The sequence below is a fragment of the Pocillopora verrucosa genome, chromosome 1, assembly GCF_036669915.1.
Source record: "Pocillopora verrucosa isolate sample1 chromosome 1, ASM3666991v2, whole genome shotgun sequence".
NCBI classification, from domain to species: Eukaryota; Metazoa; Cnidaria; class Anthozoa; order Scleractinia; family Pocilloporidae; genus Pocillopora; species Pocillopora verrucosa.
The window spans coordinates 20,327,002-20,389,204 of record NC_089312.1 but is presented as its reverse complement, the minus strand read 5'-3'; the positions used below and the strand labels follow the sequence as shown (position 1 = coordinate 20,389,204).

General features: G+C 38.3%; 6 protein-coding genes across 10 annotated transcripts in view; 4 read left to right on the top strand and 2 right to left on the bottom strand.

The window, feature by feature from the left end:
* Positions 1-2,568: 2,568 nt before the first annotated feature.
* On the top strand, positions 2,569-8,585 carry LOC131781216 (allatostatin-A receptor-like). The gene is made up of 3 exons (XM_059097866.2): positions 2,569-2,649; positions 5,387-5,640; positions 6,844-8,585. The coding sequence occupies exons 2-3, from the start codon at positions 5,418-5,420 to the stop codon at positions 7,629-7,631; spliced, it is 1,011 nt and encodes a 336-aa protein (XP_058953849.2). The 5' UTR covers positions 2,569-2,649; positions 5,387-5,417; the 3' UTR covers positions 7,632-8,585.
* Positions 8,586-12,033: 3,448 nt separating this feature from the next.
* LOC131781196 (uncharacterized) lies at positions 12,034-17,121 on the bottom strand. Of its 2 annotated transcripts, XM_059097838.2 has the most exons (8): positions 16,924-17,121; positions 16,630-16,795; positions 15,529-15,692; positions 15,257-15,313; positions 14,842-14,952; positions 14,449-14,578; positions 13,931-14,039; positions 12,034-13,461 (listed from the first exon to the last, which is right to left on the bottom strand). In XM_059097838.2, the coding sequence occupies exons 1-8, from the start codon at positions 17,058-17,060 to the stop codon at positions 13,313-13,315; spliced, it is 1,023 nt and encodes a 340-aa protein (XP_058953821.2). In that variant the 5' UTR covers positions 17,061-17,121; the 3' UTR covers positions 12,034-13,312. The 2 variants fall into 2 exon arrangements, with proteins under 2 accessions (XP_058953821.2, XP_058953822.2); XM_059097839.2 differs by lacking the exon at positions 15,257-15,313.
* Positions 17,122-17,184: 63 nt separating this feature from the next.
* On the top strand, positions 17,185-23,464 carry LOC131781212 (protein NipSnap homolog). Of its 4 annotated transcripts, none has more exons than XM_066165487.1 (8): positions 17,185-17,463; positions 18,286-18,408; positions 19,172-19,272; positions 19,471-19,531; positions 20,420-20,569; positions 20,716-20,802; positions 21,346-21,429; positions 21,787-23,464. In XM_066165487.1, exons 1-7 carry the CDS (start codon positions 17,277-17,279, stop codon positions 21,420-21,422), a joined length of 786 nt encoding a protein of 261 aa, XP_066021584.1. In that variant the 5' UTR covers positions 17,185-17,276; the 3' UTR covers positions 21,423-21,429; positions 21,787-23,464. The 4 variants fall into 4 exon arrangements, with proteins under 4 accessions (XP_066021584.1, XP_066021581.1, XP_058953843.2 ...); XM_066165484.1 differs by lacking the exon at positions 21,346-21,429 and adding an exon at positions 21,198-21,281; XM_059097860.2 differs by having other exon boundaries at positions 20,426-20,569; positions 21,787-23,460.
* A 1,873-nt stretch (positions 23,465-25,337) lies between these two features.
* Positions 25,338-26,360, bottom strand: LOC136276894 (uncharacterized). Its single transcript, XM_066161090.1, has one exon. It carries the CDS (start codon positions 26,358-26,360, stop codon positions 25,338-25,340), a length of 1,023 nt encoding a protein of 340 aa, XP_066017187.1.
* An 834-nt stretch (positions 26,361-27,194) lies between these two features.
* On the top strand, positions 27,195-44,471 carry LOC131783078 (uncharacterized). The gene is made up of 20 exons (XM_066165468.1): positions 27,195-27,740; positions 29,354-29,538; positions 30,568-30,618; positions 30,884-31,002; positions 31,427-31,621; positions 32,251-32,461; positions 33,007-33,308; positions 34,282-34,510; positions 34,710-34,733; positions 34,911-35,256; positions 35,633-35,986; positions 36,655-36,681; positions 37,501-37,690; positions 38,007-38,189; positions 38,316-38,394; positions 38,819-38,943; positions 39,395-39,547; positions 42,880-43,048; positions 43,203-43,393; positions 43,867-44,471. The coding sequence occupies exons 1-20, from the start codon at positions 27,721-27,723 to the stop codon at positions 44,062-44,064; spliced, it is 3,351 nt and encodes a 1,116-aa protein (XP_066021565.1). The 5' UTR covers positions 27,195-27,720; the 3' UTR covers positions 44,065-44,471.
* A 7,926-nt stretch (positions 44,472-52,397) lies between these two features.
* Positions 52,398-62,203, top strand: part of LOC131783077 (uncharacterized) — a 16,202-nt gene continuing 6,396 nt past the window's right edge. The window contains exons 1-12 of the mRNA XM_066165472.1: positions 52,398-52,601; positions 53,983-54,116; positions 55,140-55,196; positions 55,467-55,585; positions 56,016-56,210; positions 57,541-57,751; positions 58,265-58,575; positions 59,698-59,926; positions 60,149-60,172; positions 60,352-60,691; positions 61,085-61,438; positions 62,072-62,098. Of these exons, the coding sequence (XP_066021569.1) occupies positions 52,582-52,601; positions 53,983-54,116; positions 55,140-55,196; positions 55,467-55,585; positions 56,016-56,210; positions 57,541-57,751; positions 58,265-58,575; positions 59,698-59,926; positions 60,149-60,172; positions 60,352-60,691; positions 61,085-61,438; positions 62,072-62,098 (2,021 nt within the window). The 5' untranslated portion in view covers positions 52,398-52,581. The remainder of the gene's footprint in view (positions 52,602-53,982; positions 54,117-55,139; positions 55,197-55,466; positions 55,586-56,015; positions 56,211-57,540; positions 57,752-58,264; positions 58,576-59,697; positions 59,927-60,148; positions 60,173-60,351; positions 60,692-61,084; positions 61,439-62,071; positions 62,099-62,203) is intronic.

The following is a 62,203-nucleotide window of genomic DNA, read 5'->3' as shown; positions in this document are numbered from 1 at the left end:
ATTCCTTGAAAAAGTCGAAGAATTTACGCAAACTTAAGGTTATCTTTATTCAAACTCGTAACCTTTTCTAAAAGGGGGTTTTGAGGGATTACAACGCATAGGAATTCGTGTTGAGGAAAGTAATCGAACGAAATGATATTTTGTGTTTCTAAGTTTTAGCGAACGCGACTGGAAGCTGCATTAGTTAATAAACCTGAACTGACATAAGTTCAAAATCAGTCCAACTTCAGCTGTAGCGAAGTAACTTTTGTATGCAGCGAACTTACCCGAGGTGACTGGGGACGAAATGACCATGGGGCGAAGTGACCAGATACCGCCTGCACAATATCTATTGATGTCATAAGAGCAGAAGAGGGGTATTTAGAAATGGGACTGCTACGCTGCATCAAGAACGTGAACATACTTCGCCACCGAGCGTTTTTTCTTAAATCATCACTCGAAATCTAAGCTTTTCAAAATTATGACTTAAACCCTTAGATTAGTCCAAAACTTTAATCGACTGTCAAAGAATGAGGATGGATTCCCAGACTGCCCTTAAACAGTGTTGTTGGGGCTGCCCTAACCTTAAACGTGGCCTCGTCATAATCATTTATGAATGACCATTCTCTGGGAACATTTATCAAACGATATTTCAGTTTTGGCAATAATTTTTATTGTTTTCTGGAGGGAATAACGTTTAATATTCCGCCTAGTCTTATAGGATGGTTTGTATGGTCGCCTTATCTGATCAAAATAAATTCATTATGCTCTGTGGTTTGAACTCAGTTTGACCTTCATACTCGTGGACGGTTGTCTTTTCACATTTCCAGTAGGTGTACATTTTTCATGGCATAAAAGGTGAATAATGCTTTTCGTGAGCGCTGATTGACTAGTTCGCAAGCGGAAAGCGAGCGTTACTATTTACCTCCGAGTAGCCTTTTAGACAAAATCACGCATGAACAGTTTAACTTCTGACCATTTTACGATATATTGAAAGAAACAAACTAATTTTTTTGCATCTGTGAGGTATATAGTAAAACAATTATTCACCTCAGTGTCGTTGAAAGTGGTGGATATTTACGCACCGAGCCGCCAAGCGGTGAGATAAATATCCACCACTGTCCGCCTCCACTTCGGTGACTAGTCGTTAAAAATCTGCAACATGCTGTTTTTTTTCTCTCTTACGATCTTGCCACTATGTTTTTTCAGAGTGACACGCCATTTTACCAGAAATTTTAGGTCTGGATAAGCTGAGTAAAATTCGCGGAAATCTCATTTAAACACTTGATAACGAAGTTCTTATTTGGGAGGTGAAGTAGCCATTTTGGTGGCAGGAGGAACCTATTAAAGAGAATCGGGTACAACCAAGCTGCGATTAAGCATATCTTAACATTTTATTTTTTTAGTTTTTACTTTATTTTTTTATTGTGTATTACTCTTATTCGGCCGGTTCAAAAATTATCAATTTCCAAATCCGTTATCTCCCGGGGTTAGAATTACTTCCACTTCTTTTTTCGTTTTACCGTTATACACTTTTTTTAAGCAAAGTATTGCGCCCTGCGGGGCACTAAGTGGATGTGTTGTAATTCAAATTTTACTAGAAGAAAACGTCTTTTTTATCTCTTACTTAGCATAACAAGTTCTCCCGTTAAACGGTTTCGTAATAACCGAAGAAAACAAGTCATCGATCTCATGAAATTACGTGAAATGAATTTTTGAACCTCATCCACAGAGATATTTGTAATATTGATTAAAATGCGATTCATTAGGTAATTTTATTTCTACCAACTTATGACAATGTTCTGGGTTTTTTTCTTTTTTTTTCCTATCATAATTTACACTTTCCTAGCTTTGTACTTAAGAGTCCTAAAGGTTTATTTTATGAGGTTAAAATTGTGTCCTAATTTTTTTATTATTATTTTTGTTGTTGTTTGTGATGTTTTTCGTAGGGAGATCATCACCCGAGGCGCAAATTACTGAGGTATTGTTATAATGATTGTAACGTGTTGTCAAATTACAGGGTATAATGTGACATTTCGTTTTAGCACTAGACAAAGTTCAGTGAATGATTTAAATATTTGGCATCGGAAAGATCATTTTGCTTATTCCTTTCGTGTTCTTTTCCATTTTCTCCCACGCTTAGCTAAAATCACATCACGTGAGGAAAGTATATTTATAGCCTTAAGTTAATGTTTCAGCGCAAACCTCACGGTCATTGCGGGGTGTCCCTTAGCTATTTTAAGTCGACATAACGTGTAATCAGCGAAAATCCAGCTATCAACTTGAAAGTTTTGACACCTCGGTCATAAACCTCTTCCAAAGAAATGATTTGACGAAACTTGTCTTAATCTACTCCGACAAATTTCCCTGCAAACCCGGCTTAATTAGTGGCGAACAGTGTGACATTGTTGTATTTATCCTCACTTGAGTATGACACGAGTTTACAGAATCTTTAGGGGCCATCTATAGTTTTGCTTAGCCAAAATTTTCATTAAGTCAATTGAAAAGAAAACTTATTTGTTGCGCACGCCGGGCAGGTGTTTAAATGTTGCTAGAAACAATACAAAAGTAAAACTTTTGCATGACGATCAAGAGTCGACCGAGAGATTTCTTCGGCATTATCGCCTTTTGGTACAAGCTCAAGGCTTAAATTAGTTTTAGAACAGAGAGGTGAGCTTTGAATTTTTGTCTTTTCACATATTTCAGTTATCGAATTTTGATTTTAAAAACATAGCAGAATTTAGAATTTGGGCGAATAAGGACAGGAGAAATACAAGAAGCATAGTTGGGCAGCTAAACACCATTGCCTACACTGAAGCTACAACGAAGCAAACGATAACTTCAAAACGCTAAGGTCTTGAAATTGCTAAGAGAGATTTCAGTTTAACGCAGCTCACTGTCATTTCACTCTCATGAACTGGTCTAACCACATTTCAGATCTTTCATTCAGATCTTTCATTTATAGCCTCTACCCATATCAATATTTTTACATGCAGGGAAATCGGGTTCAAGGACCATGGAATTTTTCTGCGACAGTACTATTGGTTAAGAAGAGAAATACTTTTTTGTAAGTAATACAAATGAAAAAAAGAATATGAGCAAATAATGAAATTTCAGATGACAAATTCAAATTGTCGAAATGGTTTTTTCCCCATTTATTTTAACTAAGCTTAATGAAGCCGGTGATGTTATCAAGAGAATATAACTTGGCGCTGGTGCCACATGCTCAGAAGACGAATATTTAAGCAAAGAGTTAAAAGATTTTTTTGTGAGCTCTCAGCTTCTAAGCTGGATCTTCTAAGATGGATGTCAAAAATATTATTACAATCTAAAAGAATAACAGTTTTACTTCGATAAAGAGACAGGTGTTTATTTCTGTCATTTATACGTTCGTGAGCCTGATTTGATCTTAGTGCATATCACGATATTGGAAAAGTTCTTGCAAATAAGAAAAATGAAATTCTAAAAGCTAGATGCTTTCTTAGCACCATACGTGCTAACTGCCACCTGTTAAATGACTTTCCCACTCAAATTTAATCGGAAATGCATCATATTGCACAATAATAAGGAAAACAAGTCTGAACCTTTCTTGCAAATTTTTTCTCAGCTTCTCAGCTGGATCAGGAAATATTATGCAAACATGTTTTAAAATTCACGTTAAACCTTCGGAGCACCTTAGTTGACAACCTGCTGCTCGTATTTCAATGCAGATCACATTGTGAACGCAAAATATTGCACAAGACGTGGTAGCATTTGATTTAATGTTGAAAGTCTAAGTTCCTTATTTTTTTATTTATTTTTTTTTTTTTTTGAGGCAAAGAAATTGACATCGAACCCTCTGGCGTGTAGTCTCTCTGTAGTTTCCTTCATACGATAATTTCGATCGATGACCATCTCGAGACTGCGTTAGGAATTCTGATAGGAAACCGTTTGGTCACTACAAAATTAAAAAATAGTCGTAAAAGGCAAGACTTTAGCATGAAGAATACTCAGTTACCATGTAGTGGCGTAAATTAATTTATTACCATTCTACAAGTAACACGCCTTAAATGTCCATGAGCCGTGTCATATTTAATTACATACGATGTGCATTTGTTATGCTTTCACCCTCACATCACCAAAGTTGATAACGTGCATAATTACATCTATCGGTGTGATTTTCCACGGAATAACTTAGCGCGACTAAGGAAAAATTAACATTAAAAGTGAGGTGAAGAAGAGTTCAGCTGATCCTTTTGAAAAATCATCATCCTCAATCATCTGTGCCTTTTCGAGTTAGCAGAAGTTACCTTCACTGTTACAGTATTTTTACTGCAAAACAGGCAAGTTGGCGCCACTGTTAAGACTGTTCTCCTTTGTTTCACTTGACATCACCTACTTGTTTTAAATGAAAAAGAAGGGGCTGTAATCTATTGCGTTTTTTATTTCTTTAATTTCACTGAAGATAAAACATAGACAGATATCGAAATTTCTAGAAGTTTATTCACTGGTGTTTAGTTGTCAGTCCCATTACAATATTTTTTTCCCCTTTTACTAAGTGATAGCCTTTGCCTGGGCCAATATTTGTTTTTCGTTTCCTCATATTGCGCTAAAGATTGATGACATTTTTCTTTAAACAAATTTTACGATCTCAGAGGAGGGAGATTTGTCGTTTTAAGTTCAAAGAAAGCAAAGTACAAATCGGTAATTAATGTTTACTGTTCCCATGGCGCTATTCCTCATTGGTTTCAACCAAATGAGAAAATCATGAAACATCACCCGCTGCTGGTCTCAGGAACTTATCCAACCTGTTTGGATATGAGTTATGCGTGTGCTATGTCTAAAGTACCACAAACAGACGCCACTCCCGAGTAAATAGTATAGCTTACGACTAACTTACAACGAGTCTAAAAGCCAGTTTTCTTCTCAGTATTATCTGAAATAGCTGTAAACTGAAAATAGAACAGTAATAGCTACCTCTAGATTTCTTGACAGTTTTCAGTAGCAAAACGCTTAAATAATATAATGCATCTTAAAAACCTTTTCAAATAGATATCGTTTGTCGGTTTTAATCTCCTCGGGAAAGAAAACATCCTTATAACAATTCTTTGTCAGGGATTGCGACCAATTTTTCAGATCAGTCTGAATCAAGATCTCAAGCAGCTAAGAAAAACATGATCCAAAAATACGGAAATACTTAAAAATCGAACGAAGTGTTCTCTTCCAGTCATTATTTGCATTTTCGGATAAGGAACAAAAATGAAAATTGACCACCGAACAGGGTTGCTTTTCGTCAAACAGTGAGTGCAGTTATCGAGCGGACTGAATGAGTGTAATAATTCTCAGAAATAAAAATACCTGCTGTCTCCTCATTACTAACTCTTTAAGCTAAACAATCTAAATAGAACTTTTCGAACATCTCCTATAGGTTCATTACATCTACAACTGAGAGAAACATTATGGACGATAACACCACGTGTCCTCCAACAGCGACCGTCCCTTCCACAGCACCGCCTCCAAAGAGCCAGGACACCACTCTGAACGTGATTTTCTGGGTTATCGCTGTTGTTTCCTTTACTTCCAATTCGTTATTTTGCATTGTGCTTCTTAGAAAACGGTCCATGCTACGGAAGGCCCATAATATTCTACTGTTCAGTTTAGCAGTCGTAGACATGCTAACTGGTGAGTTTCATTAGCCAGCTCTGTATGTTTTATCAAGTTGCGCTTTCTTTTAACTCCCAAAAGAGACTAACATGAAACTTCTCCCTGTAATATCTCTTAATTATCCAGCAAACAGGTGATGAGAATACTGACACTTATTAGGTAGATTTTTGTTATCCTCATCTAACACCAAATTCTCATAACTAATTCACAAGGAAATCTGTAACAGCTAGAGGGGAGAATTGACAATAAGATCGTGGGTTAATCCATGAAGCTTACTCAAATTTAGACTACGCACCTGCCAATCCCTGCCCAACTTTTTAAGTCAAAAGCGTGACATTCTCATCCTCAGAGTGCTAGATTTTTCGTGAAAACCCGATCACTTCCGGAGACGTTAGAATATTCTAGGAGACGCTCTGATATTCTGGAAGATGCTCCGAAGATTCAGGAGAGCACTCCAAATACTTTGCAAGGTGTCCTGTAGGGTTGGCAAAAGCATGTAATCAATTCCACAACTGAAGGTTTTAGATAATTTAAGATCATTGGAAGGGACCTTTTCCTCTGTCAGAATGATTCGAGTTTTATTTTACGCCACATGTTTTTCAAAAATGTGTAAGTTCAGGCTGTGACTACACGAATTTTGCTGCTGGGCTTGAGAAACCAGTTGCCTGGCGTAACTGGGCGTGAGATCGGATTTTTCGAATGCAGAAGTGCGAATCACACCCAGGCTTGATGGTTGGTAGGTTAAGCAGACACTTGATTCATTTTCATAGAAAACAAGAAATTCAAGCAAACCAAATCATTGCAGGTTATGCATAGAATTTGGAGCCGCGATTTTCTATCTGTTGACTGAGTATTTCCGCTGGAATGAAAAGTGCGCTTAGTTGCCAGAGTTCCTCGCTTCCTGGGAAAATACAAAGAAAGTCATAAAACAAGGGTTAAAATCCATGTTTGCGACAATCTATCTCTCAATCAAGTCGTGTAACCTTTCGGTAAGGGTAGTCACTCGGAAAGTAGTATTGTCGGTGCCTGTTAAAGGTCTGGTCAACTTGAGTGGAGGTCATCAATAAGTTTAATTTTAAGTCTTCAACAGTGCTTTTCAGGGTTACTCTCACTTGGACGATCCATTTACACGATTTGATTTAACTCCGCTTTTGTAGCTACTCCCTAACCTGTAATCATCATTCTCCACATCACTCTAATTTCAATTCGTAAACCGTTTAGGAGTGTTCCTCGTGGCTACTCCCGGATATGCCATATCCAAGTCTGACTACCCAGTCCCTCTCGGACTACGTGGTGAGATTTTTTGCCGCCTGCTCGCCAACAGATATCTGCTGTTCGCAATGGGAAAAGTTTCCATACTTCTTGTGGTCTATCTGGCTGTTGAACGATGGTATTGCGTGTTCAGGCCAATCAGATACAGGAATCAGTTTAACAGAAAACGTATCATCATATCTGTTTTTATCATGTTTATTGTGACGTGTGTTCTTTCCATGAATAAGCTTTTTGAAACATGTCTCGTAGGTAATAAGTGTGTTTCGAAGAAAGCGCCTTACGGCAAGTACGGCACTCGAGCCTTTATTATCACTTACAGTTTTGTGGCATTTTACATTCCTTGTTTGTTGACATGGCTCACATTTGCCCATATTATGATAAATCTCCCATCATCCCCTGGGGAAAGCGTAGAAAATGTGAACAAACGAAGGCGACAGAGATTGCTTCTGCGCATGTGTGCCTTAACAGCGGCCGCTTTGACAATCTGTGTTTTCCCCTCACAAACCATTTACGTTCTCAGTCCTTTCGGGATCACTAAAATTGGTAGTCCTGTACATAAAGGGTTTAATATTCTTGTGTTTATCAACTCTTGCGTGAATCCGTTTATCTATTGTTTTACAAACAAAGAATACAGGAAGGAGTTTAAAAGGCTCTTGGGGTGTAACAAAGGTTATCAGGTATCTCCAGAGACCGAGATGGGACCAAATCATACTCAAGCAACTACGGCAATGAATTGATAACATTAACTGGTAAAATCAAAGAGAGACATAAAATGGGTAAAAACGGGCTTATCCTACTTTGACATAGTACATAAAAACGCAGTGAAGAAACAAAATTGTTTTGGTGGGCTCATGATCAGCGGAGATAATTGAGAAAATTTTTCCGTGACAACCGCTGTTCCCACGCATCTTCATCGACTTAAAGGTCTGGAACGGGCTGGAGACAGTATTGTATAATAGAATTTAGCGTAATGATCTAAATCCACTGCACGAAAACCTTGTTGTTCTTGCACCAAGACAAATTGTTTTACCAAGTGCAAAAAGACACGAGCTTAGTGTTAATAACTATTAATGGCGTATATTATGATCTCATAGCATGTTTTCTTGACTTTGTATAGAAACATTTAAAACCAAGATATATTTTCACGTAATCTTTCTAAGTATACATTAGAACTTGAATTCATATATCTGAAAATGTGACCTCTAAAGGTGTAGCACATAGCCACATCGACAAATTTGCGCATACCTAGCGGTATGCTACCTTTTTCAGGAAAAAGTAAATAGCATTTGCTTGTTTCAAAAGTTGTAACTGACTACCTGCAACTTTTCTTATTACGCATGCACTTGGTGTAATATGGTAGAATAAACCTCAATGCTGCAACAAGGACTTTGAGGTCGGTAGTGGAAATTATATGCGAAGCTTCTATAAATCTGAGAGATTGCCACATTTACAGATTTATTTTAGGACAATCAGAGAGTCAATTTTTTTTTAGTTGTGTAAAAAAAGGGTAAATATGGAGATAAAAAACAAGAAAACGAAAAGCAAATTCAGTGCCCAAACTTAGAGACATTCCTTGATCTACAAAAAAATAATGCATGGAGGTACTATGTGGTAAAAACACTCAAAGCCTTTATAAGGTTTACGTTTGCGCACTTTAATGTTCTACTGATTAGTAAGCTTAAAAATTAGAATCTTGGATAATACCGATGTAACAGCCGTTGCTGAAAAAAAAACAAATAAAATAAACTCTGTGTGCGACTGTGAATATATGAAAATCATACATGTGAACTGCGGTTTAAGAAATGAATATGTAGGCGGTCTTCGCAGTAATTAACACTACTTAAACAGTAGTGAAAATAAGGCCTGAAACAAATTCAGGCTTGTACGGGATTTGAACCCATGATCTCTGTGATACCAGTGCAGTGCTCTACCAACTCGGAGCTAACAAGCCAACTGGGAGCTTGTCATTATGTTAGTTCCTAATAAGCCCGTGAAGTTATGAAACCATGATTGTGAATACATGAAAATCCTATATGTGAACTGCTGTCGTTGATAAACTTTCTTTACTTCTTATAACTTTACTCTACTTACTTACTGGGATCTAGCTCTGCTCTATAGAAAAATGTTGGTCATCAGCTTAAAGATATGACACTTACTGAGCTGTCAATCTTTTACCGTCGTCACCGTTCCGCACTGAACTAGCGAATCACTTGAAACGGATTCTGAATACTAAGTACTTTCCTTCGAAATACTGACTCTTTACATAATGACTTTCCACCTTAAATTTCTTACATTCTCAGTTAAGTTTTGGTAAAACAAAACAGGATTGGCGATACAAAAATTATAGTGAACTTATTGACGGAATTTGAATCTTATTTAAAAAGATATCTACCGAGAAAATAGCCTTTGAAGACCGTTACGTAACAACAGAATTAACAGATAATTCGAAAAAAGGGCTTATCAAATACCACCCCTAAATTAAACGAGCTACGTGCTGTTCGTATGAGTTATCTGGTCACAAATTCAGTGCGGAGGATTAATAATGGTAATAGGACTGAGTGGAGTCCACTTCGGTCTGTATCATACGAGCGATTAACAATTTTAACAATTTGTCAATCACAAGTGTGATTACATACAGAATTGGACGACACGAAGTCCCGTTACCAATTAATCATAACCTCTATAATTTTCGAAAAAGCCAATGCATTTATCACATACATCTCCGATGAAAACAATGTCTAAAATTAAAAATCCTCCATTTTGGAAATTCTCCTTTTTTTATCTGGATAAGTGGTTGTTGCTATGGTTATTGTGATCGGTTCTGTGATTGGTCGATTAAGTCGAGTGGACTTAGTGTGATTGACTGCTTCAACTATCCGATTACAGCCAACTGTCCGATTACACTGTCCGATTACACTGTCCGATTACAACTGTAAAGAATGATAAGTGAAAAATAAAGCAGCTAATGCACCAATCACATTTAAGGAAATTGTAATGGTTATGATAAATAATGGTAATTGAACTGAGTGGAGTGCAATTTGGGCTGAAATCATAAGCGTGAAATCACAAGTATGATTTCAGACCAAAATTGCACGACACGAGGTTCAATTACCACTTTATTACATCCATTTTGAAATCGCCCAAATACAGGACTTGGTCAGTTCAAACATTTTATTGATGCAGTACTGAGCGGGTCAGAAATTAAATTTATCCATTTTTTGAAGAGAAAAAAGTAAGACTTTTGGAAACAAAAGTTGTAAAATTTGCCACATAATACTCTTTGTCTTTCATTTTTCTGCAATCTGATCGGTTACTTTAAACAAGCCTTGAAATCTGATTGGTCGTCTTGTTTTTAGTGTAGCCTCCTCATTGGCTGGGAAAAAGATGCGATTTAAAGCAAAAAATCGTGCGATTCATGAATAAATCACATCAATTCCAGCCAATCAGATTACAGGGACCACTAGTGATTTAAAAATATGTGGAGTAAATAATGGTAACAGGACCGAGTGGAGTCCAATACGGTCTGTAATCATACTCGTGATTAACAAAATCGGACGACCGCTAAGCGGGAGTCCGATTTGTTAATCACGAGTATGACTACAGTCAGAATTGGACGAAACGAAGTCCTGTTACCAATTAATCAAAACTATGACAAAAATTGAGAAAGAAACTAAGCATTAGGTATACGTTTTCATAAGAAAAAAACAACAGTTAACTCGGCGAAATAAGAGACAACAGCGTGCGCACGTTCTGTCCACTTACACAGGTATAACGTGTCAACTGATCCTTTAACTGTCCTATTACACTGTCCAATTACAAGCATGACGCGTACACTGTCCTATCAGTGCTCAAATCGAGCTGGTGATAACAAATCACGTTCGAGAATTTTGTTATAGCTTTGATTTAAGGTGTAAGTCTCAGACAGCTAAAAAGAAAGAGGTCCTGAACGCATTAAATTAAAAATTAAAAGTTGTTTTCCTGATCGGGAATTCGACATAGAATAAACCTAAAAACGAGCCTAAAGGGAATCGAAAATATATTAATATAGACCGGCCTGACTTTTATCAGAGCGATTTATATTCCTCCAGATCATCCTAATTAACATGATTGGAATATAGCTTATCGCAAGATTATCGAAATATTCTACTTCAAATTCTGGTTACCGTAGAAACTGATCATCTGTCCACAAGTCAAATTCACGATAGGAGAGTATAAACCTCACAGAGAGAAAAGATAACGATTTCTCTACTCGTAAAGTTCTATATTTGCTGAATGGCTTTCGATAATATATTATTTCCGCTCACTTTCTAACACTTAAATGAGTTTAAAACACATATACAGAAAATTCGTGTTCGATGTTAAGTTTGTCTTTTAACAGAGTCCATCAGTCAATTAGACTCAGAGTGTTTCAAGAGAAGGGAATTTTCTGTAAGTTGAATTGCATCAGCTAATTTCCCCCGCAACTGCGACGCAACGTACTAAGGGGTGGGGGGGGGGGTTAACTATGTTGCGTCGCAATGGTTGGTAAATTAGCTGCAGAACGAATCATGCTTAGCGAAAGGCACCAAGGACTCTCAACCTGTCCTTCATCAGTCTTCTTTAATCTTTTTTCTTAGATAAAATTCTACTTACAGCAAATTCACTTCTCTCGCTTTTCTTCGACCACTCTTCGTAATTCTGGTTGACTCTCTCTCTTTAAATCAGACCAACCGACTATGAACTCTGTGGTACACAAATGAACATCAACCTACGCAATGCTTCCGTTCAAACAATGACTCTTTGACTGCCAAAGCCAAAACAAGAACTTAGTGTGCGTCCAAGGTAAGGTAAATAGCCCGAAGAGGACATGTTCACAGATGGAACTTAGGCACAAAAAGGCACAATCAGAAAACTCATCGAGATAGCTGAACCCGATTAACCTTGGACTTTGAATTCAAATATTTCCTAAATGCTTGATAAGAAAAAAAAATTGCTAAAATTATAACTGAGTACTTTACAGCACACGCTTTTCGGGCTGGTCAACCAGTCATCGTGTGTTTCGTACACTTTGCTAAAGTTTCTGTCAACCAAAGGGCGTTTAAATGCTTTCGCGTATAATCAACCATAACTCAATATATAAATGAGAAAGAGTTCCAAGTTGTATAGTAATTTATTTTTGTTGTAAAATACTTTCATCGCACTTTATCCAGTCCAAGGTAATTCAATTCATTATACTATGCTTCCTTCGCGAATTAACAGCACTTTAGACTAGATTTCAATTTTTACACCTAGCTGGCTCATACAGATACATCGGTTTCACTTCAACAATGATGTATCAGATTCACGCTGCGAAAGATTGAAGAGCAGATTTAACGAAGCTTAAAAGTTCAGGCAAAACTGCATAAGTTCTTTACGCAATAATGTAGACATATCCGGAGCCCGTTTCTCGAAAGTCCCAATTGTTACTGGTCCCGAAAAGCTCTTTGCTGTTTTCCATGTTGACATTAGGGATTAGGATCTTGAGAGTCTTGAAACTTTTTTAAGAAATAAAACTATATGGAAACAAAACCTAGGAGACTGGTTTGTGAGCTAAGATATGCACCACTATTACTTCAAATTTAGATTTTAAAATACGACTCCGGCTCTGTGAAGTGACCGTGACTTTCGAGAAACGGGCCTACGTTGAAGAGGGAAAGATTCCTGTCGCACACCGTTAATAGTTGCATCTCCGTGTAGGATGAGAAATTTTCGGCATTAAGTCATTCGTCAAGTCCTGTATCGGTCAGTAACAGAACGAGACAAGACAGCCAACTGCGAGAGACGCTCCATTTTTTGTGTGGACAAGTGAAAACAGCCGCTTTCATCTGCATATCGGCGTTTTAGAGAGGACGATAGGTGAAAGAGCATCAAGTCGTTACCAAACGGAAGCCCAGTAGCGTGCATAGGTGAGAGAAAAACTAAAGCGCCTGTCTGTCCAAAGACATTTTGAGTCCTTTCGGTTTGGGACTGAGAGGGATTCTTTTCAAACGAATTAGTGTTGTGGGAGACTTGGTTATACTGTATGCTTACTATTGGACATGTAGGACTGTAGTCTTATTTCGTTATATAATAGCCCATTCTTTTGAACCTTCAGAATAACTGAGATCCGCTGATACTGTATTCCTATCTTAACACCTGACCTAGCTGAGCTTCTGTTGTCTTACTAGAATAGTGCTTATGGGTCGCGTTTGTTTGTTCGAAGTAAGATAGACATAGCTGCGCAAACATTTTCATAGGCTCATTCCACCATTAGTGTCAACCGGGTTTTGAAGAAACCGGTTTAACGTATTCTACATGTATCTGTAAGTTGATCGACCGTGACCATTCTTGAGGAACCGCACTGAGTTATCTTGGAACAATTTTGCTCAGCATTTGTCATGTAGAATTGCAGTAATTTTTGTCAAAGGCAGTCTCCTAGGAAGTCCACGACTTCAGAGAGTTCTCTTTTTTTGGCTTCGTGATGTGCCCATCTTTCTTCTGCAAGTTTCGGTGTTACTTTCCAACGATCATGATAAATGACTTGTTTACATGCTGGACATTTCTTTCCTCCTGTAAAAAAAATTAGTGAACGATCATGAAAAACAAGTGAATATTAAAAGAGAGTGAAGTGAATTTGAAAATATATTGAATTTGATACTAAGAAAGTGTTCTTTTAGTTGATGGGGCGGGATTGGCAATGAAAAACTACTCTGCAACATCTCTTTGAGAGGATAAAAACATGTGCTGTGTTTCCCTTCCAAGTTTTAATGAACTTCTTAAAAAAATGTCAAAATCAATCATTACTTTAAGTCAAACAAAACAATAATTATTATCAAAATAATAATTATTATCAGAGCAGCTGTTTTCATTTTAATTTCTTCTAAATCTTTTCTCATGAATTGTTTGCTAGAGTTGTGCTGAGATCCTAAATCAAATAGCCCTGCCTACTTTTCCCTAGTGCAGAAATCCTGCAGTACTGTAGGCTGTCAAATAATGACTTTACTTCTCTTAAAAGTTTGTCAAACAAGGGGTATCCTACCTTGAAAAGGAGGTGTTTTCATGTATTTGTCCAGACATCCATAATGAAATAGATGATTGCAGTAAACACGCTCAACATACTGATGATCTGTGGGTTCTGTAACAGCTTCCTGTGAAGAGTAAGAATGCTTTGCTTAATTATTATAACACAAGGATACAGATCTTTACCATCAGCAAGAGGCAACCTGGAATAAGCACTGCACTCACACCAACAGGTGAAAATGTAAAATAACTCTTTTGAAATACATGTTAGTTACATTTCCCCTGGAAAACAATATAGATCTCACTCCCTATAAAGTGGATCTTTAGAAGGAGAACTTTCAAAGAAAATTATGTAAACATTCCTTGCAAATGAAGTTTGAATATGTAATACTCTTCAGGAAATCAAGTATTGCCAGCCTTAAATAAGGGGCTACATAAGCTCTCTGAAAAAAATTCATTCATCTTCATGGTGCTTCATGCATGTGAGTGATGCAGTTTGGAGTTTGAAGAGTGCACATCTTCCTATCTTGAGATTACCTTTGGTTCTTCAGGGAGAGCTTTTTTTTGACATATAGGGCATCTCTCCTTAGGACATGGTCTGGCGCACTGATCAACTAGGAAATCACACACTAGCTTCAATGATGGCTTTGGTTCAAATGGTGGATCTCTGGAAATAGAAAAGTTACCATCACTAATGTTTTACTTTTCATCACCAGATACATGTATATGTTCCTTAAATTTATATAAAAGTCATGCCTATTGGAAAATAGGTCTGACCGACAACAAATGGGTCTGAAAATTCCAAGATCTTTCTTGAAAAGAAAGATCTTAGAATAAGTACCCAAGTGAAGTTTAGAGAGTTTGTGAAGAAACAATATCTTCTACAATTAAAAGCTTAATAATTCAGCTTTTAAGTCAGGCTTAACATACTTTGGTTTACGTCGCAATGGTGCCTCAACACATGTTCTTGCTATGTCAACAGCTTGACCAATAAATACTCTGACCAAATTCTCAGGAAAGTTTGAATCTTTCAGGTCTATCCTGTAAAAAAAATCATGAGAAAATGATTTGCCTGGTTTTTAATGGGCAGAGGGGCTATGTGTTTACCCCAAAATTTCCAACAAAGTTACTCTAAGACTTGTTTCTTTGTTTCAAACATATGCAGGGAGGTTTTTAAGTTTAGGGCATGAACTAGGCTAGCATGAACCTGGATATTGACTATATCTGGAGCCCAGTCTGACAATAATTGACCCATCTCATTGAAGACAAAGGTAAGACTCACTTCTCAATGATACACATATTCCAGCAAGAGGCTAATTTATTCAAACTGAAACATTCCACATACTTTATAGCAGAAGTGTGATAGTCATCAGGAACAGTTATCTTCACATCCAGATAATATCTAGGGGTAAATAATTTTAACAAAACACTACTGTAGAATATTTGCAGTTAAAATCCAAATACACTAAGTGGAGTATAAATACATATTTCACATTAATTCAGTACAAATTTTCTGTGATATTTGGATAGTTGGTTAATTTGCACTGTAAAAAAAACTTGTTTGACTGGTTTGCTATGTGTGCCTTAAAATTGCCTCAAAGGAGAAATGCTACTTACTTGTCTTGATTTATATGTATGTTGAGCACTCCAGCTTTCTGTTTTATTTTCAGTTCGTCACTATCTGATAGTAACTTTGACTTGATATACTGCAGCTCATCAGAGCATGCAATCAAAGGATTCTCATCAAGAAATCTCCTCACAAATATAAGCATAGGGATAACCTGAAAGAAATTTTGCTCTACAATAAATAATATCTACAGCCAAAGACATTAATGAGTTGTTAATCGTAGCCTATTCTGTCTGATAAGCTCCCTTCTCATAAATTTCCTCCCCTGTCATATTTAAAAGGCCCTTAAAGCATGCTCTAATAAACCCTGTGGTGGCTTCTATTTAACAGCTCATGGCACATTTTCCTCTTGTTTTGGTCTGTTGTGTCTCTGCAATGTAAATTTATTTATTATAGGATTTCTGAAACATTTGTGTATGAAATGATAGCAAATGTTTTCACCTTGCATATTCAGTACTGCTCAAATGTAAGTTTACAGTGTTCACTCGATACTTGATCCTCGATAGTCGAAGCAATTGAGAATTGAGGAGTGAGACGCTCAAAGAACTTTTTTAAGATCTCAAACTCCAGTATCAAGAAAACAATTTAATTTTTGCATGCAAAGCAATAGTGAGGGACAAAGCACTTGACATGCAGCTCTTCTTTAAACACACAAACAGCTTGCAGACATGCAAATATTTTCCTATCACGCATAAAAAAGGAAACAAACACATTTTTACTGAAGTTATCATCTACAGCTGTAAGCATTTGATGATAATTTGATTCCCTTTATCCTGTTGACCATGCTTCTTACTGATTGCAGCTAATGTTTGAAAAAATTGAATATTTATGGTTTGTTCTGAATTATTGGAAGGAATTCTATTTTTCCTTTAATGTAAAATATGTCTAACTAAATATCCCTTCCCCAAAAATTTAAATTAAAATTTCAACAAAAACCAGGAAAGTGACTTAATACTACATATACAATGTTGGTAAGATCAAGGTTCCAAACACTCGTGTGATAATCTTCCAAACACTCGTGTGATAATCTTCCAAACACTCGTGTGATAATCTTCCAAAACTTAATGCTGGCTGGAGACAACACCACTTACCTGAGGCTTACCCAAGAATTTCTTAGCCTCCTGATCACAAAGTTCCATCATTTTAGACAACAGCCTTGGGGGCAAAGTTTTGCTTTTCAGTTCTACTAGAATGCCATTGTTGGGATATTGCTCAGGAAATTGAAGCAGGACGATTACATTCTTGAATTTCGTTCTCCTGATGGACAGACAAGTAAGAGCTCGTATTAACTGGGCAACTCCCCAATTGAACCCTAAGTACCCTAGAGACCCCATCTTTTATTCCCAATGAATTTTTGTGACCGTAAAAAAGGAACATTCTCTTACGTGATTCGAACATTGACAGCAACCGGATGACAAGAAATAATCTCAGATCCCTCCACTTTTTCGCTCAGTGTCTTCTTCACAATTTCTAGTTCATTTTCAATGGCCTTCTGCGTCTCAGGATCAGAAACCAAAGCCATTTTATAAACAAAATACTTCGAAAGACCGGCATGAAAAATGTTGGTAAACTTTCACTATATAAATTGTGCCCAATCCTTTTCAGCGAAACCCGTGAGCCCGCGTCCTAGCAAATATCACCGCTGACATTGGCTGAGGGTTTTAATAAATTTATTTCTCGTTGGTTAGATGGTTATTTTTTGCTTTTTTTAAACTCAGTTAGAACTCTGGAACCTATTATGGCTGCTGTTATTGGAATAGGTTTGCGTGGTTTGTGTGGCTTACGCCAAACTGTAGGTCGTCAAGTCGCTGTTGGGACATGGCTCCACAGTCAAAAGCTATCCACTTCACCTATCTCAGGTCAGGCTACAGGATCACCGAAGATTTACGAGATGCGCACGTACTACGTGAAACCTAAAGCTTTTGGTAAGGAAAGAAGTAATTCGTCATGAGCAATATTCTTGAAGGGTGACCCTGGGAAATATAGAGGCATTGGAATTAATGGACAAAGTTTGACCTTTTGTGAAGGTAGCACTTAAGGGTTTTCCTCTGATTTTGGGAATGGTACTTTGATATCTATAATACATTCCTTTCAAATCTGACCCACAAAGTATAAAACTTCTGTGACGCCAGGTAAAATCAACCTACAATCAATCCTCTTCTATTAGCTGTTACCATATTTGTAGAAGTGTTTTGATTCCCCAGATGAAAGAGGGAAGGTTTCTCTTAGGAATTTTAGGTGGGCGTGTGCAGCCCCAATTATCCTAATTCAGACCCATTGTCGGACCAAAAATTACCTGTATAATCTTTAGCTATTCTCACACCAGCCTTCAGAAATATGCATTTGATTTGCAGTTACCACGAGGTCAAGAAGTTGTGAATTCACCTGAAAATTCAGCTTCAGTGAATGATGTGTTTGATTACAACGCTTTCTGTATCATTCATCTGGCGTAGAAAATGCAAATAGGTCTATATACTCTCTTGGTCACAGTTGAGTGGGACACATGCTTTTACAATGGACTTGACTGTGTGTAATGGAGTACTGGCCCTCCTATGCATCAGCTTTTTAAGGCTTCATTGCTATGGATATATCTAAAGTTTTATTGTGTTGCCATGTCAAGTGGTGAAACTCCTTCCCTTTCATTTACTGTTTTTGATTTAAAGTTTACCAAAGAGTGGCTGGTTTTTGAGATAAGACAGATATCAAAAATATCTTCTCTATAAGTGACTTTTTTCTTTGTATTGCAGCTGAGTTCATGCAGTTAACATATGATTACATACATCTAAAGGCTGACAGTAATTCAAAATTGAATGGCTACTGGACAAGTGATATTGGTGGGCTAAATGAGGTCACACACATTTGGGAATATGGTAATTTTAGTTAGTCACAAATCGCTTGTCTCTAGTTGCAAGGGTTGCAATGAACATAGTTTTGTATTTGGATTGCTTCTAAATTTCCCTTTGTTATTCTTAAATGTGCCATGCTTCTTCTCTCATTTCCATGAATGCCTGTCCAGATAATTTTTCAGTTCCTTGCAATGATGTTGATGATCCCCTAGGAGCCATCCTAAAAATGACATCCAGTGTCCCTTCTTACTGAGTGTCTTAAAACTTTATCAAAATTGAAAGTTACAATGATGGAGGACAACACCATGCATTAAGAGGAAGGTTAAGGAGACTATAGAGATCAATAGGAGATATCCATCACTTAAGAAAGACAAGGGGCTTGAGCTTCTTAAGATTTACAGCACTATACTCCCATGAGAGGACCTTGCTGAGCTAGTAAGCGAGTGATTACATAATTTTATACTCTATGACCACTCACATTCCAACAGACTGATGAAAGCTGAGCAACTCAGACAAATATATCCAGGAAAATCAATCAATTGCTTTACCAAAATTGATGACAATGGCCAATTTTAAAAATGCAAATACTAAAAGTGGCCAGCAAGATCTCAAGCCTCTTCAACTGATATGGTGATATAAAGAATCTATACCTCTCAGTTAGTGTTTTAGGGAAAAACCAAATTAAATGCAACCCTGTTTTACTTTCTACACTCAACTTAAAATTACTTTACTGTGAGGATTCTCATGATATGGTATGATATTTAGCTAACTGAATATTATTTCTTAGACAGCTACACAGAGAAGATGGAGGCACAAAAATCTCTTTTGCAAGATGAAACCTGGGTCAATAACTACAGAAAGAAAATACTAAAGATGTTGGTTAAGCAGGTACAACCCTCATTATCTGAAATAATTTTGAGAGACATTTTATTTTTTTCATAAAATAACTTTTTCAAATAACTCTCTGCTTGTAGGGTTGACAGATTTTTGAGTAACCTTCCTTTTTACAGAATATATACTTAAAAGGAAATCTGCCTGATGGCATATGAACAGTATATCAAATGTTTTTTTTCATTTGGTTTTTAGGATAACCTGGTGATGAATCCTTTCCCTTGGTTTGATGTGAAACCACCACTTTCAATAGGGGGTGAGTGATGTATTATGTTATTTTACAACTGAAATAAGTTGCTGTGGTAACCATAATCATAAATGGATCATTTTTTGTTGAAAAAAAAAACAGGGTGGAAAAGTGAAAATAGTGCAAGAAATAGTAGTTGACCCTTCAACTCTCGCGAGTGACCAAAACAGAGCTTCTCCTTACATTATCAATCCAATGCCCAGCAGACAAGTGATGACAATAAAAATATCAAGAAGGGGATCAGTAGTTGATCCATTACACAATTCTCCAAACTCACTTTATAATAATTGTATGACAGACATTAAGGAGAATTACTAATGAGATCTTGGGAATGAAAGGGTGAAAAAGATAGTTAAAATTTAATAGAAAAGATGGCAAATAAATTGATCATGAATTTTTGAAGGCCCCACTGAAAATTGCCTCAGTGGGTGGGCTCCTTGTCAAAAATTATAGATATAGTTATTTATTATTACTATTATTACTGTTATTATTACTGTTATTATTACTATTATTATACTTATCAGTATAGTTATTTTATATATAGTTTCTTTCTTATTTTTACATTTTTAATTATCTCTTGGTAGGTGCAATTATACTATTAAAATAATGTTGTTAATTTAAATGTCAACCATAGTGGTTCTGTACCGAGGATGCTATACATGGCAATGTGTAATCAATAGACCTGTGTGCTTATTGAAGACCTTTAGTGAAGCTGTTGAAATGTCATGATCATTAACTAAATGTGACTCTATAGAATATTGTGATTGCTCAACCTAATGGAGTAACTTTTATCTCTGTTTATTTAATAATTGATCTGAGATGAACATTGAAAAACTTGGTAATGTTACCTTCACAGTTTCTGTTTCATGAAATAAATGAAATACAATTTTACGTTAGTTTTAGGTGTTTATGAACTACGCATGTATGATTTAATCCTTGGAAAAAAAGAGCAGTGGGAACACAGGTTCATTCAGGGATTTTTTGAGAGATGCAAGCTCTCTGAACCTGTTGGTGTCTGGTTTACAGAATTTGGTCCTATAAACAGAGGTACTGTCAGAATTTATCATTCCTTATCACAATAACATAAAGCTTGAAGCCATTTTAAACTAGTTTGCCACAGCAATCTTGGAGCTGATTTCGTTTTTTTTTTAGTCTCAACCTGTTTTGTTTTGCTTTTTGTTTTGACTGTTCAGTTGTCATGTTGTGGCCCTACCAAAGCCTTGATGATCGTACTAAGATTCGTAAGGATGCGCAAGGACTTGAGGAATGGGTTGAAGCAAGTAAGGCCAACATGTTGTCAAATAATTTTGTTTCTGTAAGTTAATGGTGGGTGTTTAGCCAAACCTTCATATGATTTTTAAGTCAAAGAAAGTTGCTACAACTATCCAATTCCTCAACACCTAAGGCAAAGAAAAACTCCAAAAAAGCGTCTTGAAGTGGAAACCACTTTGTGAGGAATCTAGACATTTTCCCTTGGCAAAGAGTCTTGAGAGTTTTAAAATCAATTTCCTTAATTCCTTGACATGGACATCTGAATGAAGAAACTGAATGAAGAAATTGATAAGGAAACTATTGACATAGTTTGTAGGTATTTGAAGCAATGTTAGCTAATTAAAAGGAAAGCATCATGAGTGACGTGAATAAATAAAAATTTCTTACTTTTCTTTTTTCTTAGTACGAGACTGCTCTTCCTTTTTAGCGAAAGGATATAACAAAGTTCTTGTTCCAACTGAGTTCTCTCCATGGAAGTAACAGACAGGTTGACATTTAATTGTGTTTGGAATTTATTATTAAAGAGCTGTGCATGATTTTTCTCTTTTTAGTTCGTGACTGTCTTCCCTTTGAAAAAAAAGCGTTTTCTAAGGTTCTTATACCAACACAATTTTCTCCGTGGAAATAGATCAGAGGTATACCTGTCTTTATTGCTTTTTAGAAAACAGAGGTAATTAAGATTCAAAAGGGAGGTTTGACCTAAGCATTTACCACTTGCGTAATGGTAGAGTTGATTTAATGGACTTCCACGCAAGCAAAAGGGAAAAAAGAAAGCGGGTGTACTTTTTTGCATGAATTGTAAGGAGGAATTATGTTTTGGTCACTCATGGGAATTAAAGGCTCCACGTTGGTTCTCTCTCTTACTTTATATTTCTTGGAATATATGGGCTTAAATAGGTTTTTTTTCCGTGGAGAGGTGTGGATCTTCATAATTTGCAATAGTAAATATTGTAGAATGCGTTAAACTCATCAATCTTGGTCTTTCTGTCTAGGTTTAGCCTGAAGCTAAAAGCTGACGTAGGTGGAAAGTTGCCTGAATGAATGGTTCAGTAAAAAATTGTCTTGCATAGTAATTCTTTGATGGCGTACAAACTCCCAAGAAAATAAAAGTCTTGACTGACCAGGATATTTTTGAAAAAAGAGCTGTTTGAAGAGTATGATTCGCTGGTGGAACTAAAGATGCTGGTAAACTAGGAATGAGTTTTTAAACGGCAGGGAAATGCAAACCCAGGCAATTTTACGGAAGAGACTTTCAATAATATCATGTGTACGTTATATCAAGCAATATTAATAACTAGTGAGTTTCAAATTTCCAAAAAACATAAACAATTTTTTCAGTAATTGTAAATATCTAAGTCCAAGCGATTTTCTCTAGCTAGGTCTGACTCAGCAACATTTAGCGAGCTTTTATGAATAGTTTAGTGTGGAAAGTAGGCGGAATGATTTGGACTGGCCGTTGTTGTTCATATTTTTTTAAGCAAATGGTGAAAAGAATTAAGAGCAAATTGCTGCAGTTACTCTCTCCGTTTTGTAGCAGTATATATAAAAAAAACTTAATCGCTCATACTTTTGTTTCACAGTATGATCCAGCATGTCTGGATTTATACTTTTGCGTATCACATTTTCTGAACCTAGCAAATAACAAAAACTAGAAAAGCTGCATTAGGAACATATTTGTTAATGAAAATGGTCAGAGCACAACACCAATTGAAATACTGACGGAAATCGAAAACTCCTATTCTAAACTTTGCAAGGAAAATTCACTTACTTTTGGTGATTCTATGAACTTTCTTGATGGAGTAAACAATACCAAACAAAGTTTTTATATAAAAGAAACTCAATCGAGTTGAATCGTTCAAGGAAAACAAAACACCAGGAAATGATGGCCCAACCTCTGAATTTTACTTACCCTGGCTTTTGGTATCTTTTGGAAAATCACTCCATAGAATCTTTACACTGTCCCATGTTCATGATCAACTCTTTTCTTCTCAGAAACGAGTATTAGTGATTATTGGTGCCCTTTCTCACCAACAAATGTCGATGTGAGAATAGTTTTAAAAGCCTTGCTAAGAGGCTCGACCCGTTTCTCTGTTATTCATTACAATCAAATTGCATTTGTAAAGTGAAGATCTGTGTTAATTTGATGCAGTGTGGACCACCCGGGATAGTTTGGAAGTGGAAAAAATCTCTGGAATCTCGGTTTTCATTGATTTTGAAAAAGCATATGATTCTGTTGCCCATGATTTTCTATTCAGAGTTTAAGAAAAATTTAACTTTGGATCGTATTTTATGCAGTGGATAAGAACCTTTTGAACAGATATATCAAGTTGTACCATGAATAACGGTTTCAGCACAATTTCTCTCTTGTACAGAGCGTAGGATTCGTCGTGATCCTCTCTCAGTCACCTTTGGTTTTTTATCTTGGGCCTGAAAATTCCCGCGCGTTATATTACAGATAACAGTATGGAAGGAATAAGGAGGAATAAGAATTTAACTCCATTCGCTGATGATATGACCAGTTTTTTAAATATATGCTTGCTCTTGTGTGCGGCTGTTTAAGTGTCTAGAAGCATTTTTAAGATTTTCTGGTAAACAAAGTAAAAAAAAAATCCCTGAAGCAGCGGTGAAAGGATACCTACCTCAAGCATGTGGAGAATTCCATGGGCGGCCGTCACCACCAAAAATACAGGGATGTCAAATAGATCAGCAAATACAAAGCTGGTCTAAGGATCGGCTGCAGGATAGCATAGCTAATAAAGGAATGGCATGGCCAAATTATAGACGGTTTAGTGTTCCTTCACGAAACAGAACACCCTACACATGAATAGTTTAGCCAAATGATAACCGGTCTAGTTGCGAGTTGGAACATGAAATTGTGAAATGGACTAGCTCGATTGCGAATAGCTTAGCACTCATTTGCAATACAGTACACAAACGGTGTAGCGTTGCGTCAAATGGCTCAGCGCAATGTCGAATAGCTCAGTGCATAAACCAAACGGTGTAGCGTTGCTTGAAATGGCTCAGGGTAATGTCGAATAGCACAGCGTACGCACAAACGGTGTAGCGTTGCGTGAAATGGCTCAGCGTAATGTCGAATGGTACAGCGTACACACAAACGGTGTAGCGTTACGTCGAATAGTTTTGCAGAACATCAGACGCTCTAGCTCAATATTAAATTGCTTAGCATTACATGCATTAATTGGTTTACCGAATAAAGTGTTTGCAATTAAAGCATTCCGATATCACTTTGATTGAAAAACGTCACAACAGATCAAGAAGGCGACGTGACGTGAAGGCCATGCCCTTAAACCATCTTTGTATTTACTTATCTATTTGACATCTTTGTATTTTTGTGGTGACGGCCGACAAGGCTATCGCGCCGAAACCACCAAAAATACAAAGCGCAAATGGAACAGCGATCTGCTGGGGGCATGATGTCATCGAATGTGAAGACTGCCGCGAAACCATCACATGGCATAGTCACTGTGTTGAATAGTCTTCACTTCGCTTTGTTGTAAAGCAGAGCCAATTCGGTAAGTTTCTCCTCTTTTTTTCCTTGCCGATATTGTATTTATTCGTTGTCGTTCATGAAAGCATCAATTACAATAGTAAAGAGACTGAATTCTACCACGGTTGCCGGCCTCCCGGTTTACCCGCGTTTGTGGGCCTGAATATGTTTATATTATCAAGTAGAGTTATGACGTGCATTAAATGTCGATTGTCGAGCTCTCTTTTCTCTCTCTGACTCACGCTTACTTTTCAACGAGAATTCCACTTCAAAGGCTCTTTGAACATTGGAGGAGTACGTGAGAAGTTTAATTTTGTGTGTGCCCTGAACGCCATGGTAAGAAAACTGATATCTTTGATCTGTTTTGACATTTTTCAATCAAACTGAGTGATATCGGAATGCTTTTAATTGGTGTGTGGACGATAAAACCAACTCGGAAAAAAGGTTGCTTTGGCAAACACTACATGTTGAGATTCATGTTGTTCTGCTGGGCCCATTGTGAAATGCGGTCGATGTCGTTCTGTAAAGATGACACCTCCCCCAAACTGGAAACCTCGGATATTGTTATGTCATCGACGTACTTCCAGTGGCTCGAGCGGAGGGGGGAGTGGGTAGCCAGGTCGTTGATCATTATCAGAAAAAGGATTGGACCCAATTTTGTGCCCTGGGGGACACGGCATGTACGGGCATCCACTCTGAGATGGAGTCTAAGAGCTTAACGGCCTGGCGGCGGCCACTGAGGAAGCTACAAATCCAACTAATCAACCAGCCTCTAACACCTAGATGGATTAGCTTGGTCACCAAGATGGTATGGTCAATGTGATCAAATACTTTGCTAAAGTCCAGAAAGCACACACGGAGGAACTTGCCAGGGCAGTCAAGGGACGACAGCCAATTGTGCAGCAAGTCCAATAGGCAGTAGGTTGTAGAAGTACCTTTAAGGCTGCCAAACTGTGGAGGATCAATATGATGTTTAACGTCATCTATCAGCCACTCGACAAAGAAATCTTCAAGCACCTTAGAGAGCACTGGAGTCTAGGCGATAGGTCGCAAGTCCCCGTCACCCGTAACTGGTTTGACCTTTGGGACGGGTGTTAGGTGAGAGTCTTTCCACCGTTCTGGAAACACGCCAGATGACACTGAGCGATTGAAGATCACAGTTACTGGTTCAGCAAGCTCAGGTGCAAATTTTTTGTGGAGGCGCGCAGGAATGCCATCCGGCCCTGAGGCTTTGTAGGCACTAAGACCAAGTAGCTTACGACATACAGCTGAGGTGGTAATAGTTGGTGGTTGGTCCGGCGATAGAAAGAAAGCAGGAAGGGCGGGGGTGTCAAGTGACTGGATGTCAGATGTAATAGATATGAAATAGCTGTTCAGACGAGTGGCAAGGGTTTTACCTGAGATAATGTTGCCATGTTCGTCAGGATAGCATAACTCGGAATCGGTAGAAGATTTGCCAGCAAGCTTGCTCACCAGGCTCCACCAGCTTCTAGGGTCTGAGGTTTTGAGACTCATCACCTTGCGGGCGAAGAATTCCTTCTTGCGCTTACAGATTGCTATGCGCATTTTATTCCTGAGGAGTCGCCATCTATCGTTAGACCCAGAATGATATGCGCGCTGCCGCTCCAGGATTAATGATTTAATTTCAGCAAACATCCAGGGTTTGTCAGTCGGATGTAGTTTGACACTCTTCGCCGGGAAGTAGATGTTGATCGCGTTGCAGAGGTCGTCAGAAAACGACGATGTTAGACTGTCCACCGATAAGGAATCAGCTGCGCACGTGTGTGCAAACCAGCTATGTACACTAACCCATCTCCCAAAGGCGTTGAGTGCCGACACTGGAAAGCGACGCATTTTAACTACCTTTTTCTTAGCCGTCAGAGTGTTGGAATTGGGTACCCAGTAAACTGAACGGTGGTCAGAAGACCCTAAGTGCGCGCTTACAACAGGCTTGTTATAATAAGAAGCTAGGTTTAATATCACTAAGTCTAAAACATTATTACCCCTAGTAGGCTCGCGGACAAGCTGTTTTAAGGTGTGGTTTGCTAAAATGTTCATGACGTTTAGGGTGTTAAAATCACCGAAAGGTACTACCCCGCAGCCAGGGTGAGTGGACTTAACAGAGTCAATTCACTCGATGATATAACTAACACGAGTCCGTTGTAAGTCAGCGGGTGCTTCAGGGAAGTACATAGCACCACCGATGATGTCAGAGAGTGGACGAGGCAGGCGCGGAGGACGAAGCCACAGCCACATGCATTCATGATCTGGTGACTCCAGATCAGACCTCCTTTTGAAGGGGATGCCGGATGAAACAAAAGTGCAAACGCCATCTCCACGAGTCGGACGGTCTAGACGCTGTAGAACATAGCTCGGGATGGTGAGGACACTGTCGTCAATCCTATCATTAAACCATGACTCAGTGATGACTGCAATATCCATACGAGTAGATAGTAGCTGGGCAGTAAGCTCGTCAAACTTCTTTTCAAGAGAGCGTGCGTTGGCCAGGTAAAAACTGGGTAAGTCGTAACCTTTTTTCTCGACATGGCGAGAAAGTGAAATAGGCCTGAGATGACATCGCTTGGACCGATCTTCCCCAATGAATCCCGATCTTCTAGTGAAAGAAGTACAAGGTCTCGTTGCGCTATTGCGTGACAGGACGGTTACAATGCTTTATAATTTCACGCAACTCTACACCATTTTTGTGTACGCTGTACCATTCGACATTACGCTGAGCCATTTCACGCAGCGCTATACCATTTGTGTTTACGCTGTATCATTCGACAATACGCTGAGCCATTTCACGCAACGCTACACTGTTTGTATGTATGCTGTACCATTCTACATTACGCTGAGCTATTTCACGCAACGCTACACCGTTTGTGCGTACGCTGTGCTACTCGACAACCTTTGCCATTTGACGCAACGCAACACCGTTTGTGTACTTTATTGCAAAGGAGTGCTAAGCTATTCGCAATTGAGCTAGTCCATTTCACAATTTCATGCTCCAACTCAACATGGGCAACTAGACCGTTTATCATTTGGCTGAACCATCCATGTTTTTGGGGTGTTCTGTTTCACGAAGGAAAACTAACCGTCTATAATTTGGCTATGCCATTCCTTTATTAGCTATTCTATCCTGCAGCTGATCTTTAGACGAGCTTTGTATTTGCTGATCTATTTGACATCCTTGTATTTTTGGTGGTGACGGCCGCCCATAGAGGCCTGTTGCAAATTGACCAATCACCGTTGTGAATTTTTGTGCGTGTGTGCGTTAATTTTTGTAGTCACTCATCTTAAACAGCTTGAGGAAAGAAAAGTAGAAGCTAATCGATTCTTCGCCACAGCTGCTATTTTGTAGAACTCCATTCCAGCATATAATCCGTAGGAACTTTCAGCCGTCTTGCGCAGGAAGATAATGGCCGACCCTGAGAAGAAGTAAGTAATGCTTGTCAACATTTTTATTGAATTACTACGTCACAGCAAGTTTTTATTTACGATTAGCGTGATTTCTTGAACTTAGGATAGATTGTTAGTTGTATGAAACATCTCAGATTACGTGGGTTTCCCATCCGGAGTTGATTCGACCTAGCTCTGTTCTGTTATCAAACAGTAGACTCGAGTTAATGAATTGCGGAAAACTTTATGCAAATGCATTTTCACTGAGATTGACGTTGAAATGAGTTGCAGCATAAGAAAGAAACTTTGCTGAGGTCTTATTTTCTTTCAAAATTAATTCACTTAAAGAAATCCTGGCCTTAGTTCTGAGCGCGTCTTTTCATTTGGTCCTGATTTGGCGAAGGCAGTTTTAAAGCATATTTGAGCAAGATTTCCGTTTTGCCCGTTACTCGTTTAGGCACATTTTTCTTTATTAAGAAACGAGAAACAATAACGACGCAGTTCATTTCCTCTTGGAATGCGGCTCTTTTTGCGGTTTTTGATCCGTTTCCTTGATTTACAGGCACGTTACTTCCAAAATGCACCGCTTGTTATCTGACCACTTTCTATGTAGAAAAGAACCCAATTAAGCGAGTTTTCCATTTTTAAAGCTTCGGCTGATGTCGTTAGATGAGGTAATTTTATTGAGAATTTGACTTATTTTTGGCCATGACTCTTTTGTCTGTTTCTCGTTCTTAAAGCGTCGTGAAGCATGAATGCACTTCAAGTAAACAACAAAATATTCTCGAATGTACTTAAACATTTTAATGTCATTTCGTGTTTTACAGTCGAAGCTGCATTAAGCGGCGCCGTATTATGCGGTCATCCCGTATTAAGCAGTCAGTGGTCCCGAATTTGTTTTCCCATAAACAGTAACTTTTAATCCCAAAATCAAAGAAGTGAGATCAAAGTTGTAAAATCAAAGAGCGAGATTCTGTGCATTAAGTGGTCAATTATGGCATAAGGTGGCGTTGTTTATCGATCTTTATAACACACCTTATCCGTGGAACCTGTATCAAGCGGTCACCCCTTTATTCCCCGTGTTGTTGTTCTGTAAAGCCTGGTTTTCACTTGTGACGCGAGCATAAGTGCAAGCGCAAATGAAGCATAACTGCTCTTATTTCACCGTGAAAACGGCCTCAGTGCACACATTAAGACAAGCGCTCGCACAAGCGCCAGAATCAGAATTTTTCCCTTTTCTTGAACTAGTCCTTGTGCTTATCGACGTTCGTTTTCTCTTTGTAAATTTAACTTGTGCGTGCGTTTGTGCTCACGCATGTGCTTGCTTCGCTAATGAAAACCAAGCTTTACGCCATTGGTAACTGGAATACCTGATTACTGATTCCACGGGGTAAATTGTGCTTTAGATCTAATGCACTAGAGGAAGTAGAGCTGTCAATAACTTCTAAAGAACTACTGGTAGCAATTGACCACGGTAGGCACAGCCTTGAATTATGTGAAAAATAAAATGCTGCATTACATGTCTTACTAATGTGTAGCGAGACTCATGTTCGTATCGAACATGTGCTTGCGTCGCTCATGAAAACCACGCTTTACGCCGTTGGTAACTGGAATACTTGACTACTGATTCCATGGGGTAAATTGTGCTTTAGATCTGATTCACCAGGGGAAGTGGAGCTGTCAGTAATTCCTGAAGAGCTAGTGGTTGTCGTTGACGGGAAGCCTCTGCCTTCCGAGCCTCCGAAGGGGCCATCACCAGGACTTGATATCGAGACTTCCGTAATAAATTGCGTTGATGATGCGGATCAGGTCGAGGGGGAAATTCCAGCTGGTTGTGGTATGTATGATCACAGAGAGTCCTATAGGGATTCATAATGGCGTGCCTTGATTCATTATTGATCTACCTGTTAAAGAATTTTGAGGATACAGTCAGTTTGGTCTGTCTTGGATGCTACAGATATGAACTAAACGATTGGGTTGGGCTGGTGAGGAGAATAATCACCACTAAAAAGAAAAAGGCTCCAGAAGTTTACTCGGTATGCAATTGACACCCTTGTATAGCTTAAGTTAACGCCATTTTCAGCGGATCTGCACTGAGCTTGGCTTTTGTGGTCAATGCACGCATTTTGGCTTCCTATTGTCAATGTGTTGGACTAAGGACAAGAAAAAGCCTTGCACACCGTTTTTTTTTATTGGAAAAAAAATTGTATTACATCATGTCATGTCTTCACGATACTCGTTTTCTACGCCTTGCGTTTCCAACTGGTTGAATTAGATTCTTTGTTTGAGACAAAGCTCACCGGGAAAGTAATTTGCCATCTCTTCGTCGAGGAGTACGGTGACCAATGATTCCATTCTCATTTTCATTTCCGTAGAGGAAAAGCTCCTTTCTGCTAGCAAAAAATGCACAGAATTTTGTGATGAACTCAATTAACACGGTGGCTTTAGTGGCTGTTGCCAGTGATCTATAAGAGCGCAGATGCATGGTTTACCTCAAATAAGCTGTTTTGCCTCCACTTCAGCAAATGTTGTGCACAGTGTGACAACTGTTGCGATTCTTTTTCGGACTAGGCTTATTAGTAGCAATGTTGACATCGTCTGTGTCTGTTCTCTGATAGATGATAAGAAAACTAATAAAAATGCGTGTACGACTAAGCGTATTCCCACTTCTAGATGAACAATGGCGTCAAAATTTGGTTAAAAAAAAAAAAAAAAAAAAAATACAATACTCAAGCGCCTTTACTTTATGTGTTGCCTTTTTTCGTTCTACCACATTTTGACGTCACTTGTGATCTACCTTTGTCTGAAAAAACACATAGCAAAATTTGATATAAATTTCCTCTCTATCATCTGTTTATTGAACCAGAGGACGAGCATGGGGGTATTGATGCTTCTACTCAACAATCTCAACGTGAAAGTAAGTGAACGAGGGCGTCAAGAAAGACATAAACACACGAAGCAAATAAACAGACTCTTAAAACAATGTAATTGTGTTACAAAGTCAACATGCCTTCATTTCGTTTATTCAAAGCCTTTTCTTTCCCCCGAAGACTGTTCATCACATGGAAAACGAGGGCCACATTGAGAGGGTGGTGGGATTCAAACTTCTTTTTTGATGGTTGTTTAAATGAAAAATATCCATACTTGTGAATCGTTCTGGCGTGTGTCTGATTGTTTTACAGAAACAGAGAAGGATTTGGATGATGCTCTACGTAAGGGTGATTTCGATGATATTGATCAAAAAGTGACTCCAAAAACCCTGGCAAGGTGTAAAACCAATACCTTACTCAAATCTTTCCAGGTTGGTCTCGTAATTTTATCTTTACCTATTTTACCGGTTTACTTTACTTAAAGCTGTTTCGCTACTCTAAGTGAAAAATGTGATCCTTCATTCACTGTGGTTTTGTTTCACTACTCCATATGATTAGCTCGTCATACGCATACCACTCTCTCAACTGATTAGCGCCAAAACTTTAACCAGGTGTAACTTCTTCACTGTCTGAGAGTTTATCACCCTTAAAGTAACACTGACTTGCAGTTATATCTTGTTTTTGTTCTTACTGGTCATCGAGGTTCTAGTGTGCTAATTTAAAACAGACGAGTGAAAAAACTCTCCCGCCATGTTCAAGAACTGGAGGCTAACAAGAAATCAGAAACAAGATCTGATTGATTTTTTTTAATAGCCTTTTGATAAACAGCATCACTGTATCTCTATTTAAACATAGGTCAATAAAGCACTGCGAGATTTAGCACATGGTGTAAACCCGGAGAAATACGATATAGAACAGCTTGAAAAGTCTGTGGACGAGTTCATATCAGCCTTTATAGATCCTCTTAAAGCCGACGCCGATACCAGATATACGTTTCAAATTTGTTTTGATGATGTGGTGGACAAGGCAATCGACACGAAGCAGAAGAAGGTACTACACGAGTGATAAAAAGGGTTTCTAATCAATACTTTTTTATATCCTTCACCCCCAAAGTCGACTCTAGCGGGAATACTGTCACCCATCTGATTACATAGGTGCCCCCTGCCTTTACGTGCAGTGTATGAGAGGAAAAAAGAGAGACAATTAACATCGTTATATACCTAGACTTTCACTCAACAAAACGGGCACTGTAATTTGTTGATTCTTGGTCGCGTGCCCCGAGTCAAAAGTAAACAAAAACCGTTAACAGAGGTTTATTTCATCTTTATACTCAGTTTTTCTGCGAGGTTCAATAAGGACTTTTCAACAATTCAGTTTTAAAGCTTTGACATATCATTCGTTAGCGAACTGACATATTGGACCTAGGCGAACCGACTCTAGACGTAGGCGAACAGACCATAGGCGAAAAGACCCGCATGTGGCAAGAACAAAAAGGTGATACATGACGCGCGACCGAGTGTGTCACTGATATGTCGCAAGAATTGTTTTGAAATTTGATGAAGCCAAATGTCGTTAATGGTGACGTCTCCTATGAGGCTCTCCTCTGATAAGTAAAAAGCATTAGCCAATTCAAATTCAGCTAATTTTGTAAAACGATGTATCAACGAATTTTTTCGCAGTTCATCTGTCACCCAGTAGTGTATAACTTGCTCAACTCAAGATGGTACCGCTCTTTTTTTCAAGTAAGAAAAGAATCATGGCGGACACCTAAACGCTGGGGATACTTTTTTCTCAACCTCTGGACAGTGTTTGACATCGTCTTTTTTCCCTTTCTCTTTGCCATTTTCTTCGTCGTACATTTGGTGAAACAGGCCTTGAGGAGGAAAAGAGGTTTATAATATTGTTTTTTAGCATTCGTCAAAGTAGTTGACATCGTACAGTACACGGTAATGCGTTTTTAGCAAACTCTCAGGTATTCAAAAGGTTTGGGCCTGGAGGGGAAGAGGGGTGGGGCGCGGAGGGTGATGGCTTTTCTGTATTTTATTCCTAACTCCATAAAACTGAGTTACCATGCAAGCTGAGTCCTCTCAATTGAAACAATACAGGAGTCCTTGGTAAAGCTACGCGCAAAGCGCGGGTCACGCATTTCTTCCCTAGCACGTCAAACACGCTTCGTGCTTTCCTCGTGCTTGAAAAAAACTAGACCTGTTCTACAGGTCACATCGTTTACGGAACGTTTACAGGTCTGGTATTTGTTCCCACCTAATCATAACAGTCTCAAGAGTGGTTGAGATCGTTATAACCAAGTCTTGAGATTAGATACAAGCAGCTACTAGAGAGTTGTTGAGGTGCTTTTTATCAGTTGTTGCATGTTTCCTTCATGGATCAGTGATTTAATCGCTTAGCTTCTGATGCTTTCCTTGATCATTTTTCAGAAACTGAAATATGTTTCGTTTTGACGCTGCGCAAAGATACCCCAGAAGAAGAATTTAATCAGATTAAAAGGACGATAAACTACATTATTCGTAAATATGGCTGCCACTCTGCCAAATACTGTGTTGTTTTACACGAAATAATCGATAATATCAACTTTAATGAGAGGTACACTACTGAGGCTGCACTTCGAGGGCAGATTGACGCGTTACCGCTGCCAAGCTCTGACAGTTCTCTCGGTGACGATCTTGTGTCCATCCAAAGTGCTTTCAAAGACCAAACACTTGGGAAAAAGGCCAAAAAGGTGAGGTATGCGTGCGCGCAACCGTTTTTGCAGAAAGTTAAAATTAAATATAAATTTTAAAATTAAACGTACCGGAGGTCCTGAACAAAATTCCCGAGGAGTTTTACGCAATAGTTCTTAAGAAAGACGGGAAGATTACGAGCCGATTTACTGATACCTAGGGAAAATAGTGGGACATATTTTTCTCTTTTTGATACCTGACAGAGAAAGAGCATAAACGTTTGATTATTCGTGACAGCGAGTTTAAAAGCTTGAAGCGAGAGGGGAAAGCCTGAGTTCTTTAGCAAGAAGGCAAATGCAAGAGGCTAGCCCATGAGTCATGACACTAACTAGAATGTGATTTGTGTTTATGTTTTAAACATAAATCAACCGTTGCGTGTGGTCGTCAAAATCAATCAACATTGATTATGAATTTGTAAGTATAATTTACCAGGGCTTGATAACCAGCCCATGACTGTAAAATGAGCCCATGGGAACAAGTTAAGAGACAAAACTCGACAGCGCTCCAATCCATTTCACTTTTTGCATTCAGTTTCAACTCTCTGCACAGTTTGGGTTAACTGACGCCTTCTCAACCAATTAGTATGCTGACATTTTTGCATGCATATTAATGATTTAGTTCTTTATCGTATCTGTCATTACATGTACATAACAGCTACAGTTATCAGTTGTGTGAACAGATTAATTAAACGGCGAGATAAAGAAAACGACCAATAACTGATGCAATAGATCCATGGCCAGTAGTTAAGGTACTTACAAGCACATCAGCAATATTTACTGCGAATTCAGTCTTTGTCGTTGAGAGTGTTTTTTTTTTTTTTTCACTGAAAAATTTCAAGCAGCTCTTTCATAAGAAGGTTAGTGTAGTTTCAAGAATGATAAGTTTGGGCTTATATTTGATAAAACTTGTAAATTTGTTCTTGAGAATCAAAGGAATAAATATCACCTTTTTTCAATTTTATGTTTAAATTAGGTGGTCGTGCTCTTTCTTAATGACCAGTTACGCACGGTTATGCCTAAAACCAAGAGAACACCACCTTTACTAGAGGAGATACAGGAGATGCAAGTTAACATCTTTCCCGTCGGTTTTGGGGAGTACACCAAATTATCAGAATTAAATAAGATGGCAACTGAAGATGGCACAGCACGTCACTTTGGAGAATACGAGTCACCCGAGACGTTAGGGATAGCTGTCATACAAGGTAGCCTGGGAAGGTTTAAAATTACGATTAAAAAAAACCCTCCTTGTAATGAAAAAATAAGAAAGTACTGCATGCAGTTGTTACAGTTGTAATCGAGGAAGGTTTTTAACGTTGTTATATTTTTAAAAGCTTTAACTTTTCTCCCCACTTCTCGGAAGTGTGACTGGCTTTATAATTGATATGTTTTACTTTGTTACAGGTATCGAGGGAAAGAACATCTATGGTAAGGACGGGCTATTTTTGTTCGCTAGATTTCCAAAGACCATTAGACTTTTTTTTTCTGATAATTTTCGCCAGATCGTTAGCGCTTTCAGAGTTTTCCTTTGATAGCCTCCATTGTAAGCTAGCGTCTCAATCATTGTTTTCCTGGTATAACTATGATTACTATAATGTCTTCCAGAGAAATACAAGGATTATTTTACGACTCCTTATTTCATCTTTTTCCGCGACACGCTGAGTTATCTCACCCTCCTTGGTCTTCACTTCGCCATTTGCCTGTCCCCTTCCTCTATTGCCTTCAGTCGACTGGAATGGGTTATTTTAGTTTTCTTCCTGGGACGTGTTTTGATGGAGGTGGATCAGTTCAATAAAAAGGCTTGTATGAAACCTTGTATGAAAGCACGAAAGCTGTGTAGGAGGAATAGAGATGGCTCCAGCTACCAAGAACGTTCACATGAGGGTCAACAAGAGACAAGTGAGGCAGGAGAAGACAAGACCTTGCTAAAGAAGCTTAGAAATTATTTCAGGTATTTCAGGGTTTTATTGTCTGTTTCTAGTTTTGGAATGTGATAATACTAGATTCTCATTCATATGAGGGCATGATCAGGAAGTAAGGATGGTGAAAAAGAGATAACAACTTGACTAAGGAAACAAAATGAACCATTATTCTCTGCTTAAGTGCCCTGATCATTTTTCAGAGCTGCATCAACCAATCATAAGGCGACATTGTTCACTGTCAGGGTTCATTGCTTAGGTACGCCATTAATTGGCTCATGTTCATTGTACAACAGATAGTGGTACATGTAAGAATTGATTATATTGCTTGTGAATTATACAAGGTCTTTTCACTGATTACGTTAAATAATGCTCTTCTAACACAGTTGGTATCCATAACTTTTATAGAGGCCCTTGGAATGTGCTTGACTTCATCATTCTTGTTTTCTACCTGATCACCTTCATCTTACGCATAATTACATGGAAAATCTCCACGGAAGTGTCAGACAACAGACTCTTGGCTGTGTCAGGGTATTTCTATGGATTTATCGCCATGTTTCTCACACCGAGAGCCTTTGGTCAGGTCATTGAGCGCGTGCGGGGAATGGGTGCGATACAAATCGCTTTGTTCTTTGTTATCTGGGATGTAATGGCGATATTTTGGCAATTTTTGGCCATGATAATTGCATTTTCTCTGGCTATGACTAAGATGTATCTTGCTGAGAAGGCGTATACCTCAGGAAAAGATTCCGCGGAGGATTTGTGAGTACATATTACGATCTTCCTCAATCCTCGAACTCAGGAACGACAGATTCTTAGTTGTTGGGCTTTATAATGGGCTGGGAGATCTTTTCTTTTATGTTGTGGAAGGGAACCTCATGTATGTCTGGACCACCAATGTATACGTAGGAAACAGTTGGCTAAAAGCTAAGCAAGTGAGATTTAGTTTTGAGGCTGGGAAGCCTAACAGGAGAGTAAAACTACTCAGATCAGAATGTCAAACGTTGCATGAAAGGCCGATTTTGTACAGTCTTTATGAATACTCAGGGAGGAGATCTCACAAAGAGGACCCAATGAATAAGGCACTAAGTAGCACCACTACTACACAAAAGGTTTGATATCGAATTACGATAGCCTGATACCCAATGATCATCGCTAGGTCAGTCATAGTCACAAATTGTGGGGTCAGTGACTTGCTACACACTGACTTTTAAGAGACGAGGGTGCTTCTGGAAGTACCCATATGTTCAGGAACGTTTTTAATCATTTCCCCAGAACCACCCAACCGACTTAAAAGAAATTCGAAGGGAGGGTGGGGGACAGTATTAATGTAAATTTGACAGTTAGCTAATGTGGGATAATTTCTGTTGGTTAAACAGTAAACCCTGGCAACGGTTTCTTTAACATTCATTTTCTCTTATCATTTTAAGGGCATGCAGTGATTCCGGGATAATTTGGTAAGAATGAAATTGTTGCAGTTGTTTTTTACACCAATATTTACGTTTGTACTCTTATGTCTGAAATATACCATATTACACGAAATCTTTACCAAACTTGATTTTCCCGCTTTCAATATGCCGCAATTATTTGAAAACTCATCATTTCAAGCGTGAAATTTTTAGGCAAAAAAGCTAGCGACCCAGTACGCCAGTTAGGTTTCACTTGCGTTAAACAGTGATTAATGGCTGGTTATTTATCTACCCGAGGGATCGGATAGATAGATAAATCATGTGTATTAAGATAAATGCTGATGTAAAGCCACGAACTTTACTAGCTTCATCATGAAAATTTGTAGGGAGGACGCTGTTATCTTTCATGGCAGCAAAGTTACGGGAACAAGAAGCAGAGCTGTGACTGAAGAAACCGTCTTTGCTTTTCATTCCTCTCGCGGCTTTGCGTCTTATCAATTAAGGCGACTTCGTCACCTATTTCTCCACAAAAAAGCTAGCTCAGCCATTAGTTTACCTCAAAGTTTCTCCACTGAGAAAAAAATCCATACGTCATCGTTGCTATTTCTTTTTTCTAGTGGTATCCCTCAGGTTTTGAGGATATCTTGTAATATTTTGGATACCAACACATAAATGTGTTGATGTTTGACTTAATGGAGCTGACCAGGAATCTTGAAAGCAAACTTTTCTGAATCGATGATCCATGTTGGAGCAATCAAACGATGGCTTCCAGGATACAGACGTTGAAAAACATTTATGGCGGTCATAGTGATATCAGTTTAAAAAATTGAATGGTTTTCGATCTAACTCGTTGCTTATGTTCTTCAGTTGGTGGAACATGGCGACACACCATGGTTGGTCTTTACTGGGTTTCGCTGACCTGGACAGGTTGAACTCCGTCGACAATCCATCCGTTTCTCTTATTCATGTACTGTACAGCTTGTTCTTAATCATGGCAGTTATTCTTCTCCTGAACATGATGATTGCGTTACTCTCCAATACCTATCAGCAGGTTCAGGTACTAAACAGTCTCTCTGCATAATTCTCTTCATAATCCAGAGTTAGGAAAATATGAGAAGTTCTCTTCAGTAAACTTAGTAGGACTTTTTTGGGGTAAGATATAAAATACATTTTTCGCAAAGTTCACAAGATTCTATGATCATTTATAAATGTATTTTTGGCCGACCGACGCCTTAGACGAAAATTATGGTGAATATTGTCCCTTGCAATTGGGTATGATATGTCAAAAATATTCTTCCGATGTCGCCTGTTGCTTTTATTAACTGGTATTTCGTTGTAGGCTGTTACGTCCCTCTCTATTCCTCCGTTATTAGGAAAATTCCCTGCAGGAGTGGTCTTTCAAGAGAGCCATTACTGTAAGAACTTACAGCACTTATCATCCAATACCAGTGCCCTTCAACCTTTTGTCTGTCCCCCTGATAGTACTCGGGAACCTCCGTCGGATGTGTTCGTGTAGAACATGGTGCGACACTCCTGCTTCGCTCAAGGGCGGATGGGTAAGCTGGTAACGCCTAGCCGATTAATTTTGTGAGTTTTAACAAGCTGCTGTTGTTTAAAGTTATTATTCACGTCTACTTAGTGATTTTACTTCACTTTCGATGTGGCCTTCTTTGATTCGACAGAGAGTGGCTCTGGATAAAGTGGTGAAGGAACTAGAAAGTGTGTACTTCGAGAAATACGGTTATGAATTTCCCCTCACAGGTGGGTGAAATGCTAGATTGGTAGATAGCCCCAGAAATCTATGATATGGTCATACAAAAGAATATTGCGCAAATAGATGTTCTTCTACTAAACTTTGACTTTTTATTATCAAATGAACATTTCTAAAGAACTTTAAACCATTAGACTGAGGTAAGAATAAAATTTCAAATAAAAAATCACAGATAATTCCAATAATGATGGTCTATTCATAACGAGGCGTATTGTAAATATTTTTCTAACACGATTCAAAAAGGGCTAATTTAATACTTCTAAAGAAGGTTAAACCATGACAGACAAGAAATAAAAAATCACAAATTAAGAATTCAAGTAACGCTAATCTATTTTAACGAGGCGTATCGTAATGATTTTGCTGACAAGATTCAGAAGAGGCCGATTTAATATTTGGTTCCTCGCTTTGTTTCAGAGGGGAAAAAGATAGATCACTTGGTGCATGAAAATGAGGGAAGTCGAAAATTGGCCAACCAGATAGTTCATCAAGTATTCCGATCGCGTGGAAACAAGGAGGAGAAATTTGCGTTCGGACAAAGAGTAAGTATTTTTCAGGCCCACTGCATTTTAACCTTTTCTCTCGAACAAAAATTTAAATGTGCGATCGAGAAAATCACTCAAGAAATGTTGTTCTGTAGTTTCCTTTGACCCTTGAAGAAGAAAGAACTGTTTTGTAGCGACTTAAAAAATCTGATCTCAAATGCTTCTCCAGAAAGTATAAAAAAGTCAACAAAATTTGTTATCAACGAAAATGAATGGGAGGGTTATAACTTGAATAAAACCCCTTCTGGCTTGCTAGTATGTCGGCTGATAAATGTCTCTGATTGAGAGATTGTCTTCCAATTTTTAAAATTTCTCCTTGAAGCTTCGCTTCCTAGCCAAATATTAATTTTTGGACAATGTCTCAGCCGCAGACATTTTCAGGTGACATACCAGCCGTCTGAAGGAGGTATTTCCCGATACTGAAGTTTTGTTCGATTGTCATTTAAAGGTGTGGTATGATTCGCCGGGAATTGCTGTCAATGGCTGTCTCCTAACTTACGTGGGACCTAAGTCCTGCAACATATGCAAAAGTGGAAAGCCTAAGAACATTCACAGTGCCAAGTTCAAGTCTCCCTTTACACCAGAGACACCACGATTTGAGGTGTGCTTTTGATTTATAGAGAATTATTTGCGAACAAAAAGTTTCATTCATATACTTCCTGCTTCATGATAGACTCTATGAAGATGCAACATAATTACATTGCCTTTTTACCCTCTTCCCTTAAATAACCTCCCTCTTGTAGGCGCTGGTATTCTTTTCTATTTTGTAGCACTACAGATACTCATTTTTTTAAGAATGAACTTAACAGTGCCTCCATAATAGAAAGACCAGACTGGTTCCTAAAAAAATTCTTTATGTTCCTCTTGTGGTATATTATTTTCACCTTCGCTTTCATGGTAGCGTGTCAACATCGATCTCGTTTAGGCACTTAACCCTGTAACACCTAAGAGTGACTGACATGTAATTTCTCCTCACATTATCATCCCTGAGTCGAGCATTAGGGTCACAAGAATAAAGTAAATGATCACCAGCCGAAAAAGCTCTTCATTGTTTAACTATAATTCTTCCTTGTTAGCACAAATGTAGGAAACTCAGCCGAAGCCATGGCGTGCGGACATGATATCAGTAGTTCCGTTGCCGAATGATGTTATTTAATTATTACTCACTCTTTACTGTTCCTTTATGAACATTTGAAGTGTTTTTTCGTTACTCTACCTTTTATTATAATCTAATTTGCCAATGGGAAGAAAGGGAAGGAGTTCAAAGCCAGAAAGCCCAGTACAACCAGTACAAAGCGAACAAGATCGGGCCGCCATTACTGAAGACGACCACGGCGCAGATGAGTATGTCACCCTGAGAACTGTTCGGGAATCAGTTAAGGACTCAAGAGTCGATGATGAAGACCCTTTTCGACTCGATTTTGCAGTCGTTCACCACAAGAATTACTGAGGTTAAAAAATAAGTTCAGTCTATCAAGACTAGCCTACAATTCACTCAAAAGGACGTCGATAACCTGAAGCCTTTAGAAGAAAAGCTTGATACCTCCAAAAAAGAAATTGATCAGTTAAAATCTACCTTATCGACACAGTCACTTTCATAAGAGGATATGGAAAACGAAAGCCATTAACAACAAGATTGCCATTAACAACAAGATTGGCATTGACATCGACATCGAGAGAGCGCACAGAGTCGAACGCAATAACTTCAATTAGTAGTCCTTTGACTCATATCTTTGATGTATCGCTAAGTTCTGGAGTTGTTCCAGCAAAGCTAAAGATTCCTCGTGTCGTACCATTGTTTAAAATTGGCGATAAGTCATTATTCTCAAATTACAGACCTATCTCTGTTCTACCCTCTTTCTATAAAGTTTTGGAAAAACTTGTCTACAATCGAAATATTGATTATATGGGTAAATGTAAGATACTGACCGATAATCAATTCGGTTTTCGTAAACAGCATTCGACTAAATATACCTCAGCAGCTCTTTTGTATCACAAAATTTCTTCTGCTATTGATAATAATGAGAAAACAGAGAGTTTATTTATTGATTTTTCTAAAGCCTTTGACACGGTTAACCATCAAATTTTCCTTGATAAGCTTCTTCACTATGGTTTTCGCGGTGTTGCATTTAACTGGCTTGAAGACTATCTAAACAATAAACAAATCTTGTTCAATTTGATGGATTTAATTCATTCTATTCAAATATCAAATGTGGTGCCCCCCCCGGTTCCATTCTTGGTCCTCTGCTCTTTCTAATTTACATCAATGATATCTGTGATGTCTCAACGGTTTTAGACTTTATTCTTTCTGCTAATGATATCAGAAAAACATCTTTTTCTCCCATAAAAATTTGAATTTTATCAAGAAAACCTTGAATGAAGAATTGCTTAAATGCTTAACCTAACGGACTGTTGCCGAGCCAATAACCAAAACAGAAAAGGGAAAATCGTAATATTAAACTAGAGATTAAACACTGTACTATACTAGATGTTACTCGACGAAAATTTTTCATGGAAACCGCACATTACTTATATCGCTAGGAAGTTTCAAAATCCATCGGTATAATCTATATAGTTAGTCTCTGCCTACCTACTTCAACTTTATGTACCCTGTACTATAGTCTTGTTTATCCCTACTTACTTTATTGCATTACGGTATGGGGCTCTACTTATCCATCCACCTTGAAACATATTGCTCTTCTCCAGAAAAAGGTGGTACGAATTATATCAAGAAGTACTTTTAACACTCATGCTGAACCTTTATTTAAGCAGTTGAAAATTCTTAATCTATACAACGTATAACGATTTCAAATAGGAAAGATCATGGTTTTGTTCAAGATGAGCCGTCTACCTGGTGCTCTTAAAATGTTATTTCGTTTTCGAGTAGCAATAATTGCTATTACACCAGACAATGCATTTCTTTTACATACCCCTTTGCAGAACAAATATCAAACAGTCTGCATTATGTTTCCAAGGACCTAAATTTTTCAATTCTCTGAATATAGAAATCCAAAATGTTGGCACACTTTCCCTGAGTAAGTCTGAACTGCGAATATTACTCCTACTGAGTTGAATCCCTACTTATTCTTCTTTATTGATTTATTGATTGATGTATTGATTTATTTATTTGTTTTATTATGACTATTTTTCTTACTTTTCTCACGCTGCTTAAGTATATGTTTGTGTGAATGCCTGCTATTGTTTATGTTGTTTTATGAGTGTGTGTGTGTGTGTGTGTGTGTGTGTGTGTGTGTCCTTTCCTTTTTAACCTAAAATATTTTTGTACCTAAATCACGCCATAATACTGATACCTAACTTTTGTGAAATATGAGGAGCCTGCAGCTCGCATAAACCTCTTGGTTTCCATACGGGTTTCTTCGCCACGCTAAATCTTCGGCTATATCATATAAATGTACATGAAATTCCTTTTTTTATTTTTACTGATGCATCATAATTACAAATTGGCAAAAAAATAAATAAAGAAAGAAATAGAGAACAGCATGGAGAATATTCATAATGATGTTAGGGTGTAAAGGTTAAATTTATCTCCTTGTTCTCTTTCGTTGAGGTGCATGTCAGGGTCAAATTATACTGCCTTTGATGAGCACCTTTGGATAACGTAACGGTTTTTATTAATTATTGTTGTTGTTATTTATATTTGTGCTATTACTTTGTAATCATTATCATTACTGCAGTTGTTATTATAGCTGCTTTTGTTGTTTATATAATCGTTATTTCGGATGTTGATTGTTTATATTGTGGCTAACATCGTCTTTATCATCGTTGTTATTTTGTTTTGATCTAAGAAAATAGTATTCCCTCGCACTCATTTGCGAAAATCCCATTTGCAGCCTGAAACAAAAATTAAAAGCATGAGACTTGCGGCAACCGTAACTACAGTCTAAAAAACAAAAGTCCGTCATTGTTTTGCAGGTACTTATTCAAGAGACTGGGGAGAGGTGTATTGCGGCTCTGGGTGCTGTGCCTGAGTCGTACGACTGTCATAAAATGCCTGGCTGTTGTAGTGGAAGCGTCGGTTACCACACAGACGATGGTGAAATATTTGAAACTGGCTTCCATAAGCTGGGAAGAGAAGTGAAAGGTATGGGTTACTTTGACGATAGGTGTACGATATCTGCCACAAGGACCTGTTGGCGCTTGGAAACGTAGTCAATGCCTTGCCGTCCTTTCCCCATGTTTGGTTTATTTTGTTATCTTTTTGCTATGTACTTAATTTCTTTCTGTTGATAACTTAGGAGCCATGGCTTACCGCGGCGATCTCATCGCCTGTGAAGTTGATTTTAGTGAAGTCTCCGAGGGAAATGTGTCTGTGTTGTTCTTCTTGAATGGTAGAAAAGTAGCGTGTTCTTCAGTGGAGTATACCGAGGGAAATGAACTATATCCCTTCGTTTCATTGGGATCTAAAGGCATTACAGTGCTCACCAAGGTATTTCGAAAGAGGGAGGGGGGAGGGGAGGGTAATGGGCTAGAAATTGAATCTGTAAATGGTTTGGTTTCATCAGTGATCTGCTAACATATCACGTCTCGGCACACTCCTCCAATTACAGTCAAGGGATTGTTCATGAGACCAAGTTTAATGTGGCATGTGGCGAGGAAGAACTTTGTCGTAACCAGTGTTGAAAAGACCACTTAAAATTTTGTTCAAGTTCGTGTAATTTAAGTGTTTGCGAACATTCACATACTATCCAACCTTTTTACTAAAAGGCTGTGCCTTGATTGCTCTTAAAGCAAGAACAGGCAAAGAGCGCGTCGATCTCATCTAATTTTATTTCCAGCATATCACAGTATTCCATAATTGTGGAAATTAGAGTTTATAGTTCACAACCATGATCATCGCTGTCCTAAATTTCGTACTTTCCATTTTCAAATCTGAGACTTTTGATTTTTTGCACGTTTTAGATGTGCCATCCTGACAGAGACCGTTTTAGTAGAGTAACAAAGGAAATTGGAGATCTGCGACGTGATTTTCAGGATCAACTTGCCGAGCAAAGGAGGATGTTGTCAGAAATAAGAGATTTAGTACTGCTTTTGAAGGAAGTAAAGGATAAAGATGAGCATGAAAAAGATATTAAGAAGTTGGCTGATTATTTAAGTTAAATCCACAGGTGTTAATGTATTGGGCACGGTTTGATGGATCAGATCAATGGATGAATGAAAACAAAGAAAATTTTCATCACCTCAGTAGTTCTTCGAGAACATTTATTAAGCCTAGGCGCAATATTAATAAGTTTGCCACCACTTTTTTCGATAAATGAAAGGATGCAAAATGTAGATAAAGCTGTAACTCAAACTGAAATTGTAGTTTGCTCACTTAAAAAGAATGTAGGAGTTATGAAAACCATGCATTATCATTTATAAGTTACTTTTGCTTTAGTTAACTCCTGGTCAATAACCATAGTCTCCCCTTCAGTGTTATACATGTCCTCGCAAATTATTTGGGAGAATGTAGAGTTAAATAAATATATCACTTTGCTTATGATTTAATCTGTTATCTGTTTACTGAAGAACGCACGAATATTATAGAGAGAAAAGTACTTCTGCTAATCTATTTCACACTGAATTGTTTCCTTTCGTTTAAGTGTCAATGTGTTAACGCATTCAGATTAATTTACGCAAATTACAAATATTCCATTCACCAACCATATGTTCTTAAGTTTGTTTCAGAATTTATAATACTTGTACCCATTCAATCAATGCGTAAAGTGTAAATATATATATAAATATTGTTGATAAGCGACAGATTAGTCGTACAATCCAACTACCTTGAGGGTGCACTATCGGACAAAGCCAATTAAATTACAGGGTCATTCAAAGAATTCAAGATATACCAATAATTTCGATCGGACTGCTGCAAGGACTGTGCGAAAACATTCTGATTCCATCATTTCGAGTGGTCAGTACCAGTGGTTTTCATACCACTGGAGAGGTTGGGGAGCAAGGAGACATTTTAACCCCCACTCACGGCCTCTAGTGCACAGGGTTTTCTCCCTGTGCCTTTCTTAAAATTCCTCTAGTCTCTAATGAAGATAGCAGCTAAAGAGATTATTTGCTCTAATACTAGATTAATATTTTTTTTTTCGGATGTAATCGCAAGACGGCCACGAAGGGCGAGTCATCTTTACATCTTTGCAACTGATGCGTATGTGATCCCGGTGAACAAAATGATCCCCAAGTTTGCACTTCAATGGACCCGGGACATTTTGAATTGATCGGCGCATAAGATCACATAGGGGGTATTACGTAGACTATAGTTGGCGAAGTCCGTTATACCAGTCGAAAAAAAAAAAATCGGTCGCAGAATTCTGAGAGTGAGGTGCGGCGCTAACAACTTTATTTTTTCTTTTCTCATTGTTTTCTTTTTTCACCCCCGTAACGGACTTCGGTGTGTCTGTCACAATCTGATACGTGTCAGTTAGAAAACAAAAGCAAAAAGGAAGAGCGCATGTACACTTTTGAATGAATTGTATTGATGCTGTAAGGAGAAATTATTTCTTGGTCACCCATTGGAATTAAAGGTTCCACATTGGTTTCCTCTCTTACCTGATATTTCTCGGTATAAATGGGCTTAAATAGGTTTTTTTCGTGGAGAAGTGTTGATCTTCATAATTTGCAATATTAAACCTTGTAGAATGTGTTAAATTCATCAATATTTGTCTTTTTGTCTAGGTTTAGCCTGAAGCTAAAGTCTGACGTAAGTGGAAAGTTGCCAGAATGAATGGTTCAGTAAAAAATTGTATCGCATAGTAACTCTTTGATGGCGTACAAACTCCCCTGAAAATAAAAGTCTTGACTGGCCAGGATATTTTTGAGGAAAGAGTTGTTTGAAGAGTATGATTGACAACTCATTTTCACAGGTGAAACTAAAGATGCTGATAAACTAGGAATGAGTTGTTAAACAATAGGGAAATGCAAACTCACGCAATTTTATTGAAAAGACTTTCAATAATGTTATGTGTACGTTATATCAAGCAATAATAATCACTAGTGAGTTTCAAATTTCCAAAAAACATAAATAATTTTGCAAGCAATTATAAATATCTAATTCCAAGAGATGCTCTTTCGCTAAGTCTGACTCAGCAACATTTAGTTAGCTTTTATGAATATTTTAATATGGAAGGTAGCCAGAAAGTAAAAATAATTTGGACTGGCCGTTGTTGTTCATATTTTTTCTTGGCAAATGATGAAAAGAATTAGGAGCAAATTGCGACAATTACTCTCTTCGTTTTGTAGCAGCATATATAAAATAGCTTAATTGCTCCTTCTTTTGTTCCACAGTCATATCCAGCATGTCTAGATTTATACTTTTGCGTATCAGACACGTGTTCCCTTTGTAGCCGTTTTTGCGACGTCATGCAACTGATGCACGTTGCGTGACATCCCAGAAAAGGCTACGAGATATACCGGTACTCCGCAGTTTCATTGAATCATTCACGAAAGTATTATATGGATACCTAGTTCAACTTTATTTTCGAACTTAAAAAATATCTGGCTTTGTAAAAGATGAGGAGGTTCCTTAGTATTTGCAAAGAGTAATTTTGTGAGGGGATGAATTGTTTACGCATTCAGATTGGTTCTCGCCTATGATCTATTGGAGGACAGACGCCTAGAAGACCTGTGAGCAGATTATTAGCAAGATCATCTGGGAGCCCTTCCGTTTACCCTGGAAGATGATAACCGGTTCCTAGTCCCCCACATTACAAGTTTATCCCCTCCCCGACGAGTTCGCGACGACTAGCACGAGTTTGCTCCCAAATACTTTTTAAAAATCCTTTGCTCTTGGCAAAAAAAATTCTTCGCGATCAGGCATGTTGTGTAAGACTCGGAGGAAAGACCCCACGTTATCCCACAACATTGGAGATTTCACTACCTTCAATGGATCACAATCTTCCGCATATGCTATGGAAATGTTGAAAACAGAAAGATACCGATTCCTCTTCTATGCGAAGAAACCTCCCAAAATTCAACAATTTACCTACGTGCAGCGTCACTGAGAAAAAATAAGGCCAATATTCCAAAAATATCTTATTTGCTCTTATTTAATTTTTCCCTGTTCTCACCGCGCCTTCTTTCACAAGTTTTAGCCCAATTCAAATCAAATATTGATATCATGAAAATCTTGCTGGTCCGACGAAGAAATATCCATTTTGTTAACTGTGTTATGACAGCTGTACTGACAACTTGGCTATTTTCTAAGACTACGGCTTCCTGGGGAATAAATATTTTTTCAACCTAGAAAATAACAAAAAGGAAAAGATCTGCATTAAGAATATATTCGTTGATGAAAATAGTCGGAGAACAAAACCAACGGAAATACTGACGGAATTCGAAAACTTCTATTCTAAACTTTACAAGGAAAATTCACTTACTTTGGGTGATTCTATGAATAACTTTCTTAATGGAGCGAACGATGGCAAACAGTGTTTATCTAAAAAATTCAATCGAATTGAATCGTTCAGGTAAAACAAAACATCAGGAAATGATGGCCCAACTTCCAAATTTTACTTACCGTTTGGAAGTCTTTTGGAAAATCATTTCATAGACTCTTTACACTTCTCCCATGTTCATGATCAACTCTGTTCTTCTCAGAGACGTTTATTGGTGATTATTTTGAGAAACAAGATTAGAGTAGTCGTTTGATCCTAAATTGGCGCTGTATCTCACTAACAAATGTCGATTTGAGAATAGTTTCAAAAGCCTTCCTAAGGGACTCGAACTTTTTCTCACCGAAATTATTCATTACAACCAAAATGGATTTGTGAAATGAAGATCTGTGTTTGATGCAGTGTGGACCATCGGGGATAGTTTGGGAATGAAAATAGCTCTGGGATCCTGGTTGTTATCAAATTTGAAAAAGCAAATGATTCTGTTGCCCATGTTTGCCGGTTACAAATTTCCCCTCACAGGTGGGTGATACGCTAGATTGGTAGATAGCCCCATAAATCTATGATATGGTCCTAAAAAAGAATTTCGCGCAAAGAGATGTTGTTCTACTAACCCTTGCTTTGTTATTATCAAATGAACATTTCTAAAGAACTTTAAACCATTAGAGGTAAGAATAAAACAAGAAATAAAAAGTCATAAATAATTCCATTGATGATGGTTTATTCATAACGAGGCGTATTGTAAATATTTCGTTAACACGATTCAGAGAAGGCCAATTTAATACTTCGTTCCTCGCTTTGTTTTAGAGGGGAAAAAGATGGATCACCTGGTGCTAGAAAATGAAGGAGGTCGAAAATTGGCCAATCAGATAGTTCGGCAAGTATTCCGACCGCGTGGAAACAAGGAGGAGAAACTTGCGTTTGGCCAAAGAATGAGTATTTTTCAAACCCACATTCACGTGTTAATTAAACGGGAAGTTTCCCTACCATATACTATGGATCCTGCTCCATCAGGATACACCTTTTTAACCTTTTTAATTTGCATTTTAACCTTTTCCCTCGAACAAAAATTTAAATTTGCGACTGAGAAAATCACTCAAGAAATGTTGTGCCAGAGTTTCCTTCTACCCTTGAAGAAAAACGAACAGTTTTGTAGTGACTTAAAAAAGCTGATCTCAAATGCTGCTCCGTCAAAAGTCAGCAAAATATGCTGCGATACGGAAATGAATGGGAGGGTTGTAAATTGAATAAAACCTCTTCTAGCTTGCTGGTATGCCGGCTGATAATGTCCCTGGTTGAGAGATTATCTTTCAGTTTTTAAATTTCTCCTTGAAGCTTCGGTTCTTGGCCAAATATTCATTTTTGGACAATGTCTCAGCCGCAGACATTTTCAGGTGACATAGCAGCCGCCAAAAGGGGGTCCCTCATGATACTAAGGTTTTACTCGATTGTCATTTAAAGGCGTGGTATGATTCGCCGGAAATTGCTGTCGATGACTGTCTCCTAACTTACAGGGGACCTGATTTCTGCGACACATGCAAAAACGGTGAGCCTAAGAAAATTCACAGTGCCAAGTTCAAGTCTCCCTTTACACCAGAGACACCACGATTTGAGGTGCGGACCTATAGACCTATAGAGAATTATTTGCGAACAAAAAATTTAAATCATATACTTCTTGCTTCATGATAGACTCTTTGAAGATGCAACATAACTATACCGCCTTTTTACCCTCTTCCCTTTCATAACCCTTCTCTTGTAGGCGCTCGTATTCTTTTCTATTTTGGAGCACTACAGACACTCATCTTTTTACAAATGAACCTAATGGCGCCTCCATAATAGAAAGACCAGACCGGTTCCTCTTGTGGTATCCTATTTTCACCTTCGCTTTCATGGTAACGTGTCAACATGGATCTCGTTTGGGCACTTCACCCTGTAACACCTAAGAGTGACTATGATGTAATTTTTCCTCGCATTATCATCCCTGAGTCAAACATTAGGGTCACAAGGATATCGTAAATGATCACCAACCGAAAAAGCTCTTCATTGTTTAAATAATTCTTCCTTGTCGGCACAACTGTATAGGGAACAGCATGGAGAATACTCATAATTATGTTAGGGCTTGAAAGATTAAATTTATCTCCTTGCTTCACATCGTTGAGGTGCATGTCAGGGTCAAGTTATACAAACTTTGATGGCCACCTTTGAATAGCGCGATGGTGCTATCATTCAGCCAAAATTCCTTTTTGGATTAACCGTTTATATTTATATTACTATTGTTATTATTATTATTTATATTAGTGCTATTGCTTTGTAATCATCATCACTATTGCAGTTGCTATTATGGCTGCTTTTGTTGTTTCGGGTGTGATTGTTTATATTGTGGCTAACACCGTCTTTATCATCATTATTATTTTGTTTTGGTCTAAATAACTAGTATTCCCTCGGTCTCATGAGCAAAAAACTAATTTGCATACTGAAACAAAAATTAAAAGCATGGGACTTATGGCAACCGTAACAACAGAGTCTAAAAAACGAAAGTCTATCATTGTTTTGCAGGTACTTATTCAAGAGACTGGGGAGAGGCGTATTGCGGCTCTGGGTGCTGTGCATGAGTCGTACGACTGTCATAAAATGCCTGGCTGGTATAGTGGAACAGTCGGTTATCACATAGACGAGGGAAAAATATTTGAAACTGGCTTCCATGAGCTGGGAAGAGAAGTCGAAGGTATGGGTTACTTTGACGATAGGTGTACGATATCTGCCACAAAGATCTGTTGGCGCTTGGAAACATAATCAAAGTCTTACCGTCCTTCTGAGGGCGACCTTGCGACAGTAGGTTTCTATTTTCCAAAGAAAAAGATTCAGAAGAAGATACTAAGAGGCTGGACGGAGGAAAACAAAGAAGATTTTCATCACCTCAGTAGTTGTTCGAGAAAATTTATTCAGCTCAGTGCAATCTAAATTTGTGTGAATCCCTGTGCCTTTCTTAAAATTCCTCAAGTCTCGAATGAAGATAGCAACAGAAGAGATTTTTTTATCTTATACTTAGATTAATATTTCTCTCGAATGTAAGCGCGAGGCGGGCACGAAGGGCGAGTCACACGCGGGGAGAGTCAAAGAGAGAAATCACCTGTGCAATGATGCATATGTGATCCCGGTGAACAAAATGATCCTCAAGTTTGAACTGCAATGGACCCGGGACATTTCGAATTGATCGGTGCATAAGATCATATAGGGCGTATTTACGTAGACTATAGTTGGCGAAGTCCGTTATACCAGTCGAAAAAAAAATCAGCCGCAGAACTCTGGGAGTGAGGTGCAGCGCGCTGACATCTTTTTTTTTTCTCATTGGGTTTTTTTTTTTTTTTTTTACCCCCGAAATGGACTTCGGCGTTTCTTTCACAGTCTGATACGTGTCAATTAGAGAGGAAAAAGAAAGGGCGCCTGTACACTTTTGAATAAATTGTTTATTTATTTCTTGGTCACCCATGGGAATTAAAGGTTCCAGATTGGTTTTCTCTCTTAACTTATATTTCTTGGAATAAATGGGCTTAAATTTTTTTTCGTGGAGAGGTGTTGATCTTCATAATTTGCAATAGTAAACCTTGTAGAATGCGTTAAACTCATCAATCTTTGTCTCCTTGTCTAGGCTTCGCCTTATTTAAATTTATTTTTGAACTTGAAAATATCTGGTTTTTGTAAAAGATGAGGATGTTCTTTAGCATTTGCAAAGAGTACTTTTATGAGAAGATGAATTATACACGCATTCTGACTGGTTATTGCCTATGATCTATTGGAGGACAGACGCGTAGAAGACCTATAAGTAGATTACTAGCAAGATCATCGAGGAGCCCTTCCGTTTACCCTGGAAGATGATGACAAGTTCCTTGGCCCCCACATCGCAAGTTTACCCCCTCCCCGACAAGTTTGCGACGACTAACACGAGTTTGTTCCCAAATGCTTTTAAAAGTCCTTTGTTCTTGGCTAAAAATATTCTTCGTAATCAAGCATGTTTTGTAAGTTCCGGAGGAAAGCCCCCTCGTTATCTTACAACATTGGAGATTTCACTGCCCTCAATGGATCACAATCTTACGCATATGCAAATGAAATGTTGGAAACGGAAAGATACCGATTCCTCTTCTATGCAAATAAACCTCCCAAAATTCAACAATTTACCCACGTGTGGCGTCGCTGAGAAAAAATACAGCCGGTATTCCAAAGATATCTTGTTTGCTCTTGTTTAATTTTGCCCTGTTCTCACCGCGCCTTCTTTCGCAAGCTGCCGCCTAATTAAAAAAAATTTTCATATCATGAAAACCTTGCCGATCCGACGAAGAAATATCTATTTTGTTAATTGTTTGATTAATTTGTTTTTCTTTACCAAATTTGTTTCTCATTACCAAAGTAAAACGTGATCAACTTGGATATTTTCTAAGGCTACGGCTTCCTAGGGAATAAATTTTTTTTAACCTAAAAAATAACAAAAAGGAAAAGAACTGCATCAAGAAAATATTTGTTGGTGAAAATAGTCGAAAGTACTCATTACAATGAAAATGGATTTGTGGGATGAAGATCTGTGTTTGATGCAGTGTAGACCACCGACAAATAGCTCTGGAATCTTGGTTGCTATAGATTTTGAAAACGCATACGATTCTGTTACCCATGATTTTCTATTTGAAGTTTCGGAAAAATTTTAAGTTTGGATCGTATTTCAGGCAGTGGATAAGAACCTTTTATACAGATATGTCAAGATGTACTATGAATAACGGTTTCAATACAAATTTTCTTTTGTACAGAGCATAGGGTTCGTCGTGATCTCTCGCACCTTTGTTTTTTATCTTGAACCTGAGAATTCTCGCGTGTCAAGAATAAGAATTTAACTGCATTCGCTGCTGATATGACCTGTTTTTCAAATATATGCGTGCTCTTGTGTGCGCTAGAGGCATATTTTAGAGTCTGGTGAACAATGTTTAAAAAAAAAAAAAATATTGAAGGCTACTTATCTCTAGCATGTGAAGAATTCACTTCCGCAGTGAGGCCTGTTGCAAATTGACAAATCACCGTTGAAAATTTTTTGTGCGTGTGTGCGTTAATTTTTGTAGTCACTCATCGTAAACAGGTTGACGAGAGAAAAGTAGACGCCAATCGATTCTTCGCCACAACTGCTATTTTGTAGAACTCCATTCCAGCATATAATCCGTAAGGACTTTCAGCCGTCTTGCGCAGGAAGATAATGGCCAACCCTGAGAATAGGTAAGTAATGCTTGTCAACATTTTTATTGAATTATTATGTCGCAGTAAGTTCTCATTTGCGGCTAGCCTGATTTCTTGAACTTAGGAGAGATTGTTATTTGTGCGAAACATCTCAGATTACATGGGTTTCCCATCTGGAGTTGATTCGACTCAGCTCTGTTCTGTTATCGAACAGTAGACTCGAGGTGATGAATTGTGGAAAACTTTATGCAAATGCATTTTCACCGAGATTGACGTTGAAATGAGTTACAGCATAAGAAAGAAAACTTTGCTGAGGTCTTATTTTCTTTCAAAATTAATTCACTAAAGAAATCCTGGCCTTAGTTCTGATTGCGTCTTTTCTTTTGGTCCTGATTTGGCGAAGGCGGTTTTAAAGCATGTTTGTGCAAGATTTCCGTTTAGCCCGTCACTCGTCTGCACATTTTTCTTTGTTAAGAAACAAGAAACAATAACGACTCAGTTGATTTCCTCTCGGAATGCTGCGGCTCTGTTTGCGGTCTTTGATCCGTTTCCTTTATTCACAGGCGCGTTACTTCCAAAATGCATCGCTTGTTATCTGAGCGCTTTCTATGTAGAAGAGAACTCAATTTAGCGAGTTTTCCATTTTTAAAGCTTCGGCTTATGCCGTTAGGTGAGGTATTTTTTATTGAGAATTTGACTTATTTTTGGCCATGACTCTTGCCTGTTTCTCGTTCTTAAAGCGTCGTGAAGCATGAAGCTTATATCATTAATGCACTTGAAGTAAACAACAAAACATTCTCGAATGTACTTAAACATTATAATGTCATTTCGTGATTTACAGTCGAAGCTGCATTAAGCGGCGCCGTATTATGCGGTCATCCCGTATTAAGCGGTCAGTTGTCCCGAATTTGTTTTCCCATAAACAGTAACTTTTAATCCCAAAATCAAAGAAGTGAGATCAAAGTTGTACAATTAAAGAGCGAGATTCTGTGTATTAAGTGGTCAATTATGGCATAAAGTGGCGTTGATTATCGATCTTTATAATAAACCTAATCCGTGGAACCTATATCAAGCGGTCACCTCGCCATTCCCCTTGTTGTTGTTCTGTAAAGCCTGGTTTTCACTTGCGACGCGAGCATAAGCGCAAGCGCAAATGAAGCATAACTGCTCTTATTTCACCGTGAAAACGGCCTCGGTGCACACATTAAGACAATCGCTTGCATAGGCGCAAGAATCAGAATTTTTCCCTTTTCTTGAACTAGTGCTTGTGCTTGTCGACGTTCGTTTTCACTTTGTAAATTTAACTTATGCGTGCGTTTGTGCTCACGCTTGTGCTTGCTTTGCTAATGAAAACCAAGCTTTACGCCATTGGTAACTAGAATACCTGATTACTGATTCCACGGGGTAAATTTTGCTTTAGATCTAATGCACTAGAGGAAGTAGAGCTGTCAATAACTTCTAAAGAAGTACTGGTAGCAATTGACGAGGAGCCTGTGCCCACCGCGGTTGCGGTTGATGAGGATCAGGTCGAGGAGGAAATTCCAGCTGGTTTTGGTATGTATGATCACAGAGAGTCCTATAGGGATTCATAATAGTGTGCCTTGATTCATTATTGATCTACCTGTTAAAGAATTTTGTGGATACAGTCAGTTTGGTTTGTCTTGAATGCCACAGATATTAACTAAACGATTGGGTTGGGTTGGTGAGGAGGATAATCACCACAAGAAAAAAAAAAAAGGCTCCAGAAGTTTACTCGGTATGCAATTGACTCCCTTATAAAGCTTAAGTTAACGCCATTTTCAGCGGATCTGCACTGGGCTTGGTTTTTGTGGTCAATGCACGCATTTTGACTTCTTATTGTCAATGTGTTGGACTAAGGACTAGAAAAAGCCTTGCACACCGTTTTTTTTTTGTGACTGGAAAAAAAAAATTGAATTATATCATATCATGTCTTCACAATACTCGTTTTCTATGCTTTGCGTTTCCAACTGGTTGAATTAGATTCTTTGTTTGAGTCAAGGCTCACCGGAAAAGTAATTTACCATCTCTTCGTCAAGGAGTGCGGTGACCGATGATTTCATTCTCATTTTTATTTCCGTAGAGGAAAAGCTCCTTTCTGAAAGCAACAACTGCACAGAATTATGTGATGAACTCAATTAACTCGGCGGCTGTTAGTGGCTGTTGCCGACGATCTCGCATAGTTTATCTCAAATAACTTGTTTTGCCTCCATTTCGGCAAATATAGTGCACAGTTTGACAACTGTTGCAATTCTTTTTCAGAATAAGCTTATTAATAGCGATGTGGACAGCGTCTGTGTCTGTTCTCTGATAGATGATAAGAAAACTAATCAAAATGTGTGAACGACTAAGCGTATTCCTACTTATAGATAAACAATGGCGTCTAAATTTGGTTAAAAAACGAAAAAATAAACATCAGCGACATACTCATGCGTCTTTTCCTCATGTGTTGCCTTTTTTTCGTTCTACCACATTTTGACATCACTTATGATGTACCTTTGTCTGAAAAAACACATAGCAAAATTTGTTATAAATTTCCTTTCTATCATCTATCTGTAGAACCAGAGGACGAGCATGGGGGTATTGATGCTTCTACTCAACAACTGCAACGTGAAAGTAAGTGGAAGAGGGCATCAAGAAAGACATAAACACAAGACGAAAATAAACAGACTCTTAAAACAATAGTGTAATTGTGTTACAAAGTCAACGTGCATTCATTTCGTCTATTCAAAGTCTTTTCCTTCCCTGAAGACTGTTCATCACATGAGAAACGAGGGCCACATTGAGAGGGTGGTGGAATTCAAACTTCTTTTTCGGTGGTTTTTTAATTGAAAAATATCCATACTTGTGAATCGGCATTCTTGCGTGTGTCTGATTGTTTTATAGAAACAGAGAAGGATCTGGATGATGCTCTGCGTAAGGGTGATTTCGATGCGATTAATCAAACGTTGACTCCAAAAACCCTGGCAAGGTGTAAAACTAATTCCTTACTCAAATCTCTTCAGGTTGGTCTTGTAATTTTATATTTACCAATTTTACCGATATACTTTACTTTAGGCTGTTTCGCCAGACTAGGTGAAAAATGTAATCCTTATTCACTGTGGTTTTGTTTCACCACTCCATATGATTAGCTCGTCATACGCATACCACTCTCTCAACTGATTAGCGCCAAAACTATAACCAGTCGTAACTTCTTCACTGTCCGAGAGTGTCCTTGTATCTTTATCACCCTTAAAGGATCACTGGCTTGCAGTTATATCTTGTTTTTGTTCTTACTGGTCATCGAGGTCTCTGTGTGCTAATTTACGACAGAAAATTTAAAAAACTCTCCTACCATGTGCAACAATTAGAGGCTAACAAGAGATTAGAAACAATATCATTGATTTTTACAAGCCATTTGATAAAGAAGATAACTTCATTTCTTTATAAACTTAGGTAAACAAAGCACTGCGAAATTTAGTACATGGTGCGAACCCGGAGAAAGACGATATAGAACAGCTAGAAAAATCTATAGGCGAGTTCGCAGCAGCCTTGATAGATCCTCTTAAAGCCGACGACGATACCAGAAATACATTTCAAAGTTGTTTTGATGATGTGGTGGACAAGGCAATTGACACAAAGCAGAAGAAGGTACTACATAAGTGATAAAAAAGGTTTCTAATGAATAGTTTCTGATATCCTTCAGCCCTAAAGTCGATTTTAGTGCGAATGCTGTCGCCCATCTGATCACATAGGTGCCCTTACCTTTACATGCAGTGTAAGTAAGGAAAGAAGAAAGACACTTAACATTATTATATGCCTAGACTTCAGTCAACAAAACGAGCACGAGGATCGATTCTATATTCGTTTCTTCAACCGCAGCGCACACATATGATCTTTGTATGTTTACAGCCATTATTCACCACTTCGAAGGTTTATTTGGATCCAACATAATAACCAGCTCTTAGGTGGCTTGTTAGGTAGAGCGCTGCACCAGTATCGCAGAGGTCATGGGTTCAAATCCCGTACGGGCCTGAATTTTTTTTTTTCAGTCCTTATTTCAACTAATAGTTCAGTGGTGTTCATAACCGCGAGGATCTATTCTATATTCGAGCACTGTGATTGGTTGATTCTTGGTCACGTGCCCTTGATTAAATTCAAATGTATCCCGACCGGGATACAATTGCGCAGTTGTTGCTCGCGCGCCGAATACAACAGCATGTTTTTGCCACATGATTGTTTAAAGGAAAGTCTAAATATGTAACAAAGCACTTAATATATGGTCCCTCGGGAAACTAGTTTGTTTTGTTTTCCCTCGAGTCCTGATGTTTCCCGAGACTTCAAAACTAACTGTTTCCCGAGGGACTTTACATTAAGTGAATAATGCTCCCACCAAACACCACCAGTGAAAGCTTCCTCGCCGGTGTGATATTACAAAGGGGAAAAGATACTTTTAAGATTTATGCACACAATATTACGATATACTTGGTGCCAATCAAATGTACAGGACGTCATTTTGGAGTGTCTCTCTACTTTATGTTCAAAGAGGCAATTAATCAATTTCCAGTGAAAGAAACTATATTCTAGTGAATCTACTAAATGATGTGAGGCCAAACTGAATGATTTAAAGACACTGAACACACCCACAGCTCGACGCCATCGCCAATCCAGCCTGAAATTATTTTCTACCTTAAATTGTCTTAATTTTTCTTCTAAAAAATCTTTCACACCCTTGCTTTAGCAGTTCTCTTCTGTTGTAGATCACAGATGACGTAAAAATGTGGTAAGAACAAAATGGTGGCACATGATGCGTGGTCGGGTGTGTCACTGATATGTCGCTAGAATTGTTTTGAATTTAATGAAGCCAAAATTTGTTCATGCTGACGTCTCCTCTGAGATTCTCCTCTGATAAGTAATAAGCATGAACCAATTCAAATCCAACTTATTGTGTAAAACAAATTATCCACGAATTTTTTCGCAGTTCATCTTTCACCCAGTGGTGTATAACTTGCTTAACTCCAGATGGTACCGCTCCTTTTTTCACGTAAGAAAAGAATCATGGCGGACACCTAAACGCTGGGGATACTTTTTTCTCAACCTCTGGACGGTGTTTGACATCTTCTTTTTTCCCTTTCTCTTTGCCATTTTCTTCGTCGTGCATTTGGTAAAACGGGCCTTGAGGAGGAAAAGAGGTTTGTAATATCGTTTTGTTAGCATTCGTTAAAGTAGTTGACATGGTACAGTAGATGGTAACGCGTTTTTAGTAAGCTCTCAGGTATTCCAAAGGTTTGGGCCTGGAGGGGGTGAGGGGTGGGGCGCGGAAGGTGATGGCTTTTCTGTAGTTTATTTCTAACTCTAGCAAACTGAGTCCTCTCAATTGAAAAAATGCAAAAGTCCTTAGTAAGGCTATGCGCGAAGCGCGGGTCACGCATTTTTCTTCCCTGGCACGTGAAACGCGCACCATGCTTGCCTCGTGCTTGCAAAAAAACTAAGCCTGTTTTGCAGGCTACATCGTTCAAGGAGCGTTTACAGGCCTGGTATTTGTTCCCACCTGATCATAACAGTCTTAAGAATGGTTGAGATTGCTAAGTCTTGAGATTAGATACAAGGAGCTACTGGAGAGTTGTTGTGGTGCATGGTATCAGTTGTTGGATGTTTCCTTTATCGATCAGTGGTTTAATCCGCTTTCCTTGATCATTTTTCAGAAACTAAAATATGTTTTATTTTGACGCTGGGCAAAGATACCTCAGAAGAAGAATTTGATCTGGTTAAAGGGACGATAAACTACATTGTTCGTGAATATGGCTGCCACTCTGCCAAATACTGTGTTGTTTTACATAAAGACCACGAAAGAATCGGTAACATCAACTTTAAAGAGAGGTGCACTACTGAGGCTGCACTTCGAGTGAGGATTAACGCGTTAGAACTGCCAAGCTCTGCCAGTTCACTCGTTGAAGATCTTGTGGCCACCCAAAGTGTTTTCATGGATCAAACACTTGGGAAGGAGGCCAAAAAGGTGAGGTATACGTGCGCGCAACCGTTTTCCGGAGCGCTCTCAAGTTTTGCCTCTTAACTTGTTTCCATGGGCTCATTTTGCAGTCATGGGCTGGTTATCAGACCTTGGTAAGTTATTCCTACCAATTCATATTCAATGTTGATTTAATTTGACGACCACACGCTACAGTTGATTTATGTTTAAATCATAAATACAAATCATGTTTTAGTTAGTGTCATGGCTCATGGGCCGGCCTCTTGCATTTGCCTTCTTGCTGAAGAACTCAGGCTTTCCCCTCTCGCTTCAAGCTTTTAAACTCGCTGTTACGCCGAATAATCAAGCTTTCATTCTCTTTCTCTGTCAGATATCAGCAAGAGAAAAACATGTCCCACTATTTTCCTTAGGTATCAGTAAATAGTAATAACCTTTACAAGATTGCTATTGGCTCGTAATCTTCCAGTCTTTCTTGAGAACTATTGCGTAAAACTCCTCGGAAATTTTGTTCAGGACCTCTGGTACGTCTATTTTGAGAAATTTGTCTTTTAAGTCCCAAAACTTCCAGACTTTTAGCCGGATGTTTGTGCTTTTTGAGGTATCTTTGTTGTGAGTATTCTCCTGTAAACTCTGAACTAAAACGTGGTTACTTTCCAATAACCTGTCCGCCATTTTGTTCTGCTGTGCTTTCGCGACTTTCTTGACAATCGATTTAATTTCAACTTTCTGCAATCCATTTCACTTTTTGCATTTAGTTTCAACTCTCTGCACAGTTTGGGTTAATTGATGCCTTCTCAGCCAATGAGCATGCTGAAATTTTTGCATTACATGTACATAACAGCTACAGTTATTAGTTGTGTGAACAGATTAATTAAACGGCGAAATAAACAAAACCATCAATAACTTATGCAATAGATCCAGTAGTTAAGATACTTACAAGCACATCAGCAATATTCACTGCGAATCCAATCATTGTCGTTGAAAGTGTTTGTTTTTTCACTGAAAAAAATTCAAGCATCTCTTTCATAAGAAGGCTGGTGTAGTTTCAAGATTGGTAAGTTTGGGCTCATATTTGATAAAACTTGTAAATTTGGTTTTGAGAACCAAAGGGATAAATATCACCTTTTTTTAATTTTATGTTTACATTAGGTGGTCGTGCTCTTTCTTAATTATTCGTTACACAAGGTTATGGCTGACACCGAAAGACCACCGCCCTTAGTAGAGGAGATACAGGGTATGCAAGTTAACATCTTTCCCGTCGGTATCGGGGAGAACGCCAAATTATCAGAGTTAAATAAGATGGCAAGTAAAGGTAGCACAGCACGCCACTTTGGAGAATACGAGTCACCCGAGACGTTGGGGACAGCTGTCATACAAGGTAACCTGGGGAGGTTTAAAGTTATGATTTTAAAAAACCCTTCTTAGAACGATTATTCTCCCATTTGGTTTGGGAAAAAATAAGAAAATATTGCATGCAGTTGTTACAGTTCGAATTGAGGAAGGTTTTAAACGGTGCTATATTCAAAAAAGCTTTAACTTTTCTCCCCACTGCTCGGAGGTGTAACTGGCTTTATAATTGATATGTTTTACTTTCTTACAGGTATCGAGGGAAAGAACATCTATGGTGAGGACGGGCTATTTTTGTTAGCTAGATTTCCAAAGACCGTTAAACTTTTTTTTTTCTGATGATTCTTGCTAAAACGTCAGTGCTTTCAGAGTTTTCTTTTGATGGTCTCCATTCTATGCTAGCGTCTCAATCATTGTCCTACCGAGTACAACTATGATTACTATGATGTCTTCCAGAGAAATACAAGGATTACTTTACGACTCCTTATTTCATCTTTTTCCGCGACACGCTGAGCTATCTCACCCTCCTTGGTCTTCACTTCGCCATTTGCCTGTTCCCTTCATCTGTTGCCTTCAGTCGACTAGAATGGGCCATTTTAGTTTTCTTCTTGGGACGCGTTGTGATGGAGGTGGATCAGTTTATTAGTGTTAAGGAGGCTGGAATGAAAGCACAAAAGCTGTGGAGGAGGAAGAGGGGTGGCTCCAGCTACCAAGTACGTTCACATGAGGGTCACCAAGAGACAAATGAGGCAGAAGAAGACAATATCCTGCGAAAGAAGCTTAGTAATTATTTCAGGTATTTCGGATTTTTTTTGTCCGTTTTCTAGTGACAATAGTAGATTCTCATTCATATGGGAGTATGATCAGCTAGGAAGGATGGGGAAAAAGAGTTTACAGCTTGAAGAAGGTAACAAAATGAGCCACTGTTCTCAGCTTAGGTGCACTGGTCATTTTTTGAGGGCTACACCATCAATCATGAGGTGACATTGTTCACTGCCTGTGTTCATCGATAGAAACCGGTGTTAATTGTTTTAGTACATCAGTAGTTAGCTCGTACCCATTGTAACAACAAATAGTGGTACATGCAAGAACTGATTATCTTGCTTCATAATTGTGCAAGGTCTAGCTGTTCACGGATTACATTAAATATATAATGGTCTTCTAGTACTGATATCTACTACTTTTTTAGTGACCGTTGGAATGTGCTTGACTTCATCATTCTTGTTTTCTACCTGATTACCTTCATACTACGCATAATTACATGGAGGAACTCCACGGACGTGTCAGACAACAGACTCTTGGCTGTGTCAGAGTATTTCTATGGATTTATCGCCATGTTTCTCACACTGAGAGCCTTTGGTCAAGTCATAGAGGGCGTGCGGGGAGTGGGTGCAATACAAATCGCTTTGTTCTTTGTTATCTGGGATGTAATGGCGATATTTTGGCAGTTTTTGGCAATTATTCTCGCATTTTCTCTGGCTATGACCAAGATATATGTTGCTGAGAAGGCCTCTACCTTAGGAAAAGATTCCGCGGAGGACTTGTGAGTACATGTTGCGATTTTTCTCAATCATCGAAACCGTGAACGACAGATTCTAAATTGTTGGGTCTCTTCATTTGTTACTCTTTTTAGTGATGGGGTGGAAGAACTTTCCTTTAACGTTATGGAGGGAAACCTCATGTCTGTCTAGGCACCCACTGTAGGAAACAGTGGGCCATGGGAAGCCTAACAGGAGAGTAAAACTACTCAGATCAGAATATGAAACGTTGCATGAAAGACCAATTTTTTACAGTCTTTATGAATATTCACGCAGGAAATTTCAGAAACAGGCCTCAATAAATAAGTCAGTGCGTAGCGCAACCACTACACAAAAGGTTTAAGATCAAATTATGATAACCTGTAACCCATTAATTATAATAATTGCTGGGTCAGTCGAAGTCATAAATTGTGAGGTCAGTGAGTTGCTATACACTGACTTTTGGTGCTTCTGGAAGTACCAAAATTTATGGGTCCAGGAATTTTAGTTAACAATTTCTCTGGAGCAACACAACCGTGTAAAATAAAATTCGGAGGGAGGAGGAATGGTGGTGATGTAACTTTGACAATTCATGTTGGTTAAACCGTAAACTGTGGTAACGGTTTCCTTAACAATTAATTTTCTTCTATCATTTTTAGGGCATGCAGTGATTCCGGGCTAATTTGGTAAGAGTAAAACTGTTGTGTTTTTTTTTTCTACTCTAATTTTAACTTTGTACTCTGATGTCTGAAATATACCAGGTTACACGAAATTTTTGCTATACTTGAATT

What these genes read in the sequence shown, in the direction of transcription:
- LOC131781196 (XM_059097838.2), bottom strand. Translation starts at nt 17,060, where the DNA reads ATGGCTTTGGTTTCTGATCCTGAGACGCAGAAGGCCATTGAAAATGAA. An exon ending in GCTGTCAATGTTCGAATCAC is followed by an intron (nt 16,796 to 16,923) that starts GTAAGAGAATGT and finishes TCTGTCCATCAG; the next exon opens with GAGAACGAAATTCAAGAATG. An exon ending in AATTCTTGGGTAAGCCTCAG is followed by an intron (nt 15,693 to 16,629) that starts GTAAGTGGTGTT and finishes AATTTCTTTCAG; the next exon opens with GTTATCCCTATGCTTATATT.
- LOC131781212 (XM_066165487.1), top strand. Translation starts at nt 17,277, where the DNA reads ATGGCTGCTGTTATTGGAATAGGTTTGCGTGGTTTGTGTGGCTTACGC. An exon ending in TAAAGATGTTGGTTAAGCAG is followed by an intron (nt 19,273 to 19,470) that starts GTACAACCCTCA and finishes TTTGGTTTTTAG; the next exon opens with GATAACCTGGTGATGAATCC. An exon ending in TGAGGAATGGGTTGAAGCAA is followed by an intron (nt 20,803 to 21,345) that starts GTAAGGCCAACA and finishes TTCTCTTTTTAG; the next exon opens with TTCGTGACTGTCTTCCCTTT.
- LOC131781216 (XM_059097866.2), top strand. Translation starts at nt 5,418, where the DNA reads ATGGACGATAACACCACGTGTCCTCCAACAGCGACCGTCCCTTCCACA. An exon ending in AGTCGTAGACATGCTAACTG is followed by an intron (nt 5,641 to 6,843) that starts GTGAGTTTCATT and finishes TAAACCGTTTAG; the next exon opens with GAGTGTTCCTCGTGGCTACT.
- LOC136276894 (XM_066161090.1), bottom strand. Translation starts at nt 26,360, where the DNA reads ATGAACATTTTAGCAAACCACACCTTAAAACAGCTTGTCCGCGAGCCT.
- LOC131783078 (XM_066165468.1), top strand. Translation starts at nt 27,721, where the DNA reads ATGGCCGACCCTGAGAAGAA. An exon ending in AGTGATTCCGGGATAATTTG is followed by an intron (nt 36,682 to 37,500) that starts GTAAGAATGAAA and finishes TATGTTCTTCAG; the next exon opens with TTGGTGGAACATGGCGACAC. An exon ending in ATACCTATCAGCAGGTTCAG is followed by an intron (nt 37,691 to 38,006) that starts GTACTAAACAGT and finishes CTCCGTTATTAG; the next exon opens with GAAAATTCCCTGCAGGAGTG.